We start from the raw sequence: 72,089 nt of genomic DNA, 5'->3' as shown, positions 1-72,089 counted from the left end.
AATATTATTCCAGAGATCATACCAGCCAAAAGAGCAGAGACTGGCAGTGTAGTGCTAGTTTACAGTGTTGGAAGAATCCCAGCATCTGAAAACAATATGTGATTCACCGTGTGTTAAAGGCAGAAAACAAATTTGCCAAAGCACTCCAGCATATAACAATGACACAAAATATTTGCACTATTTATGTCAACAAACAAGCAGAATATTATGCCAATAGGCAACATCTGCTTCATGACATAAAAGTCTGAGCAACTTTCCTTAGTGATTGAAGTAGAACTCAACTGCTATATCCACCTTTGGAAGCTTACCAATCCAGATTTTTACACCAGCATAAGAAAAAGACTACCTCACAACACATAATTACTCAAAGCATCCTTTGATTGACTAAAGAACCACATCTTTCCTCTCTCATATATTGCCTCTCTATTTGGTACCATATGGAGCAAGCATCAGTTCTCAAGGTAGCAATCTGTGTCTATTTTGTAGCAAATCAAATCAAGAATTATGACCCAAAAAAATTTTTTGTGTCACATTTTTCTTACCTGACATATCATTAGAGCTAAGGAAAACAGGAAAATGAGTCCAGCAAAGTCAACTAAGCATCATAACATACAATCATTTGCCAATTGCGCCATGGCCGGTAAAGTTGACTGTTTTACGCTACCATAAGAAGGGTGAAGTACAATATGTTTGCTGGCTGAAGTAATGACTTCTGTTTATACAAAAACTGGATGACAATCTATATGATGTCATTGTTTATTATGAGAAGACAGTAACCAATCTGAAATCCATTCTACCTACTTGCTTGATTTTCAAGGCACAGACTCTAGAGTATTTATGATCCCAAGTTTCACATGATGCAAAGCTCAAGGTAGCATATCACATTCATATCAAGTATCTACTCCAGCAAAGACAGCAGAGAGGATTTCCAAAACAGGGGATCCATTTCTTAAAATATGCAAGAAACGTTTTAATCTTTGATGTTAAGGGTGAATGAACTTTAAGCTGAAAATACGAATAACCTGGAACCCTAATGTCCTGTGGTTTCCATGTTCAACAGTTTTACAAATAGAAATGAGACAAAACTAAACTCCATGTCAAGATTCAATTTCTAATAATCCATCTACTTATTGAAGTAATATTTCGAAGTTACAAATTTTAATCCTTTTTCAAGTTGAATTCTTCCAGGGAAAGGGTCTATTTCCAAAGACTAACAAACAGAAGCATGAGCATATATCACCTCTTAAAAAATAAAACACATGCTTTGATGTTGTCAATGGATCCATATGCTCACATCAGTTATGGTTGTACCACTCATATAATAATTTTTAATCCAAAATGCTTACAAGCAGCAAAAAAGTTACGAAACTACTCATACTTTTGAACTCACCCTATCATATTTTTTCCCATCTAACCCTCTATGTTTCAATTATTCATCAAGGCAAAAAACCACCTGTTGAAGATAAGAGGAAACAATTCCGGCATCACCAGCAACAGACTGCAAGTTTGAAGACCCCAAAAAGACCATACTTTCAGTGATATATTCTGCAAACTCAAATTCACTCTCATCCATAGCAATACTGGAGCTAGATTTGGCCAAGAAATCTCTTGAAACATGCATCAAGACCTGGAAGATCTGACCCATAGCTGAATCAAATTCAGAAGTGCCATCAATAGGTCGTTTTCTGCCACCCAGAATTGACAATGCTAGTTGTAAGCATTTTGAATTTTTAGATTTGTGTCTTTTCAGAATATAATGTGCTTCTTTATTTAAAGCATACCTTGGGGAGACAAACTTGAAAAACTCGCATGCATGAAGACGAAAGTCAGGAGAAGAGAGTAAAAAACCACAGCTGTTTGGAAGAAGAAAAATTAAACTCTCAAAAAGATTCAAATCTTAGAAAAAGGGTGAAGAGAGATAGAGAGAGAGATAAGAGAGATCCTAAGCATGGATTATTCCATATTTCGCAAGATCAGGCAAGGGAGCCCACTCAGCATATGCATTAACAGCATTTAGAGTAGCTGTTACAGTTGCTGCATGCTGTTTCACAATGTCCGACTGCTGCCTGCTTGCTTCAGCCAGTGCAGCACCAAAATGCCTCTCCAGTAACTAATTATTAAACGAGGCATCAGATCTTTTCATTAATCGAAACATCTCAGCATCAAAACAAACCCAGCCGAAACTTACGCTGTACAATAGAGGTAATATGTCGGGCAAGGACTCGGTAAGCCCACGTAATAACAGCCTACGCCTATCACCTAAGATATCAGAACTGAACTTTAGAATTAGGAGACAAACTAACAAGGAAGCAAGAATAAATTTATTGACATTCGAAACAAGTGGCTTAGAAAAGTAACTAAGAAGGAAGCAACCACAAATTTATTGACATTCGAAACAAGTGGCTTAGAAAAGTAAGCAAAGAAGTGGTAGAAGAACTAAAATAACCCAAAATTTGGTTTCCCTATTATGTAATACTAGTGCAGACCAAAAGGAGTTTCTTCCATCAAGAAAAATGATATTCACTCTAAAATGAGCTCAAAGTAAAACAAGTATCTCATGGTGTTCTGTAACAGACCTTCCAAATCTTCATTATGAACCATTACATCTTCAGGAAGCCACCTTAGCATCATTGACACTATCTCTGCCTGCAATGAAAATAATATTCCTCTTTGTGATCCATATCATAGAGTATAGAAAAATGAAGTGCCAGAATAAACTAAAGCACTAAACAGGAAAATATGAAGTTTACTTGGGTAGGACCCTGATTGGACAGAGAAATTAAAGATGGAAGAAGCTCCTGCCAAAGACTCACTCCTTCTCTCCTGACTACCTGCAACAAGTACAGCAAGTAACTCCAACATTCGTGAAAGATTTACCATCAATTTGTAAAAATGAAACATAGAAACTAAATTAACACCTCAGCAACAAGAGCAGCTGTCTGACTCTTCAAGGCCCACTCTTCAGAAGGATTTGCCATTTCAGACATCAAATCAACCGCCATTTTAGCAAAGTTCCTTTTTTCTGTAGGATTGAGTTCATCCCAACGTAATCGCACCAAATGCTTCAAGTAGGATAACATTAACAGTCAGATGCAGATAGTCCAACTTTGCAGAGTTTAGTCAAGCCTGATACAACTGCAATGGTATTTCACAAAGAAACCTCCCAAAAGGTCATACTTTAGCGTTATCTTGGAGAAAGTTTTTGTCCCTTTTTTTGTACCGAATAATTATGAATAAGATCTTGTTAGGGATCTAGTCCTTTCCTATTGTTCTTTTATATTTTTTAGACTTCTAAAAGCTCTTGTAAATAAACAAACACTTCTGAACTGGAAGCAAAAAGAATGAACCAAAATTAAAACCATATTCCCACGGTAGTCAGTTCATACATGCCTTTAAGTTAATCAATGTATAAACTTGAAATGAAGGTTTTCTTTATACCAGAACAACTTTGCTTGACCCCTGAAATAAGAGAAGCTACAATTTGGTTTTCACATTCTAAATATGTTAGATTACCTTATTCAAACAAAGATGACAAGACTTGCTTATAAATTGCAACAACTGAGATGCTGATGAAGGCAAAAAAAATCCAGAAGACTCTGTTATTAATTAACATCTGTCAAGGACAAATGCACAGAAGGGAAATACTTTGCATGCCATAAGCCAAGTGAGCCTGATAATACAACTATGATCCACCAAAAGACAAGCACTATTTGAGGTATCTACCAGCCTCACTTGACAAAATAAATATCTCAAGTTCTTTTACAATATTATGCTGGCTCTGGTAGCCACAGAAAAACTGTTCTCTTCCCAAAGTGGGACTTCTCACCATTAACACTTCTCCTCCAAAACTAAGGCATGGCATCCTTGAAGCAGACCAGCCCAAGTATAACCACACAATGTGCCCAGAAGCAAAAATCATTTTGGTATATTCTAGTATGCCCAAAGTTGTTGACAAGCCTAGCCAACCACAGTCACAACCACAAAGTAAGCTGGGTTTTGTCTATCAACTTGGGTATTGGTAGTTGATGCAGATATTTGAATTCAGATGCATTCCATAAATCATTAAAAAGTCTTATCATCCAGATCTGGCAGATTGAGGCTCTAGCATAATTTATTCAGTCATCACCATGTCTACAAACATGGCGAAAACCTTTTAAAATACATAAATGAGAATATAGGAGCCCTATAATTTAAAATTAACTCTTCTAAAGTTTCAAAATGGGTAATAAACGTCTGATGCCCAATACGTACTATTGTTTTTGTGGAATCCATCACAGCATTATCCGTTGACAGGAAATTCGTATCTTCTTCGGCTGTAATTGTGCATGTTCTTATTCACTCTGATCCTAAGTTTTCTTTGTGTGAGTTCACTTCTAAATCATGTGAGATTGTTGGCTGACTAGCAGGAGGGCTCGTTATGCCATTACAAGTGTGTGTTCTTGTGGATTTCTTAATATTTTGTAACATTTTCACCAAACCCAGCTAGCTCTAATTTTATCAAAAGAAAGGGATATAAAACAGCAAGACCCTCCTGGTTTCTTAAAAACAAGGGCTAAAGGAACTATAAATAAAGAACTGACCGAAATTAAAATTCCAACTACTTTCCATCAGTCAAGAATACATCCTACTTTTTAGCAGGTTAAGAGGGATGAACGGTGGAGAGGATACTCACACAGCCTTTACCCAATTATAACCACATAGTTAACTGCTTTAAGATTCCAAAGTCGGTACCTCTAAAACCAAAGGTGTGAGGTATTGCTAATATCTTCTTAACCTGGAAGCAAAAATCTTCCACCAGTTTTGCTGTCTCTTGCATATTGAAATTCTAAAACACTGACTGAAATAAAATTTTCAAGTAAACAAAGTCAACTGGTTAAAAACGCAAGAGAATAAATTAGATAATCTAAATCATTAGAAGAAAAGAGCCTCAAAGAAACTTTCAGTCTCCCTCCCTCTTGATCATTCCTTAGGGTGTAAGAAGAACAGATACTTAGTATAGATTCTAAACTTTTTTTTTATTTTCAAAGAAGATGGTGCATATACAGGTATGAGAATGAGACCTAGAGCATTTAAAAAGCCTGCATTTTATTTTCAAAGAAGATGATGCATATATAAGTATGAGAATGAGACCTGGAGCATTTTAAAAGCCTGCAGCCGAATTTCAGAAGACCAGTCCTTCTTAACTAGAGTAAATGATGCATTTGCTAAATGACGTATATCGCCTGCTTTTACCTGTGAAACAAGATGGAAAGACTGTCAAGTCAAATACTTATTAATATACTAAGATGCTTTTTTGCTTGCAAAATAATCATGTGAAAATATTTTACAGCTATTTCACAACTTCACATTGATCAATTTGTTGTTATGCCCACACTCATCTTTGAAGTTTATAAAAGCTGCACATGAATAATGATAAGACCCAAAAAAAAAGAGAACAAAGAGACACATGAATATTCAAGATAATTGTGTATCACCTCGAAAATAGTACATAAAATTATAATGGATTAGAACTTAATTGGTATGAATCCATAGTGTCAGTTAGTTGACAAAGTTGCATGAGCTAAAGACAGAAATAGTTCTGAGCAATTGAGCATACGAATCCAGCAACTTTTTCCACCAAAAATATCACTAAAGAGCTTGGTCTATAGAGGAATAAAAAGCTTCTACAACAAGTACAAATCTGTATCCAATAAAAGTGAGGATGTCAAACCATACATCAAGGAAAAGTGGAAGCTGAAAGCAGAATATCTTCAGCTTTATTTATATACATTCACTCATTTTATAAGGAAAAGCTGACATTAGAGAACACACAGAGTCATATCACATGTACTTCGAGCTGTATCAAGCACACAGAACTAAAAGCAAAAGAAACAAGAACAGAAGCAATCACCAGAACAGTGCCTTAATAGCACTGAGTATTAATGCAGGGAAAAAAGGAAAGTCCTACAGTGTGCATGACACAATTCTTTCTTTCTAAGACTTCCACGAACCACCTCTAATCTTCCCCTGCCTGCACAATGATTTGCAATCTGAAGTCTCGTTTGTTCTCCGTTAGTTTTCCAAATAGTCGCTTTTAGATCAAACAAAGGGGAAAAATGTCTATAATGAAAATTCTGTTGACTGAATTCAAAATGCTAGTTACTTTCCCAATTCTTAATAAATACCTAAGTTAGTTATTGGACTACGGAAGGATCAAACAAATGCATCCAGACTAAGTACAAGCTGCAGTATAGAATATAGAAAACACAAGCAGTGCAAAGGGATCGTATGCATACTTCGAGTCTGCGATAATTGAATTAAAGAAGTATTACTCAACAAACTCTGCAGAACACAAAATAAAAAGAAAACTCCATGGTGTTATGTTCCAATTCTGAATGCTTGACAAAAATATATTGCCTGCCAGAATGATTTAAATTAAAATTTGCATCTGAGAATCATGCTGAAGAGAATTGAGATGTCAATATTTAGTATCAAGAAATTTCCCCTAATGGAAACTTAGCCAAAACAGAGAGAGGACCATTTAAGACAGCTCTTAAAAATGCAAAATAGAGTTTATATTAGGAATCTAGCTTCCAAATATACAAATTTAATTACTTCCCAAAATGAAGCAGTCCAACAGCATATATTAACTTCAACAGTAACAGGAAATCTCACATTAAAGAGCACTTATCATTTACAATGAACTGCCTCATCTGCTCACTTGACAGCATCTTAAGCTAAAATAGTCAAGGGCTTGAGTTTGGTTTAGGGCATTCAAAGTAGTAGAGGTAGCTACATCCAAATGATATTAAACTTTAAATAGAATAGCCAAGAAATATAGTGCAAAACAAAATAAAAAACCTCCATGCAGTTTTGAAACATTCGATTGTTCGGTCTCCTTAATAGGACGGCTTCACTCAATGTAATATCACATGCACATTGAGCTGTATCAAGCATACAGAGCTAAAAGCAAAAGAACAAGAACATAAGCAATCACCAACAGCATCCTTTCGTTCTAAGAATTCCATGAGCCATCTTTTGTTTAATCCAGCTAAGAACATGATTTGCACTCCTGAATATCATTTGTTCTCTTTCAGTTTTCAAAATAGTTACTTTTAGCTCATGGATTTTTGTTTCCTACCACCATCTTCCCCGTCTCCCACATCCTCTATCCATCTTGTCCGAAAGATACTAAAAGTTACTAAATCTCTCAGCAGATTTTCCTTCCCTCTCTGTCAACCAACCTTAGAAGCCACCGGTGCCAGCAAATGGAACAAATCTTAATCCCCTTGGACATTATTACAAACTTCCAGCCTCAAATAACTCAAATCTTAATATACTGTTATGTTTCAACGATGAACTCTGCAGAATACCAAGTGTGAAGAAACCTCTATGGTGTTATCTTTCAATATTGAGATCAAAACCTAATAACTGAGGACAAAGCATATATCCTTCTTCCTCAACAAATGTAAAGATAATATACTTGTCTGAAGTGATTTTGAACTGTAATGAATTTGCAACTGAGAAGTCATGCTGAAGACAGCTGACATGCCAATGATTAGGCTGCTGAAATCCAGCATTCAAGTAATTTTCCTTACTGAATCTGAACCAAAACCAGAAAAAGAATTCAAATGATGTCTTAAAATGCAAAATAGGGTGTAGAGTAATAATATGCTAGCTTACACAGATAAGAACTAAGTGCAAAAACAGAAACAGTCAACCAGCACAATGGGAACTTCAATGCTATTGTAACCAGAATTCTTACATCAAACAACACTTATCATTTGAAGTGAACTGCCTCCCATGCTTTCTTGAAGCCATTTAAGCTAAAATCAGTCAAGGCCTTGATTCCAGTTTAAGGCATTCGTAGAGGTAGCTATGGATTAATAAGATCTAGAATTCTGAAAAGATTCTAAACATGGTGGCCAAATACCCAACCATTCCCATCATTAAGGGGACATGAGAAAAGAAGGGGGGGGTTGGGGGATACCCCTCACATTTTAAATCGTTTTTTTTCAAATGCCTTATTAAGACAGATTCAGTAGGTTCAATGACGCTTAATGGAACTATGAGAACTAATTCCTTTCCCTTTTTAATTCCTTTTCAAGACAATATGCATTAACACCTAGCATACCTAACATAATAATTGAACCGACCAAACATAAAATGTGCATTTTCCACAGCTTGCCCAAAAATGCGGGGAATGGCAAAGCATTTAGAGAAAAACCTAACATTCTCGCTTCCTCCTCTTATAGGGCGCACTAACCATGTTGCAAAAACTAATAAAATAGAGAAAACGAGGATGCTTCTCTTTTGACTTTATTAATTTCCAACTTCTTAACCTCTTAACGGAACAAGAAACAATTTTACTTATCGATAAAAATATTCGTAGACCTCTCTAATGAATCAATTCCCTCAGAACCAGCATGGTAATTCAACTTAACTACCAGAAGGAAAAATAAAAGGAAAAAGCAAAAAAAAATTATCATCAGTCAAATTCTCAGTAATCTCCGCCACATGTGATACCACACTACACTTCAACTTAAAAATCACCAAAAAAAAAAAAAAAAAAAAACAGAAAAAGGAAATTATAAGAAATGCAAGAAAAGGAAAAACCCCAAAAAAAATCATAAAAATTCCAAGTTATCTTGCACCCTGGAATGACATTCTAGAGAACTCAATCTCCAACTTTCCAAAACAAAAAAAAAATCCACAATTGCAAATTACACCATTTTGCCTTTGTTTTTTACCCTCTTTTCAAAATTCCAGAAAAAAACCAATAACTAGAAGTGACTGCATATACATGATTGATTGAGAATACTGATTAATCCCTTTTGATAACTTACAGATTCTAAGTAGGAATAGGCAGCTTTCCGAGCATCCCCAGAGGACCTCCAGTCCAGGGCTGCGGCTAAAGCTGCAGCAACATTGTTTACCATTCCACTGTCCTCCATCTTTATCACTCCAAACCAACTCTACCAACTTCCAAAATCCTCACCAAGAAGACAGAGTGAGACAGAATCAAGACAATCAAATTTCCACTCAACTTATAGCTTTCTGTACCAGCTTTTTCTTGCTTTTTGATGCTATAAAATAGAACCACAAGCTGTTGAAGTTTTGTTTCTGCGTATATTGGAGAGATGAAAAAACCAATTAATCAGAGGCAGTTTGTAGGATTAATGTGTAGGAAAGTGATGCTGGTGTAAAGGGTGGTGAAATTGTGGGCTTTCTTTACTTCTTTGCGAGTGTTTTTGGTCCCTTTTATTGGACTCGTTGCGGAAAAGTGGAAGAGTGGCGGTGGTGCTGAGTGGGAGAGAAAGTGGAACAGCTCAGCAGCTATAAATGGACAAATTGGCCATCCAACACAATCGAAACTAGTTGGAATACCCTTTTGTAAAATGTAAATGAGTGGAATAGAAAAAAGGAGGATAATTTTGGAAAATGTTATTTACACTCGCTTCTTATTATTTGCACTCCTACTATCATTTTTATTATATAATTTTCATTGATTAGACTATATGATAGAACAAATAATGGAAGTGTAAATAACAAAATATGTAGTGCAAATAATAATATTTTTCTAATTTTTTTTGTCACATTTTTTAGGTTAAGAAATGTGAGTTATTAGAACTTAAGAGTTATTATGAGCTAATCACTTTATTGCAGTGGATCTAGTGTAAAATTTATTTAATGAAAGGAAAACTATGATTCAAAAGATGAGATAGAAGCCAACGGTAAGAGTTTCTTTTAATCTTTGTGTACATGATAGATTCGAGATTTGGAGGGTTACGAGTGCCTCCAGTTCTTAGCAGAAGGAACTCCTCAAAAGCTTTACATCTAGTATAGACTTTGGGTTTGGAACCTTAGAAGTGCCTCTAGGTTTCCCCCCCCCCCCCCCCCCCTACACGCCTCTAGGTAGTAGCACAAGGAATTGACATTGTGGATTGACAAAAAGAAGAATATAAGAACATGATAAAGTTAAAGGTAAGAAATGACATTTTGATGCTTGCCTTATTTGCAAGTTAGGACTTAGAAGGGAAAACAAAAGAACTAAAGAAATTCAAGTTAGAAAAGTATCTAAAAAATAAATAATTTTGACACACTACCATTAGATTTAAGCACTCTCATTTTATTTAATTAACTCAAATGACAAATACCCAAGGTTTGGACTCTTTTAACAACTTAAATGTCTAAAACACTTAGCTTTAGGGACAAAATAACTTTAACAGCTAGCATTCTCCAAAATAGAGTAAAGAAAACTTACACCAACTATTTTCTATAAATAAAAATAAGCATGAAGTTATTATTTTTGTATAAATTTGTAGTGCATTAAAGAATAGTTCACAAATAAACAATTTGTACCATCTATGTATATAGATAATATATAAAATGAGAATATCACTATGTGGTGTTAGTACACATTCGTCCTCTTTTGAACTTCTTTTTGTAGTGTCCCTACCAAAAATATTTATTTTTTGCCTCAAATATAAAACTAATTGCTTCAAGGTAGTTTTGTCCCATAATCAAAATCAAGTATCAAATAACTAAACACTATACAAAAAATTAAAATTTTTACCATATCATCAAAAACTTTAGAAAATAACTTTTAGAGTGAAAAACTATTCACCAAAAAAATTCAAATGACCATAATTTTAATTGCTTACATACATAAAATGTTCCTTAACCACTAGTCTATCCATAATAGGTATAAAGATTGAGCATGCTTATGGTGTTTACAATTTTTGTGACTTATATGTGATTCCAATTTTTACCCTTATTATATTTTAAGTTCTAAAACTTAATCTTCCACTTAATCTATGTCATTTTTTAATATTAGAATTTCAAACTTACATTTCTTCAACCATGATATTTTTAATTCAACAAGTTATTTTAATATACCAAAGAATAGATAATATTTTTAATATCAACAAAAAATGCATTTTTCAACTAAGCGCCTACAAATAAAGTATGCTCAAAACATGGTATATAAGAACTACTAACAACCACTATTAGTGTGTTTGGATTTTGAGATAATTTTATAAGAAAATACTGTAGCACTTTTTTGATGTGATGTATGTGAGATAAAAAGGTGATTGAAAAATGTGTTGATGATACATGCAAATCAGTGTGTGTAAATAAAGTATAATAATGTGCATTGCAAACACATTCTATGTTTAACAACAGAAAACACACACTCAACAAATAGATTTAAATTCTTATATGTTAACGAGGTGTTTATGCAAGTGCTTCACTATTTGTTTCTATTACTCTTGGCAGCTTTGAAATTTTTTTTTTTTTTTTTTAACTAAAGAGGATCAACAGTGGCTCCAACTTGTTACTATTACTCTTGGTAGCTTTTAAGTTTTTTTTTTTAATTAAAGAGAATCAATAGTGGTTCCAACTTTCCTCATCAATGACTTGAATTTGTGATCAATATATTACAAGCGAATCGTCTTACCACCAAATTGCAGTTTGAAGTATTTTGTGAGTTATTCTATTATATATCTATATATTTTTTTTGTCAAGTTGGGAAGTAGATTGAAAGTTCCTTGTTTTATAGTACGTAAGTATTCCTAGCAAGGGTTGCCTTTTTTTTTTTTTTGGTGAAACAATTTTACTTCGTGACATGATGTACTAAAATGCTTATAAGTATTAATAAGGAACTATCCCAAACTGTATACTTGCACCCACATGTAAAGTTCATACTTCTCGTTTTTGTCTTTTAGAAAGAATAAAACAGAAAAAAAAACTAATATTTGACTTATACAAGTTCATCTTTCTACTTATATATTTTGATGTGTATTAGCAGGCAAAAAATGACATTGTAAGAATTTTTAATAGCTCTCATTTCCTTCCATTTCTCTACATATTTAGGTTGAAAACTATTTGAGTTTTTCACCCTAAATTTCTCTGATATGTTCTCCATTTTGTGTTCAAATTTCATCCTTGCTTCTTCATTAAATATTGAAATTTGTTAGACCAAAAAGTTATAGCTTTTATATTTATTAGTGCAAGATAGCACATGTTGAATGTAGTTCAATACACAGGTTTATAATTTGGTAACGAGGGTGTCAAATTGGGCTTTGCTAACCGAGTCTTCATATTCTTGAGTTTCCGCTTTGAAAATTATGCTTTGGAAAGGATTTTTGATTAAGAAAATACTATGGGTGTGTTTGGATAGGAAATTATTTGATATAATATTGTAGTTTTTTTGTGATATGATTATGTAAGGTAAAAAGGTGATTGGAAATATTAAGAAATTGGTTGAAAATGTGTTTATGATATAAGTAAGATAATATTTGAAAAAAAATCTATATCCAAATATTTTTTATCTATGCTCGTTAAGTGTTTTATTCTACTTACATATCAGTGCAATTGATCACCAGTGTTACAAGATAGAAGTCACCTTGAAATTTGGATTGGTGCTGCAAACTAAATTGGAAAGTTCAAACATAAACAAAAAAAAAGATACTATTCATAAAATTACAATAGAAATAATATATATATATATATATATATATATATATAGACACAAATGTAGTTTCTTTTCTTTTGAAATTACTTATTCCAATTATTTCTGTCTCATGGGTGGCATGCCTAATTAAAGAGAATTGGATACTTGACTTTGGGTTTACTCATTCATTTTCATCTAATTCTCTTCCAATCAATTATGCTTATAATTTCTCTCTCTTCCAGCAGCTTTTATCTCTCTTAATAAATTTGAATTATTCTTTTTTATCCATATATGGTAACTTTACTTATTAGCAGGTGAATAATGATATATGGTAATTTGATATAATCTTTTTGTATCTCTCTTAATAAACTTGAATTATTCTTTTTTATCCATATATGGTAACTTTACTTATGAATAGGTGTATAATTGCATTTGGTAATTTGATATAATCTTTTTATCTCTTTTAATATGATTACGTGTATAATCATGTTCATGAGAAATTAAATTACTATATCGAAGAAAATATGTTTTTTTTTGTATTATACTATTTAATGGATACTATCACATTGTAACAAATTTACGTATAAAAATTTCTAAAAAATAATATAGTATTTTAATGTTTGGAGTACAATAATTTTGTTTATATAAATATGAATAATATGTAAGTTATAAATTTGTTCATGAATTATTTGTGCCTTGTGTCAATTGATAACCAATCACAATTGAAAAAAAAATTCATGCTAATGCACGACTAAATAGTTAATACTAGTATCAATTTAAAGTACTACAAGAAAAAATAGGAATTTTCAAGAAGCCAATTACAAATTACTACATAAATAGTTTACCATTGTTAGATGAGTTCAAATTCACTTCATAAGGCAAAAATACTACAGTCCCTTTTAGGTACTGTATCAATATTTTTAATTCAATTACACCTTGACACATCATCTAATAATTTAAACTTTTGAAATCATCCAAGGGTTGATAACTCTTATTCTACATCTAATGGTGAATTTAATCTCATAAATACCCAATGATTGTAGAACTTCCCATATCTATTTTGTCATAAATTACCTTTTAACATCACCCAGTTTGAGCTTTTTATGTGAAAACCCCAATTTGAACTTTTAGGAATTTATGATGTTACCGTAAATTTAAATACAACCGAATAAGATAGCATTGTCCTCAAAAAAAAAAAAAAAAAAATGGTCCTAAGACCTAAGTTCCCTAGAGACCTCAAGTCCTTCCCCTTTGAATTAACATATTCTTCTTCTAACTTCTTTTTCCCCTTCTGGTCCCTCAAGTATCATTTTGCCTCTATTTTTTTAAGAGGCTTAGAGGCATTGGTACCCAATTCTCCACCTCGCCACATCCTACAATATGCAATACCAAAACCCCAAGGGAATTTCACCATTTTGGTTCCTAAAGTTTTACTAAAATTAATTGGAAAAAATGGACTTTTCATTCCTGATGTTTTAAGTGTTGAACAATTTCATCCTTAAAGTTTCAGTCAAAACACATTTCATCCTCATAATTTTATAATTTGGATCAATTTCATTTCTATAGTTTCATGCAAACACATTTCATCCTCATAACTTCACAAATTTCATCAATTAAAAACAATTGAATGATTATTAACCAATTTGGATGGAATATCATCACATCACCAGCATGTCCCATTAATATTTGTGTTGCTAATAATTAATTTGGTCATTGATTTAATTACACAAATAATAATGAGTGTGTCTAAATGGGATATTTTTTAATGATATGATGTATGTGAGATAAAAAAAAAATTAGATGATAGAAACATGATTTGAAAAACATGTATATGATGCAAAAAAATAAAAATTTTCAAATAAATGACAATTCAAACAACTCTTTCTTTCACTTTAATTTTTTCTCTAATTGGTTGCAATGAGTTGTTTGAAAATTTTCTCCAATTAGCTATAATGGGTTGTTTCTTCTTCATGACTTCATTTCCTCTTGATCTTTTTGTTCAATTTGTGATTAAGAGAGAGTAATGGTGGCTGAAAATTTCTTAATTTTTTAAAGAAAAGGAGAAATTAAATTAAAATATGATTTTTGAGATTTTTGTTAATCCAAATTTTTTTTTACTAATAAGGATGTTGCAGTCAAGTGATGGTATTTCATCCAAATTGCTTGACGGTCCAATCAATTAGTCAAATTTATGAAAATATGAGGATGAAATATATTTGCATGAAACTTCAGGGATGAAATTGGTTGAAATTATAAAATTAAAAGGATGAAATGTATTTTGATTGAAATTTTAGGAATGAAATTGTTCCACGCCCTAAACAATAGGGATGAAAAGTGCATTTTTCCCAAAACTAATTTCGTCCTTCATGATTTTATTAACTAATTTAGTCCTCAAACTACATTTTTGGGTCTATTGTAGGACTTCTACGGCGGTACCATCACAATTTAATCTTTTTCCACAACCAACAAAAGGGTATTTTTGGATCATCAAGTTAAACTATGCAATATTTTGGTTGAGAAAGAGTATCTCCAATATAACAACCCAAATATATATATATATATAAGTAGCTATTTTAATCACAATGTTTCTCACTCCTATGTGGCATGCCTAATTGAAGAGAATTAATGGATTATGGGTCACTTGGGCTTTACCCATACGGAATCCTATTTGGATTATATAATGTGTTTAAAAATTATTTCTAACTTTAAAATAACTTTAAAAAATAACTAATCTTATCTTAACGATATATGCTTTCTATCAAATTATTACAATGATTATATTATATGTTTAAAAAATATCTTTAATTTTAAAATAACTTTAAAAAATAACTAATCTTATTTTAATGATATCTACTTTCTACCAAATTATTACATAGAAATATAGTAAAACCTATTTAAATCACAATTATTGAAATCTTACATATCCCATAAATTACTTCCTTTCATCACCATATCATTGATTAGTATTTAAATTGTTCATCATCTCTTCTTAATTTTGAATTAACTTAGTATAAAAAAGAGAATTAACTGATACACCATAGATTTATCAATATTATTGAAAATTGAATATTTATTGATGAAGAAAAATGGATTAATAGATCTTTTTCTACTTAATTAAGTATGAATATATAATTCTATGTTTATGGTCACTCTAAAATTTAAATTATCCAAAAGAAAATTTATAAAAAAGAATATCTACCAAATTTTGGATATAGGGTACATTATGTGATTTATACTAACATATTATAGTGAAAGTGTGAAAACAAATTTTTAAAAATTAGTAAATAATTGAACATTTAAAATACATTAATTTTTTAAAATTAATATGAGTGAACATGTACAACTATTGTTAATTTTTATATTTAAATTATTCATATTTGTATAAATTCACAATAAATAAATAAAAAGACCGTGCTAAGGCATGAGTAAAATTCTAGTGATCCATGATTATTACTCTCCCCTCTAACATCATCTCATCATCCGTCCTTAAACTGATTAATCAAGTTGATTGCCATTTTAATAATTTTCTTTCTATCTATTTAAATAATGGTAGGGTCTTACTTGATAGGTTTGTGACATTCTTGGTGGAGAATTTTGTGAGTGTTTGTACCAGAAGGGTAGCTACTAGTAGTAGACAATTGGAAGAAAAACAACCACATGGTGCTCTGTGCGTTATATCATATAAATTAGTTGTAGCAATATCACCTCTATTTCTCAAACTAAATCGCAGCAGAGTATTTATGTTGTGAAAGATTGCTTGCGTGTAAAAATTTGGGGGATGGTGAATAGTATCAATTTTGCAACTACTTGAGAAAGTGTGATTATTATGTTGGATAGTATATTATCTTATCTTATCTTATCTTAAACTACATAAAGTGCCGAGGCTTCATGTGAGAACCCGTATTTTTTCCCTTAATGTTTTTCCTAGGGTTTATTTCCCCTTAATTGCATGTTTTCTGCATTTTCTGGCTTAGGAATATTTTTTGGTGGATTTTATGAGTAATTATAGTTTTTCGATAATTTTTCTAATATTGGAGAGTTTTTAGAAAATTAAGAATATATATATTGGACGTGGGACCCACTAGTGCGAAAAGTTCGGAAAAATTCGGCCAATTAGGTTAAATTCCGGATACTGTGTAAAATTTATCGGGTGTTAAGAGATAAGTAGAGTGTGTGAAATGATTGATGTGAGAGAGAAAAGAAAGGATAGGAATGCATTAATGAAGTGCCAAGTGTTATGGTATCATTTGATAGGATTTAAGAGTTACTATTCCAATTTTTGACTTTTTTGACCAAAAGGTTAAATATCTTAAAAATTGCTCAAAATTCACTCATTTTTACTCCTCCATGGCCGGCTCTCTTAAGCTCAAGAAGGAAGAGGATTTCTTCAATTTTCAAGCTCCCAACTAGCACAAATCATCCAAACCACTTACCTAAATTAGTTTCTACTCCATATTATCCTTCCATTAGATGCTAGTAAGTTGATTAGTGAAGTTTTCTTGGAGAGCTAAGGTGTCCTACAACTCCCTCTCTCTTGTTTACTAGGTAAGTGAAGCTTAAACTTCCTCCTATACTTAATGATGTTTAACTTGTGCCTAATGGGAGCCAAAGTGATGGATTATGTGATTTATTTCTTGGTTTGTGATGAATTGGTGAAGTTTTTATTTTTTTGAGGAATTTTCTGGTTTAATATGAATGTGATGTTGTGGTCATCTATGATGGTTGATAATGAGGGGTAATGACTCTAGTAGGTGTGAATTAGTGATAATTGCAACCAATTTTGGGTTTGGATTGAAATGAGAAAAGTTAGGGTTTCATAACCCCCTTTTCTGTCCGGTTTTGGATCATAGGGTTAGAGGCCGAATTGGCTTTTGCTCAAAACATGAAAGTTGTAGGTATTGATGAGTTTGAAGTGCCTGTAAAATTTCAGGTCATTTGGAGTAGTGTGGAGTGAGATATGTCGATTTTACTGTTGCTGTTCTGGGTTGATCAGGATGGCAGAACTGCACTTGTATTTGGCTATTTTGACTGGAATTGCTTTGGATTTGGATGTTGGTGTCTTCTGATGAAATGTAGCTGGATGTCTTAGCTACCATATTCCTTTGGAATCAATGCATTTGGACCTGTATAGACTGAGTTGTACGAATTACAGCATAGTGTGATTTGTAAACCTGCAATTACGGTTCTGGTTTGGTATTCTGCATTTTTGACCTAGTTGTGCTAGGATTTGGACTGAGTGGCCTTCTACATTATTGTAGCCCTGTCTTTTAGCTTCGAGATGGTGGGTTTTACACCCTCATCCGATAAGCGTAGCGCATTTTGTGCCATTACCGCATTAGGAGGCTAAAACTGTTTTTGTTGTTGGGTCAAATGAGTTACATTTCCTGATTTTCTGGTTTGCTATAATGCTTGTATATGTTTGCAAAACCCTATTGGGGTTGTGATTGGCATTGCTTTATGACTCGTTATCGAGTCTCATTGTACTTGCTTACGTGTTCTAGGGCGTGACGGTGGTTCACGACATTCTCCTGACGGAAGTGCATGAAATAGCACTTAATTGATTGGTGAGTATACTACTCACTTAAATGTTACAATGTGGCTTTGGTATATGTGAATTTGATGCCTTGACGGCTAATATGGCTATTGAAAATGATTGAGGTGAGGGTGTACTTGACCGCCCTCACCCCCTTGTGATTCCATTCATGACTGTTTACCGTTTTACTGAAGTACTGCACTTGCTATATGAGATATTGAATTCCATTCATGGAAAACTGATTTGGTGTCATTGGGACGAATGTCCAACGGCCTTACTGTATTACTGAGCTCAATCCCGTAGGTAATCAATTGGATCGAGCCGGCGAGGGCTTGGTCGTGAATATTGACGTGCCACGGGGACTGTACTGGGGAATCTTGTAGTAATGAGACTCTTGGTTCCGGTATACTCGAGTATTACCAAAATGACTGAATGGAGTACGGACCCGGTTGGGGTATGTTTGGTGGAAGGAATGGAGTGAAGTGAGGTCTACGGTTGGTACTCATAAACATTGACGGAGAGTCAATGAGATTGGATCAAGAATGTAAGCGTGGAAATGGGCTCTTGAGAGCCGTCCGTATCCTTTTACCGACTTGTTTTACTTCTTAATTGTGTACTTGAAATGAAAGATTATGCTTATGTGATCTTTGTTGCTTATGTGGTAGTAACTCACTGGGCTTAAGCTCATTCCGTTCCATTTGTTTTCCTTACAGGAAAATGATCACTTTTGGAAAGGTTGTACTAGCAAGTTGAGCTCATGTAAATGTATCTTTTGAATAGCTCTTCGAATGAAACCCTAATGTGTATTGGGTTCACTTTCTTTTGATTGGCAAACCGAACATGTATATTCGTAATGAATGGTTTGATATGCCGCTTTGGCTTGAAAATGTTACATTTCAATGTATGTATGTTTGGTTGATATTTGGTTGAATTTCGGATCAACTCGTATTTCAAACGGCAAAAGAAAAATTTTGGCTACTCTCGGCCTAGTATCTGGATTTTGAAGTGGCCGGTACTGTTCATCATCGGTTTCGATTTTCTTCGTTTTTTTTATTTTTATTTTTGTGATTTTGACTTGTTTGCGCGCAATGGTATATTCCGGAACGTAATAGATCGACGTAAACTGGTCCGTTAGTCCTGGCGAGAGTTGGGCAGGCAGTCCGCTAACCCCTTTGGTTCGCCTTAGGGGAAGGTGGGGCTGTTACACTTCACCTATAGTGAATTGTCTTGTTTTCAATGTGATTTTGGGCCTAATTTTGGCCTTTCCCGTCTTTTATCATTATATGGGGCCTCTTGTGAACCGCTTTGTCGGTTGTAGCTTCCTTTCTCATTTTTTCTTTTGTCAATTATTTCAATTATGCCCTTTTGTCCTGGTTTCTTTGTAATTTTGTTGTCAATTTTGTCCTTTTATTTGTTGTACCACTGCAGCCGCCACCCTCAATTCCGCGATGCAGATGCAAATTTTTTTGGCCTCTGTTATACAAATTTATATAATTTATGTATCCTTGCACTTTCTTTGTGTGCGTTTTTATATATATTAATTTTCTACAATATATATATGTATGGACAAAAATATTGATTGTCTAGAAAATATAGGAAAATATATACATAAAAATTATATTTCCCTAAATTGTCTATCTTCACTGTAGCAAAATCAGAATTTTCTCACCAACTATTAAATTTCTCTCATTATCCAACTTTACAATATACCCAAAAAACAACCCACTTAAAAAATTAAAAAATTTAAAAATATACTACTAAAAAATAAAATAAAAAAGATAAAATTTTCTTCGAAACTATAACAAAAATAGCCAAACTACCACAAATTCACATACAAATATTTAAAACCATGGCCCTATATATATATATATATATATATATGGACAAAAATATACATGATGCAACTCAAAAAAATTCATATTCACACATGGATCACAACACAAATAAGAACACCACATATATAACAAACAAACAAAGCTAGAAAAGATATAAACACTAAAACAATATTAAACAATCATACAAGCTCAAATAAAATATTAAATATCCATATATATATATACATATGTAAATAAACAAAAAATAAAATATAACAAACAGACAAAACCACAAAAAATCTAAACACTAAAAAAAATCAAACCATTATATCACCTCAAATAAAATACTAAACATGCATACACACACACATGCATATTAAAAAATATGTTATATACCTATATCTACATATCAATACAAATTCACCACAACTTTAAGTAACATAAAATAAGTCACATAAACGTCAAACAATAAATATTTAAAAATTCTACTGCAAATTACTGTAATTAAACTCTATAATTTTCATATACAATCATTTCTCTTTCTTATAAAAAAATTTATACACATCACCTTACTTTCAATAATATCCATTTATCAATAAACTATTAATATAAAATCTCTCAGCTCTCAAAATTAATATTATCCCTAACTTATTCAAACTCTATTAATTAAAAAATATAACTTCCATCAATTTCAATCACACACATTCATAACTAAATCAATATCATCTTCACTTATAAAAAAAAAAAACCTACTTAATTAACAAACACACATGTTACCAATCTACAATATCAAGTTATTCCAAATTATTAATTTATCTCATCACACAACATCCAAATTATAACACTCTCAATGTAATTCTCCACTTAATTCTTTGTCCTATCAACTTTAAAAAAAATAATATATATTCCATTAATTTAAATAATATTTACTTACCACTAAATTAAAATAAAAAAAATTTAATTTTTTAATACCAATATTATCCATCAAATGCTTAAATCATATTAATTTTAAAAAACACAATACAGGTCACATCAATTTTACTATATCTATTTATAAAAAAATCAATCCAATGTATCCTCTATCCACAATTCCAACTCCATTATCATACACAACAATCTAACTATACGTATTAAATAAATCTTACATTACCCTAATATAATCACTAATCGATGCCCCATAGAAGCTGTGGGGCACAAAGCCTAGTATGTGGTCAATAATGGTAAGGTTTTCTCTTCTCTCTCTACTCCATCTTCTTTCTCTCCTGCACCTTGTTTTGCCTTTATCTTCTCCTTGAGGTCCTTCATCCTCTCCTGATACGCCTTCTTTATCTTTCTCTCCTTATTCCTTTGCTCATCCAACGTTGTGCTTCTCTTCCTATTCACGTTCCTTGCTGATAGCTTCTGCGTCCTCATTTGCTTCCAGTTCTTCCTGACACCTTCTAGCTACCAGTGCAGGTAGTCATACCCATTGGCTTTGTCTAAGTTGTTTGATGAGGTCACCACTTGCCTCTACCATCTTGGAGTAGGCTGACAATTTAAAGTCTAGAAATTTGTTTGAATCCATACCATTGGTGAACTCATCATCTTTTTTCTCTACAAGGTGTTAAGATTTATAACCAGAAGAAATATTATGACACAAGTTATTGATCGAAAGCATTAGCATTTTCCTATTTCATATGTTTGTTTGTTTGGTGAAGTGTAGGCTTTGAGAAATTGAAACTAGCTTATGACAATGGTTAAATTTGGTTGAAATAGAGAATTTCAGCCTTTCTCTTGCTAAAATTCATTTAAGATATTTACTTGTCCATTTAGTGTTTGTTAAGATGTTTGTACCATGCTTTCCTTTTTGGTTTGTCCTAAATGTATTATCACTTATCCAAAATGAAAATGTATTTCTCATCAAAATTCAATTTTCTCTATCTGACAAAAGTTATCTTACTAGTAAAAAAATGTGGGCCTAAGCCTTTAACTCATTAGTTAGTGAAAAATTAAGGGATAATTTCAAAAACCTCCCTTGAGGTTTCTAACAATTTCACCTAGTACCCTTGAGGTTTTCAATATTACACATACCTCTTTTGGCCCTATAAAATGACCATAATAGTCTTAATATATTAACATTTTTTCATTCAATTAAACAATTCATTACTAATCTTGTTCATATGAATGCATCACACAATTAGACATTTAATGGAAACAAAAATAAAATTCACTGTGGAATAATCGATCATGTCCAAAACAAAATAATAATATATTAAAAATTAATTTTAGCTTTACTTGGAGGATCTGAAGATAAATAGAAGAATATGTAAATTGGGTTTAAAAAGGATAGGGTTCATATTGATACTTCAATAGTTGAAGGATAGGATGTTATATTGAAGCGGTTATTAAAATTTTTTGAGTTTAACAATACAAATTTTTTAAATTTCGATTGAGGTTTTAGAATTTAGGGATTGATGGTAGTAATAGTCATAGTGATAATAGTACTAATTTGAAATGTGATAATATGAAAAGGGTTAAAATAGTAGAGATGGGGGTTGAAAATGAATTTGAAATTTTGTGCATGTTCCATAGTTTTTGTGTGAGAACCCGTAAAATTTCTTTTTTTTAGGCTTTATTTTATTTATTTGCACGCTTCTTATGCATTTTCTTTATTAGGAAAATTTTCTAGATAATTTTTATGAACAAATAGGGTTTTAAATTATTTTTCTAGTATAATTTAATTCATGAGATTTTTGGAGCGTATATCGGGCGTGGGACTCGCTAGTGCAGTAAGTTCGGTAAAATTGGGCCAATTAGGTTAAATTTTGTGTACTGGGTTTAATTTGCTAGATGTTAAGAGATAATTAGAGGTTGCTTAGATGGTTAATGATGGAGAGACAAAAGGATAAGTTTAACAAAAAGGGATGCTAGGTGTCTTCACATGGTTGGAACTTGGACTTTGACTACTAATTCCTAACTTTACTAAATACCAATTTGGACCAAAAATCATCTTCATTTTGTCTTGCTTTGGCCGAATTTCTTAGAGAGGAAAGGAAAGAGAAGGCTTCAACTACTTCATCCATTTCTTGCACAAATCTTGTGATCCAACCATCCAAACTTGAAATCACTCCATAAAACTCCCTAGCTAGGTAGGATTGTGGAAGGTGGTGGAGTGGTTTGGAAAGAGGAGGTGCTAAAGTGCTTCTTTTCTTGAGGTTTCAAGGTGAGTAGCTAAGGAATTCCCTCTTTGATCTTGTTAATGCCAAAATTAATGGTTTATGTTGGTTAAAGATGTGATTTTATGGAAGATTAGCACTTGAATGCATGAATTTCAGATTAGGGTTTCTAGTTTCTTCAATTCTGCCCGGTACTGTTACACCTAGTTAGAGGCCGAATTGGTCTTAGCACAAAACATGAAAGTTATAGAGAATGATGTTTTATAGTTGCCTGTAAATATTTAACCCAATCCGAGCTTGGTATCCTGAAATAAGACGGAAATACCCAGACTGGTTTAGGTAGGAGTTCAGCGAACAGGGTTGTCATTTCATCCAATCTGACCGTGACTTTTCACCATGATCCTTACTGAATTAGACTTTGGCCAAAACATGAAATTTGTAGCCAATAGTATAACTAGTTGCCTGAAAAATTTCAGCTTGATCCGACCACTGTATCATGTGAAATGACCGAAATACCCTTGACTGTCCATGAAACCTGTTTCGCGCCCAGAATTCTGTTTTCGTGTAGTTTTCCATTTTTGATCATGAAAATGCATGATTTGGCCTTGGAGGTCTTCATAAGAAATGTAGGGTTGTGTTTTAGCTTTGAAACACCATAAGATATACTTCAATCGAACTTCGGTAGCCTGAATTATTGCTGTTTAATAATTGTGCGGTTAGCCAACCTGTTTGTGAGATTTTGGTTTCGTATATTTCAATTTTGACCTAGATACATTGCAAACTGGACTGAGTGGTCTTCTTCAACATTGTAGCCCTTTCTCTTAGCTTCAAAATGGTGTACATTGCACCTCAATCCGACTAGTGTCACTTCAGTTGTGTTAGTTCCGCTAAACAACAGCAAATCTGCCTTTTGTTTTCTAACCTAAACGTCATTTCCGTACTTATTATTAGCTTGATTTTTGTCCTTGTATTGTCTTGAGCCTATTGAAAGGCTATTGAAATTAAATTGTTGTGTGTGTACCTTTGGGTTTGAATGACAAAAATAATGAAACCATAAATGGCCGAAAATAGGAAAATACAGAGGACGTGCTGCCCAAATTTTCGCTCGAGGTCTAAGTTCTATTTGAACTTGTATATTTTTCGTTTGGCAAATACTATGGCCGTTTTCCATCTTAAAACATGATACCTTTTCCATTTGAACCTTTAAATGTTTATTTACTACTTCATACCAAAATATAGAGGTATGACCTAAAGTTTTCTCAGTCAAGACATGTAGGCCATAATACCTACTTGAATGTATATTGATTTTGAACCACATAAACGATTCCGAAAAAAATAATATTTCTGAGCCTATCTAGTTGGATTCCGACTTGACTTTGATTCAAGTGTTTTCCATTGGAACTGTTATAACCCTTTGAGTTTGGTTTATGACACCCTAGTTGTTTCCGTCCACAGATCCAAATGGCTTTATTTTCACTTTAAAGTCACCTTTATCCGTTTTACTCGTAATTAGTCGAGTTCCTTGATTCCACTTGCTTGTTTTGCTAGATGAATTGTAATATTCTTTCTCGTCGAATCATAGGTTTTCTCGGTGACCGAGGGTAAGATCCGATAGGACATTTTGGACGTTATTTTGCATAATTCGGTGAGTGTTCCTTGTTTGTTATATTTTCTTGACTTCATGACTTGTATTATTGTTTGATAACGTGTTAAGTGCTTTCAATGATTTTCAAAACGAGTTTTTTAGGCAGGTGTGTACTTTATCGCACCCGACCTAAATAAATGTGAAATTTTTAAAAATTGAATGATTGAAACGTTACTTGTGCATGAATGTAAGCCTTTTAGCTGAACTGGGCCCTACCCCTTGTTACCGATCGACTCGAGCCAGAAGCGGACTCTGTCGGGCGATTTGGTGACTTGGGTGAACGTTTGGTATACTCGAGTATTACCTTGTAGGTTGGTGGAGGTTGGTGGAGCCTGGCCAATGTCCAGGAAGGATTGAATGAAATGAACGAACGAACGAACGAGGGTTTTATTGATAAATGAAAAATGCATTTTCAAACGAATGAAGGAATAAGGGAATGACAGGAGAACGAACGAATGAATGAACGTATCCTTTTCATGTGTGACTTATTGTAAATGTTGTAAATGTTTCTTGACTTATTGTTTGATTTATGGCTTGATTCTATGTTCGGAACCTCACTGAACTTTTAGCTCATCCCTTCAGTTTTGTTTTCCTTAACAGGGGAAGGCGAGCAGGGGCGAGAGCTCTGTATCGACTGGCTGGGTCTAGTTTTGGTTTTGTTTTGGTTCTCGTCCTAGTGTTTGGCACGGGTTGGTTGTATGGTGATTCGAGAACTTTTGTATTCTCGACGGTTGTACTTCTTTCTGAGATAGCAATGTATATAAGTTTTGTTTTAAGTTTTGGATCCTCGTTTTGCTCTTTCTTGTGGTTCTATTTCCGATTTGTGTGAGTGAACGACTGAGTCCCGGCGAGAGCTGGGCAGGCGGTCCGCTGAACCTCCTGGTTCGCCTAAGGGGAAAGTGGGGATGTCACAGTTGGTATCAGAGCCTGCTTCGCTTGGTCTCTGCGCGGAGTGAGCCTGGATTGAGTGGTGAATAGATATGAAGGAATAAGTGCTCGTTTGAGCCTAAGCTCTGAATTGTGAATGTTATAGGTCTTAAATCTCTCTCATAGTATCTGAGGACCATAGATAGGTATGTCGGGTAGGAATTTCGATTGTAAATGGTTTACTCTTGGGACTGGCCAGCTCGAGATGTGAATTGTTTTATTTCGGATTCTTGTGCCTGAGTACTCTAGCGTTGAGGCGATGCTCAGTATTTGAGATTCGCATTTTGGGAAATGAACAAGTTTTGTCTGGCTAGAATGATTTCAAGAGGCCAATGGACATCTAGTTGGATAGAAAGTGACGTGAGAAATCGGATGACGTTAACAGGGTGTGGGACAACGTATCCCTTTTCTTTTGATGCACCCATATATGGCTACTACATGACGTTAGCCTGTGAATTCGTGTATATGATTATCTGTCAAACTTGATATGTATTTGTGTATTTGATTATCTGCCTCCTTTATATGGTGTGTTATGTGCATATATGTTTACTTGTGTATTTGGTATGCTGGAATTAGTGCTTAGTCAATTTACTGTGATTATTCACTAAAATTACCTTTTGGGCAAAATTATCTTTTGGGGAAAAAGAAAAGAAAAGAGAGAGGGAAAAACATATCTATGGACGGGAGACGTAGTCGTGAACGTGGTCGAGGCCGGGGAGCTAAGCGGACCCCGGAATCAAGAGGAGAAAGGGAAATGTCAGCCGAGCAAGAGCAGGGATCAAGAGCTGCGACTGGAGACCAAATGGCAACGGCAATGCAACAAATGACGGATATCTTGGCAAGACTGGTGGATCAACAAGGCCAAATACTCGTAAACCAAAATCGAAACCCTGAGATGGGCGAGGATAAGGCTCTTGAAAGGTTCCAGAAGTTTGCTCCGCCAAAATTCCTTGGAGGGCCCGATCCGAACGTGGCTGAACAATGGATAGAAACCATGGTTAATATTTTCACAGCCCTAAACTACACTGAGCAAAGGCAAGTGAACTTTGCAGTATTTCAATTTGAGGGACCGGTCCGATCATGGTGGAACGTAATTAGAGCAAAGTGGGAAAGAGAACAGACTATCTGGATATGGGCAAACTTCATAAGAGAATTTAACGAGAAGTACCTCCCACCTTTAGTCCAAGAAAGGAGAGAAAAGGAGTTTATTGGGTTACGCCAGGGAACGTTAAGTGTGGCCGAATATGAAATAAAATTTACAAGATTATTCAAGTTTGCTTCTGAACTGGTAGCCACTGAACGGCGAAGAATAAGACAGTTTATACAGGGACTGAATTTGGACATCCAAGAGGCGTTAGCCGCGGCGCAAGTGAATACTTTTACGGAGGCCCTTGAGAAGACTCAACGAATCGAGAATTCAAAGGCACAAGTAAAAGCCTCCCAAACTCGAAAAAGAGGTACAGTTGGTAGTGTGATTGAAGAACTTCCTAGTGAATCAATAGCACCTTCTAAAATGCAGAAAGTGAACTTTTTGTCATACTCGCCATGGACAGTAGGGGCGGGAAATGAAAGGTCTACCAAAGGAAGCCAAACCGGATATGGGGAGACTTCTTCAGAAAGCCAAAAGATGGCTTCCTACTTGACTTGTGGCTATTGCAGAAAGGCCAATCATACCGAGAACGATTATTGGCGGAAAGGGCGGAAGTGCTTGATTTGTCGGAGTGGTGAGCACCAAGTTAGCAACTGTCCGAAGAAACAGTCACGCGGAGGTAACATTCCGCAACTGGAGGGAGCTAAAACAAAACAAGCAAATGAAAGAGGGAACCGAACTAGTGGGCCAGCAAAAGCTTATGCATTAAGCACCCAAACAATTTCGGATTCGTCTGAGGCAAATGAAGGTAAAAATTTCGAGGGCGAAATTTCTTAAGGGGGAGAGAGTGTGAGAACCCGTAAAATTTCTTTTTTTTAGGCTTTATTTTATTTATTTGCACGCTTCTTATGCATTTTTTTATTAGAAAAATTTTCTAGATAATTTTTATGAACAAATAGGGTTTTAAATTATTTTTTTAGTATAATTTAGTTCATAAGATTTTTGGAGCGTATACCGGGCGTGGGACTCGCTAGTGCAGTAAGTTCGGTAAAATTGGGTCAATTAGGTTAAATTTTGTGTACTGGGTTTAATTTGCTAGATGTTAAGAGATAATTAGAGGTTGCTTAGATGGTTAATGATGGAGGGACAAAAGGATAAGTTTAACAAAAAGGGATGCTAGGTGTCTTCACATGGTTGGAACTTGGACTTTGACTACTAATTCCTAACTTTACTAAATACCAATTTGAACCAAAAATCATCTTCATTTTGTCTTGCTTTGGCCGAATTTCTTAGAAAGGAAAGGAAAGAGAAGGCTTCAACTACTTCATCCATTTCTTGCACAAATCTTGTGATCCAACCATCCAAACTTGAAATCACTCCATAAAACTCCCTAGCTAGGTAGGATTGTGGAAAGTGGTGGAGTGGTTTGGAAAGAGGAGGTACTAAAGTGCTTCTTTTCTTGAGGTTTCAAGGTGAGTAGCTAAGGAATTTCCTCTTTGATCTTGTTAATGTCAAATTAATGGTTTATGTTGGTTAAAGATGTGATTTTATGGAAGATTAGCACTTGAATGCATGAATTTCAGATTAGGGTTTCTAGTTTCTTCAATTCTGCTCGGTACTGTTACACCTAGTTAGAGGCCGAATTGGCCTTAGCACAAAACATGAAAGTTATAGAGAATGGTGTTTTATAGTTGCCTGTAAATATTTAGCCCAATCCGAGCTTGGTATCCTGAGATAAGATGGAAATACCCATACTGGTTTAGGTAGGAGTTCAGCGAACAGGGTTGTCATTTCACCCAATCTGACCGTGACTTTTCACCATGATCCTTACCGAATTAGACTTTAGCCAAAACATGAAAGTTGTAGCCAATAGTATAACTAGTTGCCTAAAAAATTTCAGCTTGATCCGACCACTGTATCACGTGAAATGACCGAAATACCCTTGACTGTCCATGAAACCTGTTTCGTGCCCAGAATTCTGTTTTTGTGTAGTTTTCCATTTTTGATCATGAAAATGCATGATTTGACCTTGGAGGTCTTCATAAGAAATGTAAGGTTGTGTTTTAGCTTTGAAACACCATAAGATACACTTCAATCGAACTTCGGTAGCCTGAGTTATTGCTGTTTAACAATTGTGCGGTTAGCCAACCTATTTGTGAGATTCTGGTTTCGTATATTTCAATTTTGACCTAGATACATTACAAACTGGATTGAGTGGCCTTCTTCAACATTGTAGCCCTTTCTCTTAGCTTCAAAACGGTGTACATTGCACCTCAATCCGACTAGTGTCACTTCAGTTGTGTTAGTTCCGCTAAACAATAGCAAATCTGCCTTTTGTTTTCTAACCTAAACGTCATTTCCGTACTTATTATTAGCTTGATTTTTGTCCTTGTATTGTCTTGAACCTATTGAATGGCTATTAAAATTAAATTTTTATGTGTGTACCTTTGGGTTTGAATGACAAAAATAATGAAGATATAAATGGTTGGAAATAGGAAAATACAGAGGGCGTGCTGCCCAAATTTTCGCTCGAGGGCTAAGTTCTATTTGAACTTGTATATTTTTCGTTTAACAAATACTATGACCATTTTCCATCTTAAAACATGATACCTTTTCCATTTGAACCTTTAAATGTTTCTTTACTATTTCATATCAAAATATAGAGGTATGACCTAAGGTTTTCTCAGTCAAGACAGGTAGGCCATAATACCTACTTGAATGTATATTGATTTTGAACTGCATAAACGATTTCGAAAAAAATAATATTTCTGAGCCTATCTAGTTGGATTCCGACTTGACTTTGATTCAAGTGTTTTCCATTGGAACTGTTATAACCCTTTGAGTTTGGTTTATGACACCCTAGTTGTTTCCGTCCACAGATCCAAATGGCTTTATTTTCACTTTAAAGTCACATTTATCCGTTTTACTCGTAACTAGTCAAGTTCCTTGATTCCACTTACTTGTTTTGCTAAATGAATTGTAATATTCTTTCTCGTCGAATCATAGGTTTTCTCGGTGACCGAGGGTAAGATCCGATAGGACATTTTGGACGTTATTTTGCATAATTCGGTGAGTGTTCCTTGTTTGTTATATTTTCTTGACTTCATGACTTGTATTATTGTTTGATAACGTGTTAAGTGCTTTCAATGATTTCCAAAACGAGTTTTCTAGGCGGGTGTGTACTTTATCGCACCCGACCTAAATAAATGTGAAATTTTCAAAAATTGAATGATTGGAAAGTTACTTGTGTATGAATGTATGCCTTTTGACTAAACTGGGCCCTACCTCTTGTTACCAATCGACTCGAGCCAGAAGCGGACTTGATCGGGCGATTTGGTGACTTGGGTGAACGTTTGGTATACTCGAGTATTACCTTGTAGGTTGATGGAGGTTGGTGGAGTCTGACCAATGTCCCGGAAGGGTTGAATGAAATGAATGAACGAGCGAACGAGGGTTTTATTGATAAATGAAAAATGCATTTTCAAACGAATGAAGGAATAAGGGAATGACAGGAGAACGAACGAATGAACGAACGTATCCTTTTCATGTGTGACTTATTGTAAATGTTGTAAATGTTTCTTGACTTATTGTTTGATTTATGGCTTGATTCTATGTTCGGAACCTCACTGAGCTTTTAGCTCATCCCTTTAGTTTTGTTTTCCTTAACAGGGGAAGGCGAGCAGGGGCGAGAGCTCTGTATCGACTGGCTGGATCTAGTTTTGGTTTTGTTTTGGTTCTCACCCTAGTGCTTGGCACGGGCTGGTTGTATGGTGACTCGAGAACTTTTGTATTCTCGACGGTTGTACTTCTTTCTGAAATAGCAATGTATATAAGTTTTGTTTTAAATTTTGGATTCTCGTTTTGCTCTTTCTTGTGGTTCTATTTCCGATTTGTGTGAGTGAACGACTGAGTCCCGGCGAGAGCTGGGCAGGTGGTCTGCTGAACCCTCTGGTTCGCCTAAGGGGAAAGTGAGGATGTCACATTTTGAATAATTTTATAAGAAGGTAAAATGAATTTCACAATTTCATGAGGGCATTTTGGGTTATTCATTCAAAATTTTGACCATTAAATGGTTTTTGTTGCGGAAACAATAAACTCGGGAGAGGTACATGTAATTTTTCAAAGTTCAAGAGAACTAGATGAAATTGTTAAAAACCTCAAGGGAGGTTATTGAAATTATCCCAAAAATTAACTCAACAGTTAGTGTATGAGATACACTATCCAATCTTGAGGATATGTTATCCACATGCATGATCGACTGACTTGAGTTACATGTGCATTCTTGAGACGAACCAAACAAACGGATCCCTAATGCAAGAGGGACGACTGACCAAGACACTTCGAGTGTAATCCAAGTGGAGCTAGGTGGTCCAATGACTAGAGCACGTGCCAAGAAGTTTAAGGAATCAATGCAAACCCTAGTTCGTACCATACATGATGGATTTTACCATGCAAATGTTATTCACGAGCTTGAGAAGGAAGAAACAATTCGTTACACCCTAATTCAAGTCTTTGAGCCGAGTGAAGTCTAGTTGGGAGTTTTCAAAGTTTGGAGCATTCAATTTCTGTTTTAGTTCATTTAAGTCATTTGTTTGGTGTCTAAGCAAAGGTTTTAATGTTAACTTACCTTGCTTAATTTAGTGTTAGTTGATCTAATAAATTCGGCCAAGATTAGGAGTCTAATGGGCCGACTTTTTGTCATTTAACTTTAGGTAATAAGTGGTTTCAAATCACATTAGGTCTTGAGTTTATGTAAACCTATAAATAGCCAAATACTCCCAACATTTCTCTAGTTTTGGAATATATCAGATTTTGTGTGTTAAACATCTTTTCTCTTGTCCAAGAGAGTATCTTTTGAATACTTGAGAATTACTCGAGAGTATTCCTCGAACTTATCAATTAAGTACACATTTTGGTTATAGTGTTCTCCTACTCTTAACATTGGTTCACGTACTCGATTGATTGTGAGTTGAGATTCAATTCAAGGTTCGCAATCTAGGGTTAGAAGGGTCAAGTGTTATTTCACAACTCAACTTGATTTTCTTCATCTAGATCCGAGACTATGTGGGATACGAGTTCATACCTTCCGGCAGATTCGTATTAGCTGGTAATCAGAGCTAGTTGACGTTATCAAGTATATCTTGTCAAGTCTTGTAAGTTTTCCTTGTGTTTTCCAAATCTGGTCGTTTGCCTTTGTTAGTTGTTCCACTAGATTGTCGTCGTCGTTTATGCTTGTTTAATCCGCATCGTATTTGTTGTCGTTTGTTTTGTGGCTATCCGAAATAGGGCTATTCACAAATCGAGCTGCTCACAAGCCAATAGAATACGAGTTTGATCAATATCGAGTTCGAGCTCAAAAACATTAAGTTCATTGGTTTGCGAGCTCAATTATATATATTTTTTATTTTTATTTTTATTTTAATAGTAAAATTACATATATATCTCTAATATTTTATTATTTATTAAAAATTACTATTTTATTCATTTTTAAAAACAAAATAATTATTTTTTTAAAATAAAATAATAATAATAATTTTTTATTTTTTAACCTCGAGCTCAAACTTGAAATTTTGAGCTCATCGAGGTCGAAATTGAGTTTGAGCTTCATAAAATTAACTGGAGGCTCAATTCGATTAGGTCAAAACTCGACTCGACTCGCTTCGTTTGCACCCCTAGTATGAAGTCTTCCTTGTTGCATTGTGTTTTTGTTTTGATCTTGTTGGACCTCCTTGTCGTTCATGTTTCTAGGTCTTGAAGCCATCTAAGAGTAAAAAAAAAAAAAATCTGGTCGTATTTGTCTTGAAGATCTACGGTTAAACTAGGATCTTTCTTGACAAAGGGGTTAGTGTTTGTGTCTTGCACTAAAACCGAGGCTATTTACCTTGTTTCTTGGAAATTCTTGATATATCTTGGAGTGTTGGGATTGTTATCTAAGGTTTTTTGAATTCTTGAAACAAGGTTGACCAATTCTTGAACATTACCCAAGTTCTTGTTTCTTGAACCAAAATAGCAGCTGCTTTTGTGCATAACCCAACCCGTTCTTGATCTTTGAGCTTGATCTGAATTGAAAGGAAAAAAAAAGAGACAAATCTATTTTGAGTTTATAAAAAAAAAGGAAGGCGAAAAAAAGAGGAAAATGCAAGAAAAATGAAGAAAATAGAATCGGATAAAGGAAGGTAACTTGATTTGGGGATCCAAGTTGACTTGGATTTGTAAAACAAATCCTAGTCACCATCAAATACTACCAAATCTGAACCTTTCTAAAACTAATTGCACCGTGAAAAACTTCCCAAACCAGCCCAAGTGCAAGTCGGGTAGAGTAATGTCTAGGTTTCCAAATTTCTGTCGCTTCTTTGTCAAATTGGTGTAATTTGTCCAGCCATGAATTAGAGGTTGTAGGGCGTCTTTCCAAACTGTTAACAACGTCTAAAGGTCCACAAAAGAGGTCTAAATCAGTCTTGGTCATTCATCTAATTTCCTAGTTTCCTAATTTGGGTCATTAGTTTCCTAAATTGAGTCACGTGACATGGTCCAAAAGTTTCTAAATTTCGAGTCTACTTGCTCGGCCAAGTCTAGTCATTTCCTAGCCTGTTTTTAAGTCCTTTTGAGTCAATCAAAATCAACTACTGCCCTAAAAAAAAATTCCAGCCAACAATCGCTGCACCCTTGGTGTAACTTGGGGAGAAGTTTGATTGATACTCATTGAGGAATTCTACTTCTTCAAGAGGGACAATTCAGTGACTTGAGAGGTGTTGGTGAGATCATTAGAGTGACTTATATACTTAAGTGATACACGAGTGTGAGTGAAACACGTAAGGGAGTGAGTGAGGCATTTTTTTATTAACGTTTGTTAAGTTTTGCAGGATTATAAACATGGCTCACGAAAACGAACTTACCATTGCACAATTAGCATTTAAAATAGATGCTATGTGGACTGAAATACAAAGGAGATTCGATCACAAGTTCGAGTCCATCCAGGAGCAAATCGAACAAATAGATTCATCAAAGAACTCCTCCGAGAAAACTAGAGGAAAATTTCTTGTGCATGAACTCAGTGACTCCAATTCGGAGAGGGAGTTCGAGGAAGAAGAGCAAAGGCCAAGAGAGGATAAACATCGAGCTAAACATGGAGATGATCAACTAAAGGGGATAAAATCGAAAATCCCCACATTCCAGGGCAAATCGGACCCCGAAACATACTTGGATTGGGAAAGAAAGATTGAATTGATTTTTGATTCTAACCACTACATGGAGCCTCAAAAGGTGAAGTTGGCAGCCATAGAATTCACGAACTATACAACTATTTGGTGGGATCAACTTCGCATCAAACAAAGGAGGAATCAGGAGCCAACCATCCGAACTTGGGAAGAGTTAAAAAGGGTCATGAAAAAGTGCTTCATACCTCATTACTACTATAGGGATTTGCACCATCAATTGCAAACTCTCACTCAAGGTAGTATGATGGTTGAAGATTACTTCAAAGAGATGAAAATGGCAATGATGAAGGCTGATGTTCATGAAGATTTGAAGGCAACCATGGCTCGATTCTTGAGGGGATTAAGGGCCGAAATTGTAAATGTTGTAGAGTTTCAACACTACTTTGACATGGGGGAACTATTGGACAAAGCTATCGAGGTGGAAAGGAGGCTCAAGAGGAGGGGTGGGTACAACTCGCCAAAACTCCAACTTCCAATCTGAAAATTGGAGAAATTTAACCATAAAGGGCGAGATCAGCCCCTCGGTTACACAAAATTCGGCCAAACCAAGTGGAGTTTCGAGTGGAGCTTTGAGGCCGTATACTTCATCTTCCAAGACAATCCAAAGGGGAGGATTTAAGGCCAATCAAGAAACACCTAAATCGAGACACTAAATGTTTTAAGTGTCGAGAGTTTAGACACATTGTTTCCCAATGTCCAAATCAACTGGCCATACTCATGTTGCCCAAAGGAGAAGTACTAACCGATGACGAGGACAAGTACGAGGAGATGCCGCCTTTGGTTAATGATGGAGGAAAGGAGAATGAGGAGGAGCAGCCTACACTAGATCGAGTTGGTTTAGTAGCTCGACGTGCATTAGCTACCCAAGTTAGTGTGGATGATCTACAACGTGAAAATATATTCTACACACGTTGTCATGTCAAGGACAAAGTTTGTAACTTGGTGGTCGACCCCAGAAGCTGTACTAATGTAGCAAGTGCACACATGCTAGAGAAATTGAGCCTAGCTACTACTAACCACCCCAATCCCTACAAGCTGCAATGGTTCAACAATAGTGGAGAGGTACGTGTACTTAAACAAGTCCTAGTTTCTTTTCGCATTAGTAGATATGTTGATGAAGTTTTATGTGATGTTGTGCCTATGCAAACTACTCATATTATCTTAGGCCGACCTTGGAAATTTGATAAGAAAATTAATTGGGATGGCTATACTAATAAATATTCGTTCTCCCATTGTAATAAATGGATTGTACTTGTGCCTCTTATACCTTAACAAGTGCATGAGAATCAAGCTACGTTCAACGGGAATTCAAATTAGAACTTGAGAAAAAGAAAAGACAAGAAAGAGAGGATAAAGTTCGAGAGAATAGGGAAAAATGTGAGTTAAGCCGAGGCAAAATTGAAGGGAAAAATAGAGAAAGAAGCTCGGCTAGAGAGGTAAAAAAAGAGAGAAAACAAATTTTAATGGCAAAAGTCAAAGATGTGCGAAAGGCCTTGTTTTCTGATCATATCCTATTACTTCTCGTATGCAAAGAAGTACATGCGACTGACACACTCGATGTTTCCTTGCCTAGTTCTATTGCTAATATTTTATAGAAATATCAAAATATCTTCCCTGAGGATGTACCTAGTGATTTACCTCCATTAAGGGGAATTGAGCATCAAATTAATCTCATCCCTGGGGCAACCTTACCTAATAGATCACCTTATAAGAGCAATCTTGAGGAGACTAAGAAGATGGAGTGCCAAGTAAGTGAATTTTTGGATAAAGAATGGGTACATGAAAGCTTGAGTCCATGTGCCGTTCCAATTCTACTTGTACCCAAGAAAGATGAAGCTTGGAGGATGTGCACCGATTGTCGTACCATAAATGTTATAACGGTAAAGTATCGCCATTCTATTTCTAAATTAGATGACATGCTAGATGAGCTACATGGAGATATAATTTTTACTAAAATTGATCTAAAAATGGCTATCTATCAGATAAGAATGAAAGAAGGGGATGAATAGAAGATTGCCTTCAAAACGGATGAATGGAAGATTGCTTTCAAAACTAAGTATGATATATATGAATGGTTGGTTATGCTATTTGGATTGACTAATGCACCTAGCACTTTTATGAGAATAATGAATCATGTCTTAGGTGCATTCTTAGGCAAGTTTGTAGTTGTTTACTTTGATGATATTCTTATTTATAGTAAGAATTCAGATGAGCATGTCATGCATGTCAAGGCTATTTTGGACGGGGGTGGAGCCAAAAAAAAAATTTAGTAGGGGCAAAAATAACACTAAAATTTTTTAACTACTCTTTTTCTAATTTTTTAAGCAAAAAAAAAAAGTCTCATGCATAAAATCACCATTTCACAAGTTAAAATATTTACCAAATAACCCATTTATTAGTTATTACATTAACTAATCAATTTTTAAATTTCTTTAAAACAGTAATAGTCTCATGCTCTAGAAATATATTTGCAAACAAATTTAAAATAATAATAATAAGAAATAATTGTTTAGAAGCTGATTTTGATGGTCTCCTAAAGTTGGTGAAAAGAGCTGCAAAATGTGATGGACCCAAGTCCTAGATGATCAATTAATTTTGGTGCAATCTCTAAATCGAATGAAGTGATCAACAAAAAGAGTAACAAGCTTTGGTTGTGGAAGAAAAAGTGGCTCTCGTATGTATGTTGGGGAGTGGGACACCGAGAGCCAGAGGAGGAAAGGGAAATTGGGGAGTGGGGACAAAGGAAGTAAATGATAATTGGATGAAGTGATAAAAAGAAAGAGTAGTTGGCTTGAGTGTGGAAGAAGAGGAGCCGGTTGTGAAGGGAAATGGAGGACCACAGGAGTAAAGGGAACTTGGGGAGTGAGGACTGTGAGGAACCGAAATTTTTTATTTTATTTTATCGAATATTAGTAGTTTGTTTAAATATTTATTTACTCATTTTTCTCCAAATTATTTATTTCGATCATTTAAAATCCATTTATATGGAACGACGTCTCTTTTATATTTTTAAAAGCGTTTTGTTGGAAAAATTCACTCTTCGAAAACTCGTTTAGTTCGGAACAACGAGTGCACGTTTTTCGAGACTATATTTGAATCGAGAGTGTATTAATATTGGAGAATTAAGAACGATCAATAATAGATTAAGAAAGGATAATTGAGAAATTAATACTCAATTCACGTGAGAACTCGTAAAATTATTATTTTTAAACCCCTAATTTTGGCTCAATTAATTATCTATTTGGATTTTTGCCCGAATATTATTTTCTATCCTTATTAGACCTAAATATATGATTTTATAGCTTCGTTATATTTTTAAAGTGTCTCGTTTCAAAAAATTATTTTCTTAGAAACTTGTTTAGTGGAAAAGTGAAAACGTGTCTGAAAACTTTAGCCAATTAGGAGTACAATAAGCTCAAAAATTTAAGACATATACAATGGTCCTAAAATAGGCAATTTTAGGTTTAAATATTGAAGTGATAGGTAGTGGTACGATCGTTATAAGAATTTCTCAAAGGTTTCAATTTTATTGCGCCTAAATTAGAAATACGTGTTTTCACGTGCGCGCTTAATTGAGGGACTTTGGACCATTATTTTGAAATAATTAAGAATGAATAATATTTATATGAATGTAAGTGCCCTAGAGGTTTAGTGCACTAGTGCAACAAACGTGAGAGAAATCGAACACAAAACGCGCGCGTAAGGCACTAGTTGCAATTAAAATTTTACGTACTTAAAATATTAGACGTCAAGCGTCTTTTGTACGCAAAGGCATCCGAATCACATTTCATTTCTGCTACTGCAATGGACGGATAGCACAGCCGCAGCTCTTCACCATTTCCTTCTACAAATCTCACAAAAAATCACAACCAAACCTCCATAGATTCAACCAAAACTTCACATACACTTAGCTCTACACTTGGACAACACATTAAGCTGAAAAGGGGAGGAGCTTTCACGGTTTCTTCAGGCTTCAAAAGGACCGAATCTCTGTCTTAAACATCAACTAAGAGTAAGTCTTAATCTAGCCTTCTAACTTTGATTTTTGGAAGTCTAGTATATCTTTTAGCTCTTGATCTCTTATGGATTGTTGTGGATGTTGGAAAATTGTTAAATGTGGGCTCTATGAACTCCCACTTTGGGTTGATGGCTGTGATGATGTTTGATGATGGTTTTATTGCTGAATTAGAGCTTAAGAAAGTAGATTAAAGGTGCATTGTTGCCAGAAACGTTATTGAACTCTTGAAGCAAAAAGTTCCCATTTTACCCCTGCTCTGTTCGGTCACTTTAATGCAGAAATTTGAGGATTTAATGGCTTGATTGTGTTGTTTATATGTTGTAGTAGTTGTGTAAAAATTTTCATTGAAAAATACTGAGTTTTGGTGGGTCAAACGAATTTATTTCAAAAACTAGTAATCTGGAAAACGGTTTCGTCGTAACCCAGACCAGTGTTTGTATTTCGTCCATAACTCCGTACTCCGATGTCGAAATCAAGTGCCGTTAGCGGCATTTGAAACTAGACGTTCCCATGTTTCCAACGGTGTATAATGTACATTCTGGTTTCATATGTGTGAGCCACACCATTCATCTGAAGTCGGCTGTCCTGTTTCTCCGTTCTGCCGAAATGATTTGATGATGCTGCAACCTTAGGCTTAATTTCGAGCTAGTTGCATGCTGAAACTTGAAACTATTTCTTCTGTGAAATTTTAGCCCTGTGAATGTATTTTCTAACACTATCAACCATTCCCAATTCTGAATTAAATTGAGGGAGTTATGATCAAAATACGGCGACTGTCTCGTTTTTGAAACCTTAGATTTGGACAGATTGCCTTAAGGATTTTTCCAAACTTTGGTTGATTGGTTAACCACCTTTCCGAAGGTATTTTTCCATGAAATTTGATAGAGAGATACCCTTCATATAGGAGTATTATACTGCAAAATTTGGTATCAATCCAAGTCCGTTTCGACACTTAACTAAAGGTCCAAAGTCGGAACCAAATCTGAAAATTTGTTAACAGTCTTGAAATTTACCCAACTTTGAGCTACCATATCTTGGTGCTCGAAACTCCGATTCTCGATCCGCTTGTTCTGTCCTAAACCTTACTTGCACCTCTAATTGAGCTACAAATTTCAAGGGCTGATTTGCAACGAGTGAATTCTGCTGAATTTTCAAAGTTAGCGAAAAACCAACCCCGGCTCAATCCTGGGTGATTTGGAACAGCAACTTTAAGCTCATTTTTGAACACCTTCCACTTAGATTCATGGAAAAGTGTCTTCTAAGAACTTTTAGTACTTTGGAAGAGGGTTCCAACGGTACCAAGTTTTCCAATTTTCGACATGTGGAATCTGAGATACGATTTTTTCAAAATATCGTATCAAAACTGAAATTTTCTGAATTTCAAGGAAATGGAGTTTTTCAAGTATTCCTTATTCCTTCGATAATACTTGAACGTTTATGCTTGATTTCCAAGATAACAAAACTCGATTGCTCTTGTACATTAAGAAACTCCACTTGAACCTCGATTTACTAGTAATTGAGGTTCATTTTCATGAAATTTCCCCAGATTGTACTAGTGCACAATCTTCCTTGATAATTGGGATGTGTGAATGATAATTCACTATTAAATGCTCAGGCGCTCAAGAGGACCTTCCAGAGGATCTCACGGGAAACGCCTAAACCATCATTTGAACTCGCTACTTGAATTACTGTGAGTGTCAAGTGCATGAACTTGTTGTTAAGTGGTTATCTGTTTCTTATCCGTTATGTAAATTTGAAATTTTGAGACGAGGGTGTACTTTATCGCACTCGTTCTCTTTCAAATGAAATTATATTCGAATTTTGCTATGTGAATTCGTATCCGACTTGTACATGGTAATGTGGATGTGATTTGTATTTGTGATTCGTATATGTGATCCGTATTTGTGATTCCTATTTGGAATCGTCGATTTGAGCGTTGCTCATCGACTTATATTCGTATTCGTATTCATATTCGGGGGACGCCCAAAACTCGTTGGCTAACTTTGCGAATCGAGCCAGCATGGGCTTGGTCGATAAGTTTAGCAAACCATGAGATATTCGTAGAGCATGATCTATTGGAGAGATCTTGCTCGGCATTACTCGTGCAGTATTGCCATGATATACTCGAGTATTATCAAAAACTTTGATGAGCGGGCCCGGTAAGGGGGTGTAACGGTGACGGGATTCGAAGAAAAGTGGTGATCTACGGATTTGATACTTATGTGGTTGACGGAGTGTCAACGTGAGATGTGATCAAGACTTCGACTCAACTACGTGGAATTTAGCTCCTGAGAGCTACAGTATCCTTGAATTGTTTCTGTTTATTTTTCCTATTCGAAATGTGAATTATTCGAATTTGATAGCCTTACCTACAATGTAATTGTTGTCGCTACTTGGATTATGTGTTTGCATGTGTGTTTTCTTGGCCTCACTGAATATTAGCTCATCCTATTAGTTTGCTTTCCTTAACAGGTTGGATTGGAAGATTTTGGTAAAGCCGACTAGATTATACTTTTGATTGGAATCGGGGCTGTAAATGTGTAGTCGACTTTTAATGGTTGCATTTTGAAACTTGATGATCTTTTGTGAACATGATGTAAGATTTAAATATTTAGTTAAGGAAGCGACTTTTCTTTATTTTGACTCGTAGTATTTGGTATGTATCGTTAAGTTCGATTTGATTTGTCTTGAGTCCTAGCGAGAGCTGGACAGGCGTCCCGCGGATACCCTTGGGTTCGCCCTTGGGAGAAGTGGGGGGCGTCACAGTTGGTATCAGAGCTTAGACTTCAGATCTTTGTAGTGTATTCTAAATTTGAAGTTTAGGATGCCGGATTGTGGGACTGGTTTGAAAGTTAAGTGACCAATTGTAGAAAAAAAAAAAATCAGAGCCGCTTCGCGTGGTATTTGCGCGGGGTGAGATTGGGCCAAATGGTATTATGGTCCTTATCATATGAATGAGTAAAGGCTTAAGTACTCTTTTAGATTGTAAGTTGTGAATCATGAATGTGATAGGTATAAATATTTTATCGTAATACTTGGAGAAAGACTAGATATGTATGTTGGGTAGAAATCTTAAATATGGTGATTTACTCTTGGGACTGGCCAGCTCGAGATGTGAATTATCTTATTTCGAATTCTTGTACCCGAGTAATTAAGAGTTGAGGGCAATGCTAAAAACTTAAGATCTCCATTTGCGAAGAACAAGAACGGACTAATGTTTTGTGAGAACAAGTGCAGGAGGTCAACGGATGTTCAGTTCATATAGTAAGAGAAATGAGACATCTGGAGCAGAATATTTTAACTGAGTGTGGGACAATATTCACTAGAGAGAAGTAGAATATAGTTGAGCCTAAGAGAGAGAGAGATAGAGAAAGATTGATGGATGTTCCTATGTAACTCAATAGGATCCAATTGTTTGATATGAGTTGGAAATGATCGAGAAAAAAAAAATCTAGCCTCTTTTGACTGATGTAGTTAGATTTAGCTGGGGTGATGCTAGTGTTGAGGCCATTGCATTTTTTTTTTGTATGACTGTGTGGCCTACTTTTGAGGCACTTGACTTTACTTTAGTCGTATGTGATTAAAAGTACTCTTGTGGCATCTGTGTGCTATATTTTTGTGACTACCCCATGACTTGCTAATTGTATGAACTTGATATGCTAATTAATATAAATTATTGTTAATTCCAATGTTTTCTTGAGTGGTTCCTGCTTTTGTTATGCATCGCATAATTTATTATTTCTTGCACTAGGCACGCCTAGGTCATGGAAGGACTAAGAGGTGGTCGAGACCGTGGTCGAGGTCGTGGACGAGAGACTAGACAGGCCCAACCTCAAAGGGGTGACCAGGGATCGGCAACTGCACCGATCCAAGGTCAGGAAAATATCGAGGGTAATCAAGTGGCTACTGCCATTAATAGGATGACTGATATTCTAGAGTGTTTGGCTGATAGACAGGATCTAGGACCGTTTAACCAGTCTGGGGGTCAGGAAAGAGGTGAGGATAGAGCCTTAGAGAGGTTCTTAAAATTTAACCCGCCTAAGTTTCTTGGCGAACCTGATCCTGAGGTAGCGGAGAATTGGTTAGAAAGGATGACCAACATATTCGCTGCTTTAGACTACACTGAAGATAGGCGAGTGAATTTCGCTGCTTTCCAATTTGAGGGAGTAGCCCGTGCTTGGTGGGATCTGATAAGAGGAAAATGGGAGAGAACTCAAACCCCTTGGACTTGGGAGAATTTCACAAGGGAATTTAATGAGAAATTTCTTCCACCCTTAATCCAAGAGAAAAGGGAGGATGAATTCATCAAATTAAAACAAGGAACCCTTAATGTAGCGGAGTACGAGGGAAAGTTCACTAAGCTTTCTAAGTACGCTCCTGAATTGGTGATTAATGAACGGAGGAGGATTAGACGGTTCGTGCAGGGACTTAATGTAAAAATCCAGGAGGGTTTGGCTGCAGCCCAAATCTCTACGTTCACTGAAGTTTTAGAAAAAGCACAGAGAGTCGAGAGTGCAAGGCTGCAAGTTAGAGACTTTCATGCTAAGAAGAGGAGCACTTCTAGTAACCCTTCGGGACAGGCAGATAAGAGTGCCCCACCTTTTAAAAAGGGAAAAGGAACGGGTGGAGTGGAGATATCTAACATGCCAAAAGGGACTCAATCAAGAGGAGATCGCAATGGACGAGGTCAATCGAGAGGGACACCTCCAAGTGGTCAATCTGTGGCTCCCCAAGTCGTTTGTGGTTATTGTGGCAAGCTCAACCATACGGAGAATGATTGTTTTAGGAAATAAGGGAAGTGCTTGTATTGTGGTAGTACCGAGCACCAGATATCGAAATGTCCGACCGTACCAAAAGAAGGCGGTAGTACCCAAAGGCCTGAAAAGTCAGCCGCTAAGCAGCCTAGTGTTGGAGGAAGTCAATCTAATGCACCAGCTAGGGTTTATGCATTAAGCTATCAACATGTTTCCGATTCTACTAAAGTCATTGGAGGTATGATTCTTTCTTTTATTTGTCTATCTAAGGTTCTCAGTGACCTAGTACCGTACACACTTTTTGCAAAACCCTAGATTCATAAGATAGAATCAAAGTTTGACTACTAATTGGGTAAGTAGAAATTGTGATATATGGATCGGAGGGTGTAAGTTAGTGATTAATTTGAAAGGCATGACTCTTAAGGGGTATGACTATTATCCAAAGTGTGAATTTCGAGGACGAAATTCTTTTAAGGAGGGGAGGATGTGAGGACCCGAAATTTTTTATTTTATTTTATCGAATATTAGTAGTTTGTTTAAATATTTATTTACTCATTTTTCTCCAAATTATTTATTTCGATCATTTAAAATTCATTTATATGGAACGACGCCTCTTTTATATTTTTAAAAGCGTTTTGTTGGAAAAATTCACTTTTCGAAAACTCGTTTAGTTCGGAACAACGAGTGCACGTTTTTCGAGACTATATTTGAATCGAGAGTGTATTAATATTGGAGAATTAAGAACGATCAATAATAGATTAAGAAAGGATAATTGAGAAATTAATACTCAATTCACGTGAGGACTCGTAAAATTATTATTTTTAAACCCCTAATTTTGGCTCAATTAATTATCTATTTGGATTTTTGCCCGAATATTATTTTCTTTCCTTATTATACCTAAATATATGGTTTTATAGTTTCGTTATATTTTTAAAGTGTCTCGTTTCAAAAAATTATTTTCTTAGAAACTTGTTTAGTGGAAAAGTGAAAACGTGTATGAAAACTTTAGCCAATTAGGAGTACAATAAGCTCAAAAATTTAAGACATATACAATGGTCTTAAAATAGGCAATTTTAGGTTTAAATATTGAAGTGATAGTTAGTGGTACGATCGTTATAAGAATTTCTCAAAGGTTTCAATTTTATTGCGCCTAAATTAGAAATACGTGTTTTCACGTGCGCGCTTAATTGAGGGACTTTGGATCATTATTTTGAGATAATTAAGAATGAATAATATTTATATGAATGTAAGTGCCCTAGAGGTTTAGTGCACTAGTGCAACAAATGTGAGAGAAATCGAACACAAAACGCGCGCGTAGGGCACTAGTTGCAATTAAAATTTTACGTACTTAAAATATTAGACGTCAAGCGTCTTTTGTACGCAAAGGCATCCGAATCACATTTCATTTCTGCTACTGCAATGGACGGATAGCACAGCCGCAGCTCTTCACCATTTCCTTCTACAAATCTCACAAAAAATCACAACCAAACCTCCATAGATTCAACCAAAACTTCACATACACTTAGCTCTACACTTGGACAACACATTAAGCTGAAAAGGGGAGGAGCTTTCACGGTTTCTTCAGGCTTCAAAAGGACCGAATCTCTGTCTTAAACATCAACTAAGAGTAAGTCTTAATCTAGCCTTCTAACTTTGATTTTTGGAAGTCTAGTATATCTTTTAGCTCTTGATCTCTTATGGATTGTTGTGGATGTTGGAAAATTGTTAAATGTGGGCTCTATGAACTCCCACTTTGGGTTGATGGCTGTGATGATGTTTGATGATGGTTTTATTGCTGAATTAGAGCTTAAGGAAGTAGATTAAAGGTGCATTGTTGCCAGAAACGTTATTGAACTCTTGAAGCAAAAAGTTCCCATTTTACCCCTGCTCTGTTCGGTCACTTTAATGCAGAAATTTGAGGATTTAATGGCTTGATTGTGTTGTTTATATGTTGTAGTAGTTGTGTAAAAATTTTCATTGAAAAATACTGAGTTTTGGTGGGTCAAACGAATTTATTTCAAAAACTAGTAATCTGGAAAACGGTTTCGTCGTAACCCAGACCAGTGTTTGTATTTCATCCATAACTCCGTACTCCGATGTCGAAATCAAGTGCCGTTAGCGGCATTTGAAACTAGACGTTCCCATGTTTCCAACGGTGTATAATGTACATTCTGGTTTCATATGTGTGAGCCACACCATTCATCTGAAGTCGGCTGTCCTGTTTCTCCGTTCTGCCGAAATGATTTGATGATGCTGCAACCTTAGGCTTAATTTCGAGCTAGTTGCATGCTGAAACTTGAAACTATTTCTTCTGTGAAATTTTAGCCCTGTGAATGTATTTTCTAACACTATCAACCATTCCCAATTCTGAATTAAATTGAGGGAGTTATGATCAAAATACGGCGACTGTCTCGTTTTTGAAACCTTAGATTTGGACAGATTGCCTTAAGGATTTTTCCAAACTTTGGTTGATTGGTTAACCACCTTTCCGAAGGTATTTTTCCATGAAATTTGATAGAGAGATACCCTTCATATAGGAGTATTATACTGCAAAATTTGGTATCAATCCAAGTCCGTTTCGACACTTAACTAAAGGTCCAAAGTCGGAACCAAATCTGAAAATTTGTTAACAGTCTTGAAATTTACCCAACTTTGAGCTACCATATCTTGGTGCTCGAAACTCCGATTCTCGATCCGCTTGTTCTGTCCTAAACCTTACTTGCACCTCTAATTGAGCTACAAATTTCAAGGGCTGATTTGCAACGAGTGAATTCTGCTGAATTTTCAAAGTTAGCGAAAAACCAACCCCGGCTCAATCCTGGGTGATTTGGAACAGCAACTTTAAGCTCATTTTTGAACACCTTCCACTTAGATTCATGGAAAAGTGTCTTCTAAGAACTTTTAGTACTTTGGAAGAGGGTTCCAACGGTACCAAGTTTTCCAATTTTCGACATGTGGAATCTGAGATACGATTTTTTCAAAATATCGTATCAAAACTGAAATTTTCTGAATTTCAAGGAAATGGAGTTTTTCAAGTATTCCTTATTCCTTCGATAATACTTGAACGTTTATGCTTGATTTCCAAGATAACAAAACTCGATTGCTCTTGTACATTAAGAAACTCCACTTGAACCTCGATTTACTAGTAATTGAGGTTCATTTTCATGAAATTTCCCCAGATTGTACTAGTGCACAATCTTCCTTGATAATTGGGATGTGTGAATGATAATTCACTATTAAATGCTCAGGCGCTCAAGAGGACCTTCCAGAGGATCTCACGGGAAACGCCTAAACCATCATTTGAACTCGCTACTTGAATCACTGTGAGTGTCAAGTGCATGAACTTGTTGTTAAGTGGTTATCTGTTTCTTATCCGTTATGTAAATTTGAAATTTTGAGACGAGGGTGTACTTTATCGCACTCGTTCTCTTTCAAATGAAATTATATTCGAATTTTGCTATGTGAATTCGTATCCGACTTGTACATGGTAATGTGGATGTGATTTGTATTTGTGATTCGTATATGTGATCCATATTTGTGATTCCTATTTGGAATCGTCGATTTGAGCGTTGCTCATCGACTTATATTCGTATTCGTATTCATATTCGGGGGACGCCCAAAACTCGTTGGCTAACTTTGCGAATCGAGCCAGCATGGGTTTGGTCGATAAGCTTAGCAAACCATGAGATATTCGTAGAGCATGATCTATTGGAGAGATCTTGCTCGGCATTACTCGTGCAGTATTGCCATGATATACTCGAGTATTATCAAAAACTTTGATGAGCGGGCCCGGTAAGGGGGTGTAACGGTGACGGGATTCGAAGAAAAGTGGTGTATCTACGGATTTGATACTTATGTGGTTGACGGAGTGTCAACGTGAGATGTGATCAAGACTTCGACTCAACTACGTGGAATTTAGCTCCTGAGAGCTACAGTATCCTTGAATTGTTTCTGTTTATTTTTCCTATTCGAAATGTGAATTATTCGAATTTGATAGCCTTACCTACAATGTAATTGTTGTCGCTACTTGGATTATGTGTTTGCATGTGTGTTTTCTTGGCCTCACTGAGTATTGGCTCATCCTATTAGTTTGTTTTCCTTAACAGGTTGGATTGGAAGATTTTGGTAAAGCCGACTAGATTATACTTTTGATTGGAATCGAGGCTATAAATGTGTAGTCGACTTTTAATGGTTGCATTTTGGAACTTGATGTATCTTTTGTGAACATGATGTAAGATTTAAATATTTAGTTAAGGAAGCGACTTTTCTTTATTTTGACTCGTAGTATTTGGTATGTATCGTTAAGTTCGATTTGATTTGTCTTGAGTCCTGGCGAGAGCTGGACAGGCGTCCCGCGGATACCCTTGGGTTCGCCCTTGGGAGAAGTGGGGGGCGTCACAAGGACCAAAAGGAATGACTGATATAATTGGTACTTGACCCTGTTGGGGGGAAAATGGGGACTGGAGGAGGAAAGTGAATTATATAAATTTTGTGACCCATTCTTTCACATTTTTTCTAAAAAAAATTCTGGGGGCACCTTTAAAATTATGTCAAAATTATAGATGTATTATAAGAATTTAAGAGCCCCCAGTGCCCTCCCTTTAAATCCGCCCCTGGTTTTGGAGGTTCTTTGAAAGAAATAATTGTATGCCAATCTTAAAAAATATACTTTTTGCATTGATCAAATTGTGTTCCTAGGGTATGTTGCGAGTGCACAGGACATACATGTTGATCAAGATAAGGTGAAAGCAATAGTGGAGTGACCGACCCCTACGTCTCTTGGTGAAGTAAGAAGTTTCCACGGGTTGGCTACCTTTTATCGTCATTTTGTCAAAGACTTTAGCATCATTGCAGTCCCACTTACTTTCATCATCAAGAAGAACCAAGCATTTCAATGGGGAGATGAACAAGTTAAGTCCTTCCAATTACTCAAACACAAACTCACACATGCACCTATACTTAGATTGCCTAATTTTAATCAAACATTTGAAATTAAGTGTGATGTATCTGGTATAGGTGTCGGGGCTGTGTTACTACAAGAAAGAAAACCAATTGCATACTTTAGTGAAAAACTAAATGGCGCATCGTTGAACTATTCCATATATGACAAAGAGCTATACGCTTTAGTTAGGGCCTTACAGACATGGCAGCACTATTTAAGGCCTAAAGAATTTGTTCTACATACAGATCACGAGTCGTTTAAGCACCTCAAGTCTCAAAATAAATTGATCAAGCGACACACACGATGGGTAGCCTTCATTGATAGTTTCCCATTCATGATCAAGTATAAGGCTGAAAAAAGTAATGTGGTAGCGGATGCACTGTCTAGAAGGTACACTCTTATTACCATTCTTGATGCCAAATTACTTGGGTTTAAGTTGATTAAGGATGCTTACACTAACGACCTCGATTTTGGAGCTATCTTTGCCGATCTTCTATGACTTGGCCGTGAGAATTACTATATTTCCCAAGATTATTTGTTTTCAAGGACAAGTTGTGCATACCATCTTGTTCTATGCGAGAACTACTTACTTGTTAGGGAGGCGCATGGTGGGGGTCTTATGGGGTATTTTGGAGTCGCTAAGACATTGTCTATCCTTCAAGAGCACTTTTATTGTAAAAAATGAGGTGTGATGTGGAACGCATTGCTCACCGATGTGTAACTTGCCATCATGCCAAATCTAAGGTAAACCCCTATGGATTTTACACTCTATTACGTATTCCTACTATTCCACGGGTTGATGTTTCTATGAATTTTGTACTTGGATTATCTAAAACTAGGCATGGACATAATTTTGTTTATGTGATTGTTGATCGTTTTTCTAAGATGACACATTTCATTCCCTGTCCTAAAACTGACGATGCTAAGCATGTAATTGATTTGTTCTTTAGGAAAATAGTTAAATTGCATGGAATGCCACGCACTATTGTTAGTGATAGAGATGTCAAGTTCCTTAGTTATTTTTGAAAATCTTTATGGAGTAAACTAGGAACTAACTCTTGTTCTCTACTTTCAATTACCATCAAACTAATGGTCAAACTGAAGTAGTTAATATGACACTCTCTACCTTATTGCGTGCTATCATAAAAAAGAATTTTAAATCATGGAAAGATTGTTTGCCACATGTTGAATTTGCTTATAACCACACAGTTCATAGCACCACACAAATCTCACCATTTGAAGTTGTTTATGGTTTTAACCCTCTCACACCTTTAGACTTATCTCCTTTACCTATGTTTGAGAGAGTTAATATGGGTGGATTGAAACAAGCGGAACAAGTGCGTGCCTTGCATCAAAAGGTAAGAGATAACATTGAGAAAAGAACGTTTCAATTTATTCGCCATGCTAACAAAGGTTGTCGCAAGATGATTTTTGAGTCAGGTGATTGGGTGTGGATTCACATGCACAAAGAAAGGTTCCCGGTGCAACGATGCAACAAACTCTTGCCTAGAAGTGATGGACCTTTCCAAGTGGTGGAGCACATTAATGATAATGCTGACAAGTTGGATCTACCAAGTGAGTATGGTGTCCACGCAACTTTCAATATGACTGACTTGAGTCCTTATCTAGCAGACGATGAATTTGATTTGAGGACAAATCGCGTTCAAGAGGAGGGGAATGATGCAAGAAGGACGGTTGACCAAGACACTTCAAGTGTAGTCCAAGTGGAGTTAGGTGGTCCAATGCCTAGAGCAAGTGCCAAGAAGCTTAAGGAATCAATGCAAGCCTTAGTTCGTACCATACATGATGGAGTTCACCATGCAAATGTTATTCACGAGCTTGAGAAGGAAGAAACAATTCGTTACACCCTAATTCAAGTCTTTGAGCCGAGTGAAGTCTAGTTGGGAGTTTTCGAAGTTTGGAGCATTCAATTTCTGTTTTAGTTCATTTAAGTCGTTTGTTTCTTGTTTAAGCAAAGGTTTTAATGTTAACTTACATTGCTTAATTTAGTGTTAGTTGATCTAATAAATTTGGCCAAGATTAGGAGTCCAATGGGCTGACTTTTTGTTATTTAACTTTAGGTAATAAGTGGTTTCAAATCACATTAGGTCTTGAGTATGTGTAAGACTATAAATAGCCAAATACTCCCAACGTTTCTTTAGTTTTGGAATATATCAGATTTTGTGTGTTAAACACTTTTTCTCTTGTCCAAGAGAGTTTCTTTTGAATACTTGAGAATTACTCGAGAGTATTTCTCAAACTTATCAATCAAGTACACACTTTGGTTGTAGCGTTCTCCTACTCTTAACATTGGTTCACTTACTCGATTGATTATGGGTTGAGATTCATTTCAAGGTTCGCAATCTAGGGTTAGAAGGATCAAGTGTTATTCCGCAACTCAATTTGATTTTTTTCGTCTAGATCCGGGACTACGTGGAATACGAGTTCATACCTTCGGGTGGGTTCGTATCAATCCCACACATATTTACATGCATGATCGAGTGACTTTTAGATATTTCTTTGCTAGCGAGTATGTTCTGTAAGGGCATAATAGGAAAAAAATACAAAATGGATCAAATTGTCTTCATTGTTGATAAAAAGCACTCCTCTTGAAAAGCGATAATCTCTTTGGGAATGGGGGAAGCAAATCTAATTTGATGTTCCAAAAATACCCCTAACTGGTCGTGGAAAATAGATAAAAATGTGGCTGTGCCACCATAGAAGTCCTGTCTTAAAATAAAAAAATATAATTTAAGAACTAAATTGGTAAAAAAAACCTCGAGGACAGAAAAGATCTTAGAGTAAAAGTTCAAGCACCAAATTGGCAAATTTCCCAAATCCGAACTACTCCATAAAAACCATTTTTGTTTTAAGGATAATTTTAGAAACCTTCCTTAAAGTTTTCGACAATTTCACTTGGTTCTTTTGCAGTTTCAAAAATTAAACATACCTCTTTTAAATGTACTGTATTGGCAACAAAAACTATTCAATTGCCAAAATTTTGCCTGAATAACCCAAAATGCTCTCATGAAATTGTGAATTTTATTTTATCTTCTTATAAAATTCTTAAAAATATATGTATAGAACATAAAATCTCAATCCCACTTTTAACCCTTATCTCTACTATTTTAAAATTTTCATATCCCCATATTTCAAAATAGTACCATTATTATCATGACCATTACAACCATAAGTTTCTAAATTCTAAAATCTCAATCTAAGTTAATAAAGAAAAAAAAAACAAATTAGCATTGTTAAACTCAAAAAATTTCACCAACTGTAGTAACATAACATTCCATCCCTCAAATGTTAGAGTATCAACACTAACCCCATCCTTTTTAAACCTTCAACTTCATTTTTTTCTATTCATTTCTAGATTACCCAAACAAAGCTAAAATTAATTTGCAATGTGTTAAAATTGTGTTTAGAACATAATTAGTTATTCCACAAGTGAATTTTATTTTTGTTTTTATTAAATGTCTAATTGTGTGATGCATTCATATGCACAAGATTAGAAGCAAATTATTTAATTGCATGAAGAAATATTAATAAGTTAAGGTTATTATAGTCATTTCATAAGGTCAAACGAAGTATGTGTAATATTGAAAAGGGGATAATTTTAGAAACCTCCCTTGAAGTTTTTAACAATTTCATTTAGCCCCCTCTGGGTTTTAAAAATTACACATACCTCTCTTGTTATTTAAAATGACAATACTACCCTTAAAAATTCTTTTTTCTTCTTATTCCTTTTTTTTTAAATTTTTGGCAATAAAACTGTAAAACTACCACTATTGCCTTTAGTTTCTATTATAACCAAATGCCAAACTAATAAATTTTTTTGATGAGTTAACTTATATGTAATCCAATGTTTTTGCTGATCTTTGTTTTCTATTTTTTGGTATTAAAATTAACAATAAATAAAAAATAAATGGTCTAAAACCACTACTAAATTATGGCTCCGCTTGGATTAGCTGTTTTTGGAGGTGTTTTTTAAAAACTTTACTGTAACTTTGTATATGAAAAACTTTTACTGTAGATGTTTTTTGGATTATTTTTAGAGGTATTTTTAAAATATATTTTTGAATATTTTTATAATTTAGAATTTTGTTGAGATTCCTTTTAAATATATACCGGCTCTATTTCTATATATTAATGTTTATTTATTTATATATATAATATTTTTATTTCAATTTTGTTTTTTAATATGTATATTATTATATATTTAATATACATATACAAATACATATATTAATATACATATTATAAAACAAAATTTATATGTAAATATTTATATAAATATATAAATATATTTTAAATAAATATTAATATTTATATATAAATGCATATATTTATTTCAATTGATATAATATATATAATATACATATTAATATGCATAATTTAAATTACATATTAATATTAATATAATTTATATATATATAATAAAATATACATAATTGAAATATACAAATTGAAATATACATATTAATATATATTAGTATACATATTATAAAACAAAGTTGAAATAAATATATTTACATACTTATATAAATATATAAATAAATATATTTATATATTTATATAAATATATAAATAAATATATTTATATATTTATATAAATATATATAGATATACATATATATTTATATTTAAATAAATAAATAAATATAAATATATTTTAAACAAAATATTTATATTTATATATAAAAATATAATATTTATTTCAATTGATATAATATATATATTATACATATTAATATACATAATTGAAATATATTAATATTACTATAATTTATATATAACTTATATTAATAATTGAAATATAAATATCAAAATATACCTATTAATATCTATATATATATTAATTTACATATTATAAAAAATTTGAAATAAATATATTTATAAATTTATATAAATATATATAATTAAATATATTTATATATTTACATAAATAAATATAAATATATTTATAAATATATGTAAATATATTTAATTATATATATTTATAGTTTGTATTAATATATATATAAATATATTTATTAAACAAAATATATTTTTTGTATATAATATTTATATATATAAATATTTTTTGTATATTAATTTTTGTATTAATATTTAATATATTTTTTGTATATAATATTTATATATAAATATATTTTTTGTATATTTGGAGTTATTTTTAAAATATTTGTTTGGATATGGTATTTTTGAAATTGTTTTTGTAAAATTTTTACTGTAGTATTGTAGATGAAAAACTTTCAAATCCAAACGGAGCCTATGGTAATCTCACTACTCGAAAAATTCATAACTTCTAAATGAATTATTTCAACATTTTCTTTTCTATCTTATAAATCTAAATTCATAATAATATATTATCAAAAGTATCCTATCATAATGATAAAATTATAGTATAGTTGTTTATCAAATAATAGGTATGGACATGAAACATTTGACACCTTTTATATTAGATAATCTTATAATTATATAGAGAAATAAATTAGAATTCATTATACAAGGGTATTTTAGATATTTATTTAAAAATTTGGGGCTTGTTTGGAAGTGAAGTTTTTGGTCTAGTTTTTTAGTTACTAGTTGTTTAACAACTTTTGCTACAGGAACCCCAAAAAACTTTTCAAAATTTTTTACCTACACACTTCAAAATAATACACAAAAAATTTTCCCTTCAACTTTTCTTCTTCTTTTTCCTCCCCTGCCCAACCGGCCACCACCGCTTCCGGAGCCGGTAATTATTCCGGCCAACTTTTGCCGGCCTTCCTCTTTTTTTTTTTTCCTCTCCTTCCCCTCCCCTTTTGACCGATATGTTGGTTTCCAAAATCTCTTTTTTCTTTTTTTTTTCTTTCTCCCTCCCCCTCCCCTCTTTCCCTCTGTCTTTTCCCGCCACCTTCCCCCTTTGTCCCCCTCATCACCAGCGCACGCCGCCACCTCGCCGCACGTCTCTCTCCTCTCACACGTTTCTCAGTCTCTGCGGCCGGACACCGCTGCCCACGGCCGCGCGACTCCAGTGACACCACAACCCTTCTCTCTCCCTCGCAACGTCGACGAAGCCACCACCACCTCGCGCGACTCCAGCCCAACCACCGCCTGTTGCTCGCGCCACGCCCCCTGGCTCCACTGTGCGCCGCCGTTCCTCCTTGGCTATGACCCAAAGCCCTCGCGCGTTCTCTCTCCTCTTCGCAACTCCTACCTCGCCGTCGTTCCTCTTAGCTCCCTCCACCACAGCGCAGGGGTGGGGGAGAGGGGTTGCCGGCAAAGGGGTGGCGGGGCAGAGAGGAAAGGCAGGGCAGAGGGGGAAGGAAGGAGGGGGTGGCGGGGCTGAGGGAGAAGGCGGGGGGAGGGGGGTGGCGGGGGAGAGGAGGACAAGGGGAAAGGGAGGAGAGGGGTGGCGGAGGTAACGGGGAAGCAGAAGAAGAAGAAAGAAAAGAAAAAGGAAAGAAAGAAAAAGAAAAAGAAAAAGAACGAGAAAGAGAAAAGGAAAGAAAAAAAGAAATGGAAAAAAAAATTCACATTACAAAAACTTCTACAAAACTTTTTCAAACACTTCTACAGTGCACTACAGTAAAGTTTTAGACAAACTCCCAAAAAACTCAGATTTCAAACAGGCTCTTGATCAAATCAATATTATTTTAAAATTTTGTTACTAAAACTAACAAATTAAGGGAGATAGGTGTAATTTTTCAAACATCAGGAGAGCTCAGTAAAATTGTCAGAAACCTCAGGAGTGATTTTTGAAAGTATCCCATTAAAAACCACAAGAGTGCGAGGTGTAATCGTTGGAAACCTTGAAGGAGGTTTCTGAAACTATCCCTTCTTTCTTGTAACAGCAAATGAAATCGCTGATTTGCAGAGCGGGGATGTATCAGTATTCACTGCGTCTCGGAGAAAGATGGAGAGACACTACTTTTGTGCCTTTCTGATGGCTGCTAGAGCGAGAAGAGCACCAGTCATCTCTTCTTTCGATCGCAATGTCGCAGCAGGTATTTCTGTTGAGCATATGTCCCCAAGCCCACGTCGTTTTTGGTTACCCTTTAGTTATATGAGTAGAAATTTTAGTGCTTTTCCTGCCCCTCTTCAGTCTCAAAGGAGTATTGAGTCTAGCAATCGGAGGTTGTTTAAATCTGGGTTACTTGATAATATTGACAGGCTTGATGATGCTTTGGATTTATACAAGCATATGGTCGGAATGAGGCCTCTGCCATCTGTTATTCAATTCACCCAATTGCTTGGTAGAGTAGTTAAGATGAAGCAATACTCTGCTGCAATTTCCCTTTACAAGGATATGTGTTTCTTGGGCTTTCCTATTGATGGTTATCCCTTGAATATAGTGATTAACTGTTACTGTCTGATGGGTTGGGTGGATTGTGCTTTTTATGCTTTGGGATCCTTATTCAAGCGCGGTTATGCACCCAATGTGACCACCTTCACCACTTTACTTAAAGGGCTCTTTGCGCAACAAAGGGTTGCCGAGGCACAAGAATTATTCAAGAAGATAATATATGAAAGACTATGCCAACCCAATGAGGTTATGTTTGGGACTGTAATAGATGGGCTGTGCAAGGTTGGGAACATTCACGTTGCCCTTGAATTTCTTAGGATAATGGAAAGAGGAAAGTGTAAGCCCAATACTATCGTGTATAGCACTATCATTGACAGCTTGTGCAAGGATAAGATGGTTGATGATGCTCTTGCCCTTTTTGCTGAGATGATTGATAAGGGCATTTCCCCAAATGTCATCACTTATACTTGTTTGATTCAAGGCCTATGTAACAATGGCAGATGGAAGGAGGCTAAAAAGCTTTGGGATGGAATGGCTGATTTTGATATTTCTCCAAATATTTGTATGTACAACATGTTGGTTGATATGCTTAGTAAGGAGGGACAGATTAAACGTGCGGAGGGCATTATTAGTGTCATGATTAAGCGTGGTGAAAATCCTACTACCATCACCTTCACAACACTGCTAGATGGATATTGTTTACAGGGCCAAATGGGTGAGGCAAGAAAAGTTTTTGATCAAATGAATGCCGGAGGACCGGGTATTGATATTCACAGCTATAGTATTTTAATCTATGGATATTTCAAGAAAAAGAAAGTGGACAAAGCTATGCAGCTCTTCAGAGAAATTCCATCTAAAGGTTTGAAAGCTGATATTGCTACTTATAACATAGTGCTGCAAGGTCTATATGGGGCAAGAAGGTGTGCCACTGCAAAACTTGTTTTCGATGATATGCAAGCTGCTGCACTAAAACCTGGTTTTCACACTTATTGTGTCATGTTAGAAGGTTTGTGCAAAAATGGCCATATTGATGAAGCGTTTCTGTTATTACAAAAGATGGAAAGTGATGGTGTAGAACTTCATATTGCTATGTTCACCATCATCATTAATGGATATTGCAAAAGTGGGAAACTAGACATTGCACTAAGTGTTTTCTGCAGTCTTCATAGTAAAAAATTGCATCCTAGTGTTGTGACTTACACAACACTGATTAAAGGACTTTGTGAAGCAGGAAAGCTAAAGGAAGCTGAAGGGTTTCTTGTGAAAATGAAAGCTGATGGTTACTTGCTAGATAGCCGTGCATACAATACTATTGTTCATGGATTTCTTAAAGGTGGTGGATATGCTGAGGCAAAAATGCATCTTGAGGAAATGTTTGGGAAAGGTTTTTCTCCAGATGCCTCCACTGTTTCAGTGTTACTGGATTTAGTTTCCACTGAAGGAATTAATCAACTTGATACAGTTCTAAAGTTTCCTCCCAATCCCCATGGGGAAGTACATTGTAAGTCTTCGGAATGAAGAATTGCATCCTGATGTTGTAGCTGCAGTATGATGATGATACATCGCCTTTATGAAATGGAACTGATCAAGGAAGCTAAAAAGTATCTTAAGCAAAAGGAAGCATCCAAAGTCTCTGCATAGGGCTTACTGCTCGTAGGTATCTCAGAGAGGATAGATATGCTGATGCAAGAATGCATATTCATGAAATGCTTTCAGAAGGTCTCCTACTGCAGTCATCCACTCTCTCTATTTTACTTGATGTGGCTTTCACTGAAGGAAACATTTCTAAGCTATTTGATATGGTTTTACAGTTGCTTTCAAGTCCCTTCAGTAAGTATTGAGAGCTGTAAATGGATCATTGCAGGTGGATTATATTGTCTGAGAGTCCCTGAAGAGCTCATTTGTGTGGAAATGGCATGAATGGACAAATTGGAAAATAAGGTATGGCACAGAATATTTCTCTTTTCCATCTTTGCTGGATTAACTTTACCGCTGAATCTATGTTTATCATTTGAGTCTGTAGTAGTCACCAGATAGTCAGTCCAGTTTTACGTTTTAAGTAGTGTAATGGCTAACATCTTGTACCATCTGACGTCTTATCCAAACTAGTTTGAAAACTTTGTTTACCAAACTTGCTTAAGTTTTATTTATATGAGTGGATTGATGTAAGATTTTGCATTTTTTGTGATAGCAATTTTAAGTTTTTGCTACACACAGGTAATTCCTGTTTTGTAGGGTCATCTGTAGTTTTTTGATTCCTCATGTTTGATTTTCTAGTCATGGTTTTGGAAATCCCCGTAAAGATTATTACCTGGATCAAATTGATTCTGTTTTAAATTTCAATTCCACATTGATAAAACACTGCTTGAGAGATAAGTTTTAGTAATATGAATTGTTTGGAGCTTGAGTTGTTTTTTGTATTATATACACGTGGACTTGTTGGACCACTCCAATGTGTCTATGTAAGTTATTTCAAAGATTTTACTCGTCTTTGAATATACTTTACCCATTTTTTTTAAACCAGAGCACCTTTTCATGAGTGTTTCGGCTCTTGAACTTTTGTAATGATTTTTATGAGTGTTTTGTTGAGATTTTCCTACTAAGGTGTTACAAACCTTTTGTGCAGAACAGTTTGTTATGGCTATTTCAGAATAGTATTCAATAAATAGTTTATTAGAATGTTTTTGCTAAATACATCTTTTCTAATCTCACCAGATTTTGTTGTGGATACCTGAAGAATCTTATTTCTCTCCATAAGGTTTAGATGTTTGTTCCTAAGCCATGATTAAGAAATAGAAGCTTATGAAAATCAAATTGATGATAAGAGGTCACCTGAGACATTATCTACTGTTGAGTGTTCGAGGTTTACTGAACAGTGTTTTAGTTGCTCCAGATTTATTATTTTCTGGAGCTTGAGTTCCTTTAGGTGTTCTCCAATACTGGATTTATGTCTTTGAAAAACTCTGGAAATTTTTTTTGAATTTCTTTCATGACTTTTTTGTTGAGTGTTTTATTTCCTTTGACTGTGTTATTAGTTGCCTTTTGGACAGTTGAAGTTATACTTTCGCTATATCATGTACAGATTATTTGCATTACTTACTAGCAGTTATCCCTCAAGGCATATGTTTGGATACCTGCTTTCCTAGGTGGTCTTATCTGTTAAGAGAATATAAGTATCCTTGTAGATAATAGATTAGGAAGGGTATTCTTGTAAATAGTTTGTTATGTTTGTACTGCTATAAATACTAATTGGTCACTCATTATATGGTGACTATATGTTTTCCTCCCAAAATACCTATTGTCATGGTATCAGAGCAAAAGTCCTAGGGTTAGGGTTAAACATCTAGCAAAAGTCATGTTCACGCGATATTGGTCATCGCGTACTATTCACGTGATACTGTTCATCGTGTACTATTCACGCGTTGCTGTTCAAAGGTATTCTTCATCGTGAATTTTGATTGTTTTTTTGTTTGAAGTGCTATTCGCTATGGTTGAAAGTTTATCAAAAGGTATCATGACGTCCGCTAATATTAGACAATTACTATAGGTCCCCAAGTGGCAAGAAAGATTGAACACGAGTAGGGTTCGGAAATTTTTGAAAATTTCGTGTAAGCTTGTCTTTGAAGTTGGATCCTCAAAAGGTGCAGGACTCGAGTAAAATTGGATTATTACTTTCGAAATCATTGGTGGAAATGAGTACAAGCGAATAAATCTCGAAACGAATGACCGAAATTGAAAGTGGACTGGCCACGTCACAATCCGGCCGAATATCCGGTCGGATTCTTGGCCGGATTGGAGGCAGTAGCCATCCTCATTTTTTTCAAATCCCAACTACAATCTGGCCAGAAATTGGCCGGATTTAAGGCCGGATTCTAGAAAAATGCTTCCCGCGCGGATTTCTTTTGAATTTCCAGAATTCTCGATTTTTTTTGGTCAAAATTTTGAAAAATCACAACTTCTTTTCTACTAGTCAAAAATTGATAAAATTGGTACCGTTGAAATCGTCTTTGAAAGTACTAAAAGTTCTTAGAAGACACCGTTCCATGAATCTAAATGGAAGGTATTCAAAAATGAGCTTAAAGTTACTGTTCCAGATCACCCAGGATTGAGCCGGGGTTGGTTTTTCGCTTGGAAATTCGGCAGAATTCACTTGTTACAAACCAACTCTTGAAATTTATAGATAAATTAGAGATGCAAGTAAGGTTTAGTACAGAACAAGCGGATCGAGAATCGGAGTTTCGAGCACCAAAATATGGTAGCTCAAAGTTGGAAAAAATTCAAGACTGTTGAAAATTTCCAGATTTGGTCCTTTAGTTAAGTGTCGAAACGGATTTGGATTGGTACCAAATTTTGTAGTATGGTACTCCTATATGAAGGGTATATCTCTATCAAATTTCGTGAAAAAATACCTTCGGAAAGGTGGTTAATCAATCAACCAAAGTTTTGAAATTAGTAAGGCAAAACTGCCTTTAGTTCCCTTTCTCTCCGTTTCCAAGCATTCGGCTAAGGAAAAACCTCCAAACATGGTTCATTTGTGCAAGAAAGGTCTAAGGAACATACATGGTACTTTTAGTAGGTGTTTAGCACCAAGAAATTTATTTAGTAAGACCACAACAAGTCTCACATCTAATCTGTCCAAATCTAAGAGTTTTCAAAAACGAGGCAGTCGTCGTATTTTGATCATAACTCACTCAATTTAGCTCAGAATTGGGAATGGTTGATAGTGTTGGAAAATACATTCATAGGGCTATAATTTCACAGAAGAAATCATTTTGAATTTCGGTACACAACTAGCTCGAAATCGAGTTTCAAGTCACAGCTCCTATATTCCATTCCAGCAGAACAGAGAAACAGAACAGTTGAGTTCAGAAGAGTGGTGCGGTTCACACACATGGAACCAGAATGTACATTTTATACCGTTGGAAAGAGGGGGATGTCTAGTTTCAAATGCCACCAACGGCACTCGATTTCGACATCGGAGGACAAAGTTACGGCCGAAATACGAACACTGGTCTGGTTATTACGAAAACAGTTTCCAGATTACTAAGCTTTGGGAATAAATTCATTTGACCAACCAAAACTCAATATTTTTCAATGAAAATTTTTACACGACTACTACAACATGTAAACAACACAATCAAGCCATTAAATCTCCTAATTTCTGCATTAAAGTGGCCGAACAAAGCAGGGGCAAAATGGTCAGATTTGGTCTTTGCACCCCAACGTGAGTTTCCATCAATTTTCCATCAACAAACCACTAATTTAAACACTAATCCAACATTATAAACATTATCTAGCACAAAATCAGCAACAACCCAAGAGTGGGAGTTCATAGAGCCTCCTTTTCCAATTTTTCAATATCAACAACAACCCATAAGAAATTAAGAGCTAAAAGATATACTAGAACTTCCAAAAATTGAAGTTAGAAGGCTAAATTAAAACTTACTCTAGTTGATGTCTCAGTCAGAGATTCGATCCCTCCTTGCTTCTAAGTGAGCCGTGAAAATCCTTCCCTTTTTAGTTAGATGTGAACTCCAAAATTTAGGCTAAGTAGTGCTAAATTTTGAGAAGATTTGGTGGTGATTTGAGTGAGTTTTTGTAGAGGAAATGTTGGAAGTTTTCGGTTGCTCCCTTGCTGACTGCTAGCCGTCCATGGAGCTTGAAGAAATGATATGTTTTGCTGATTCAATTGCGTACAAGGAACGCTGACCGTCTAATATTTTAAGTGCGTAAAAATCAATTGCAACTAGTGCGCCTACGCCGCGTTTTGTGCTCGATTTCTCTTAAGTTTGTTGCACTAGTGCACTAAACCTCTAGGGCACTTACATTCATATAAATATTATTCATTCTTAATTGTCCCAAAATAATGGTCCAAGGTCCCTCAATTAAGCGCGCACGTAAAAACACGTATTTCCAATTTAGGCGCGATAAAATGAAACTTTCGAGAAATTCTTATAACAATCATACTACCAACTATCACTTGAGTTTTTAAACCTAAAATTGCCTATTTTAGGACCATTGTATATGTCTCAAATTTTTGAGCTTATTGTACTCCCAATTGGCTAAAGTGTTTAGACACGTTTTCACTTTTCACTAAACAAACTTATAAGAAAATAATTTTTGAAACGAGACACTTCAAAAATATAACGAAACTATAAAACCCTGTACTTAGGTCTAATAAGGCTAGAAAATATTATTCGTGACAAAAATCCAAATAAATAATTAATTTAGCCAAAATTAGGGATTTTAAAAATAATAGATTTTCGAGTCCTCACATCCTCTCCCCCTTAAGAAATTTCGTCCTCGAAATTTACCTTGATTGACGAATAGGTCTGGATACTTTTCTCGAATTGCTTTTTCGACCTCCCAAGTTGTTTCCTCCAACCCATGGTTCTTGCAGAGGACCTTTACTAATGGTATTTGTTTATTTCTCAATTCCTTTACCTTCCTATCCAGAAGCTTAACCAGTTTCTCCTCATAAGTCAAAGTCTCATCAATCTCAATATTCTCTGGTTGTAAGACATGTGATGGGTCCGGATGATACTTCTTAAGCATAGATACATGAAACACATTATGGATTCGAGATAAACTCGGCGGTAATTCCAACTTATAGGCTACACTCCCCACACGTTGGATAATCTTGTAAGGTCCTACAAATTTTGGCTGTAACTTCTTTCTTTTTTCAGACATCAACCTTATTTTCAAAGGCGTGATTCTGAGAAATACCAAATCTCCAACAGTAAACTCCAAATCTTTTCTCCGATTATCGGCATAACTCTTTTGGCGGCTCTGAGCGGCCTGAATTCTTTGTCGTACCAACTTTACCTTCTCATTAGCTTCCTTAATCCAAAACACTATGGTCGGATCTAAGATTTTCCGTTCACCTATTTCGTCCCAACAAATTGGACACCTACATTTCCGACCATAAATTGTCTCATACGGGGCCATCTGAATAGAAGAGTGGAAACTATTGTTGTAGGCAAATTCCACTAAAGTCAAAAACTTATTCCAATTTTCTCCAAAATTCAGAACACATGTCCTCAAGTGTTTGAATTGTCCTTTCTGATTGTCCGTCAGTGTGGGGATGATAAGTGGTACTAAAGTTCAAATTAGTCCCCAATACCTCTTGCATCTTTTGCCAGAACCTTGAAACAAATCTCGGATTCCTATCGGACACGATACTCACAGGTATTCCATGCAACCTAATGATCTCATTCAAATATAACCTGGCCAACTTCTCCAACGGGTACTTCATGTTAATCGGCAGAAAATGGGCTGACTTGGTCAATCTATCCACTATTACCCAAATCGCATCATGGCCTCTCTGTGTTCTTGGTAATCCTGATACAAAATCCATAGTGATATTCTCCCATTTCCACTTAGGTATTTCTAGAGGTTGCAAAAGTCCTGATGGTTTCTGATGTTCGGTTTTAACTTGTTGACAAATTAAACATGTTTGGACAAATTGGGCAATTTCTTTCTTCATGTTCTCCCACCAATACAGACTCTTTAAATTTTGGTACATTTTATTCCCTCATGGATGTACCGTAAACTTTGATCGGTGTGCCTCTTCTAAGATTTTCTTTCTAAACCCTTCATCCTTTGGTACAACTACCCGATTCCGAAACCTCAATATTCCATCTGACCTCAAATTAAAATCTGTCTTGTCTTCCATTTTACCCTTTTCCGCCCATTTTTGCACTTCCGTGTCCTTTTCTTGAAATTCCTTAATGTGTTCCAATAAAGTGGAAGTTACTATAATATTCCTCAAAATTACCTTCCTTGGTTCCAATCGAGAATTCCAGTAACTCATTTCTTCCAATAATTTAAACTCCTTAATCATCAATCCAACCATTTGTACTTGACGACTCAATGCATCGGCCACTACATTAGCTTTCCCTGAATGGTACTTGATAGTGCAATCATAGTCTTTCAAAAATTTCATCCATCTACGTTGTCTCAAATTCAGCTCCTTTTGAGAAAACAAGTACTTAAGACTTTTGTGATCTGTAAAAACCTCAAATGTTACTCCATACAAATAATGTCTCCATTTCTTCAAATCAAAGACCACAACCGCTAACTTCAAATCATGAGTCGGGTAATTCCCTTCATGCGGTTTCAATTTCTTAGAGGCATATGCTATCACTTTATCATTTTGCATCAGAACACATCCCAAACCTTCCTTAGAGGCATCCGTGTAAACCACAAAACTATCCTTTCCGTTTGGCAAAGCTAACACAGGTGCCCTTGTTAACCTTCTTTTCAATTCCTGAAAACTTTCCTCACACTTAGGACTCCATGTAAACTTCCTATTTTTTCTTGGTTAATTCAGTCATGGGTCCAGCAATTTTCGAAAAATCCTGAATGAATCTCCGGTAATACCCTGCTAATCCAATAAAACTCCGAAACTCGGTAGGGTTTTCCGGTCGTTTTCATTTCGAAACAGCTTCAATTTTAACTGGATCCACTTTAATCCCATCCTTAGAAATTATGTGTCCCAAAAAAGTCATTTCTTTTAACCAAAATTCACACTTGCTAAACTTAACATACAATTGGTGTTCCCTTAAGGTCTGCAAAACAACCCTCAAGTGTTTCTCATGGTCTTTCACATTCTTAGAATACACCAATATGTCATCAATAAAGATCACCACAAATTGGTCTAGATAAGGTTTAAAGATCCTATGCATTAAATCCATAAAAATAGCAGGAGCATTCGTTAACCCAAATGGCATCACGGCAAATTCAAAATGCCCATATCTCGAGTTAAAAGCAGTCTTGGGTATGTCCTTCTCCAAAATCCTCAACTGATAATAACCCTGTCTCAAATCCAACTTAGAGAATACTACAGCCCCTTGTAATTGGTCAAACAACTCATCAATGTGGGGCAGTGGGTATTTATTCTTAGTTGTAACATTATTCAAACCTCTATAGTCTATACATAGCCTCAAACTCCCGTCCTTTTTCTTAACAAACAAAACTGGGGCTCCCCATGGAGAATCACTCTCTTTTATAAAATCCCTTTCTAGCAAATCTTGCAGTTGCAATTTCAACTCCTTTAATTTCGCTGGAGCCATTCGATATGGCGTCCTAGAAATAGGGGCTACTCCCGGAATTACATCGATCTTAAAGGCTATTTTCCGTTCCGGGGGTAGGGACTCCAATTCTTCAGGAAAAACAGCAGGAAAGTCTTTCACTACAGGCATGTCCTCCAAATTCACCTTATCATTAGGGGTGTTAATAAGAAAAACCAAATATTCTTGAGCTCATTTACTTAACAACTTTCTAACCCGAATTCCTGAAATAAGTGCAGACGCAGCTAATTTACCCCTTACATCCAATTTCAGGGTTGCTTCTCCTGGAATACACAACTCCACAACCTTCGTCCTACAGTTTAGTTGAGCATTATAACGGGCTAACTAATCCATCCCTAAGATTACATCGTATCCCTTAATCATCAATCCCATCAAATCAGCCGATAATTTTCGTTTCCCAATCCAGACTTCACAATTTTGGTACACCAAATTAGCAATTAAACTTTGATCCCCAGTAGGCGTTTTAACCTCTAGGTCATATGGTAAATTAATTGGCTTCAAGTCTATCCCACTCATGAATTAGGGTTTACAAAAGAATGTATAGCACCTGGATCAATTAAAACCTTAGCTAAACGGTGAAAGATTGGAATCGTACCTTCTACCACCTCAGTTGCCTCAGGAACTTGTTGATAATCCAGTGCATAAACCCTGGCCGGTACTTTCGGTCGACTCCCTCCGGCACTAGTTTGCTTAGAGGCTGACTTTTTTGATCTTTGGGTATCACCTCTCGTCTTCATTTTGTTTGGACAGTTCGTGAGCTGATGCTCGGTACTACCGCAAGTCAGGCACTTTCCAGACTTCCTCCAACAGTCATTTTCAGAATGGTTTGATTTTCCGCAGTAACCACAAGAAACTTGAGGGGTCACCGCTGAACCACTAGAAGGCGCCCTTCTTGCCTGTGTCAGTCCACTACGACCTCCTCTAGATAAAGCTCCTCTCGAAGGTCCAGCAGTCCTTGGTCCTCCCACTCCTTTTCCCATTTTGGAAGGCTGCACACTTTTACTAGCTTGTCCAGAAGCATGGCTAGAAAAGTTTCTCTTTCTACTGTGGAAGTCTCTCACTTGAAATCTTGCACTCTCAACCCTTTGTGCCTTCTCTAAAGCCTCAGTAAATGTAGAGATTTGAGCTGCGGCCAGGCCCTCTTGTATCTCCACATTAAGTCCCTGAACAAACCGTCTAATTCTTTTTCGCTCATTGGTCACCAGTTCGGGAGCGTACTTTGAAAGCTTAGTAAATTTTCCTTCATACTCCGCTACACTAAGAGTTCCCTGTTTCAGCTTAATAAATTCATCCTCCCTCTTCTCTTGAATTAAGGGCGGAAGAAACTTTTCATTAAATTTCTTTGTGAAATTTTTTCAAGTCCAAGGGATTTGAGTTCTCTCCCATTTTCCTTTTATTAGATTCCACCAAGCACATGCTACTCTCTCAAATTGGAAAGCAGCGAAATTCACTCGCCTATCTTCAGTGTAGTCCAAAGCAGTGAATATGTTGGTCATTCTTTCCAACCAATTCTCTGCCATCTCAGGATCAGGTTCGCCAAGAAACTTAGGCGGGTTAAATTTCAAGAACCTCTCTAAGGCTCTATCCTCTCCTCTTTCCTGACCCCCAGGTTGGTTAAACGGTCCAGGGTCTTGTCTATTAGCCAAACGCTCTAGAATATCAGTCATCCTATTAATGGCAGTAGCCACTTGATTACCCTCAATATTTTCCTGACCTTGGATCGGTGCAGTTGCCGATCCCTGGTCACCCCTTTGAGATTGGATCTGTCTAGTCCCTCGACCACGGCCTCGACCACGGTCTCGACCACCTCTTAGTCTTTCCATAAGATAGACGTGCCTAGTGCAAGAAATAAATAAATTATGCAATGCATAACAAAAAGCAGGAACCAATCAAGAAAACATTGGAATTAACAATAATTTACATTCATTAACATATCAAGTTCATACAATTAGCAAGTCATGGGGTAGTCACAAAAATATAGCACACAGGTGCCACAAGAGTACTTTTAGTCACAGAAGACTAAAGTAAGAGCAAGTGCTTCCAAAATAAGCCACACAGTCATGCAAAATACAATGGTCTCAGCACTTAGCATCACCCCTGCTAATTCTAGCTATACTAGTCAAAAGAGTGGTCAAACTGCCTAGACCTAGTCCACAGTAGGACTATCAGGAGGAACCTCCTCCTCAGGACTAGGAGCTACCTCCATCGCATATTCCACTAGCCTAGTGGCATCAGTTACGATATCGAAAGTCCGACTACGGACATCCTCTCTCAACCTAGTAAGCTGAGCCTTAGTGCTCCGAAACTCCTCATTAACCACAGCAGACGTAGTTACCTCGCCCTCAAGTACCTCCTCGATCTCGGCGATCCTCTCGCCCTGGGCGCTAACCATCTGTCGAAATTCGTCCACCTCAGCCTGAAGATCTCTATTAAGATCCACTAGCTGACGACGCTCGTCGTCCAGAACAAGTACAAGGTGGTTCGGGTAAGCAAATGTAACCCTACAAGCACATTGGGGGTATCGAGTAGCAGGCGAGTAGCGTACACGAGCTCCCCCACCTAAAGCTCGGTAGTAGATAGGCCTAGGAGGCACTACATAACCATTCGCATGGCCATTCCCGTTAGCTGCCGGAACTCTATTTCCGTTTTCCATCTCTGCAAAATAATAACACCTTTCGGGTTAGAAATTTAAATCACTATTTAGTTCGGACATCCTGTAATGCATGCTTACCTAATCACTAATTCGTCTCCAAATATCATTCAAGGTAAAACTAACTTAGTTGCTAGTTCACACCGAGTATTATTTTAGGTATGACTAAGTCATCCCATATCGAGTTTTAAGGATAGAGTATCTAATATGTCCCCCATATAGATCTCTAACCTAGCGCTCTGATACCAACTGTGACGCCCTCACTTCTCCCTAAGGGCAACCAAAGGGTATCCGCAGGACGCCTGCCTAACTCTCGCCAGGACTCAAGCAATTCCATTCAGACTTATTATCGGACCACACAATACGATCAATAACTTAGATACAATAAATGCGGAAGTGTTCAAATTTAATAAAAGTCATCCATTATCCAACCCGCACATCGGGTGTTCAACAACCATCATAAATCCCAAATATACATCATACTCCAAAAGTTATATTTGGATTTCAAAAATACAACCCAAAAGCCAAAACATAGCCAAAAGTAATAGAAACCCTAAACAAAAGCGTATCAGGAAGGTTTCTTCGATACCTTGCCAAGTTCAATCTTGTTAAGGAAAACAAATCTACAGAATGAGCAAAAACGCTCGTGAGGCCAAGAACACACATGCAGACACATAGTTCAGGTAACAAGACCAAATAACAATTCAAGTAATAGCTTGCAAGTAATTAATAATGCCAACAAAAATGTAACCAGAAATAATTCAAGGATATGGAAGCTCTCAGGAGCTAAATTCCACATTTTGCCGATGTCATTCGTATATCTCCCCGAGATGACTCTCCGTCAACCGGATTGATATTTTCATATCCGTAGTTCACCACTTACTTCTCATCCGTCCACCCTGATGTGAGGACTTGAAAATCTATTATTTTTAAAATCCTTAATTTTGGCTAAATTAATTATTTATTTGAATTTTTGCCACGAATAATATTTTCTAGCCTTATTAGACCTAAGTATAGGGTTTTATAGTTTCGTTATATTTTTGAAGTGTCTCGTTTCAAAAATTATTTTCTTATAAGTTTGTTTAGTGAAAAGTGAAAACGTGTCTAAACACTTTAGCCAATTGGGAGTACAATAAGCTCAAAAATTTGAGACATATACAATGGTCCTAAAATAGGCAATTTTAGGTTTAAAAACTCAAGTGATAGTTGGTAGTATGATTGTTATAAGAATTTCTCGAAAGTTTCATTTTATCGTGCCTAAATTGGAAATACGTGTTTTCACGTGCGCGCTTAATTGAGGGACCTTGGACCATTATTTTGGGACAATTAAGAATGAATAATATTTATATGAATGTAAGTGCCCTAGAGGTTTAGTGCACTAGTGCAACAAACTTAAGAGAAATCGAGCACAAAACGCGGCGTAGGCGCACTAGTTGCAATTGATTTTTATGCACTTAAAATATTAGACGGTCAGCGTTCCTTGTACGCAATAGAATCAGCAAAACATATCATTTCTTCAAGCTCCATGGACGGCTAGCAGTCAGCAAGGGAGCAACCGAAAACTTCCAACATTTCCTCTACAAAAACTCACTCAAATCACCACCAAATCTTCTCAAAATTTAGCACTACTTAGCCTAAGCCTTGGAGTTCACATCTAGCTAAAAAGGGAAAGATTTTCACGGCTCACTTAGGAGCAAGGAGGGATCGAATCTCTGACTGAGACATCAACTAGAGTAAGTTTTAATTTAGCCTTCTAACTTCAATTTTTGGAAGTTCTAGTATATCTTTTAGCTCTTAATTTCTTATGGGTTATTGTTGATGTTGAAAAATTGAAAAAGTGGGCTCTATGAACTCCCACTCTTGGGTTGTTGCTGATTTTGTGCTTGATGATGTTTATAATGTTGGATTAGTGTTTAAATTAGTGATTTGTTGATGGAAAATTGATGGAAACTCACATTGGGGTGCAAAGGCCAAATCTAACCGTTTTGCCCCTGCTTTGTTCGGCCACTTTAATGCAGAAATTAGGAGATTTAATAGCTTGATTGTGTTGTTTACATGTTGTAGTAGTTTTGTAAAAATTTTCATTGAAAAATATTGAGTTTTGGTTGGTCAAATGAATTTATTCCCAAAGCTTAGTAATCTGGAAACTGTTATCGTAATGACCAGACCAGTGTTCGTATTTCGGCCGTAACTTTGTCCTCCGATGTCAAAATTGAGTGCCGTTGGTGGCATTTGAAACTAGACATCCCCCTCTTTCCAACGGTATAAAATGCACGTTCTGGTTCCATGTGTGTGAACCGCACCACGCTTCTGAACTCAGCTGCTCTGTTTCTCTGTTCTGCTGGAATGGAATACAGGAGCTGTGACTTGAAGCTCGATTTCGAGCTAGTTGTGTACCGAAATTCAAAATGATTTTTTCTGTGAAATTATAGCCCTATGAATGTATTTTCCAACACTATCAACCATTCCCAATTCTGAGCTAAATTGAGTGAGTTATGATCAAAATACGACGACTGCCTCATTTTTGAAAACTCTTAGATTTGGACAGATTAGATGTGAGACTTGTTGTGGTCTTACTAAATGAATTTCTTGGTGCTAAACACCTACTAAAAGTACCATGTATGTTCCTTAGACCTTTCTTGCACAAATGAACCATGTTTGGAGGTTTTTTCTTAGCCGAATGCTTGGAAACGGAGAGAAAGGGAGCTAAAGGCAGTTTTGCCTTACTAATTTCAAAACTTTGGTTGATTGATTAACCACCTTTCCGATGGTATTTTTCCACGAAATTTGATAGAGATATACCCTTCATATAGGAGTACCATACTGCAAAATTTGGTACCAATCCAAGTCCGTTTCGATACTTAACTAAAGGACCAAAGTCAGAAACCAAATCTAGAAATTTTCAACAGTCTTGAATTTTCCCAACTTTGAGCTACCATATTTTGGTGCTCGATACTCCGATTCTCGATCCGCTTGTTCTGTCCTAAATCTTACTTGCATCTCTAATTGATCTATAAATTTCAAGAGTTGGTTTGCAACGAGTGAATTCTGCCGAATTTCCAAAGTTAGCGAAAAACCAACCCCGACTCAATCCTGGGTGATCTGGAACAGCAACTTTAAGCTCATTTTTGAATACCTTCCATTTAGATTCATGGAACGGTGTCTTCTAAGAACTTTTAGTACTTTCAAAGATGATTTCAATGGTACCAAGTTTATCAATTTTTGATTAGTAGAAAAGAAGTTATGATTTTTCAAAAATTTGACAAAAAAAATCGAGAATTCTAGAAATTCAAAAGAAATCCGCTCGGGAAGCATTTTTCTAGAATCCGGCCAGTTTCTAGCCGGATAGGCGGTCGGATTGTAGTTGGGATTTGAAAAAAATGAGGATGGCTACTGCTTCCAATCCGGCCGGATTGTGACGTGGCCAGTCCACTTTCAATTTCGGTCACTCGTTTCGAGATTTATTCGCTTGTACTCGTTTTCAACCAATGATTTCGAGAGTAATAATCCAATTTTACTCGAGTCCTGCACCTTTTGAGGATCCAACTTCAAAGTCAAGCTTAAACGAAATTTTCAAAAATTTCTGAACCCTACTCGTGTTCAATCTTTCTTGCCACTTGGGGACCTATAGTAATTGTCTACTATTCGATGTTCAGGCACGCACGAGGACCTCCAAGAGGACCCTACCGTGGAAGTTTGAACTCTCAATCCAACCTACTTGCTTGCATATCTTGGTGAGTGTCAAGTGTATGACTACTTGAACTCTATAGACTTGATTCATACTTGACTTACCTGATTATATGCTTAACCTATTTGGTTTTAAAAAAATGGAGTCGAGTGTGTACTTAATCACACTCGTTCTCATTTGAAACAAATGACTCATGCCTAACATGCTTTACCTGGTTTATATGACCCGAAATACATGTTTAAACCTGTCAAATGCTTGAATACATGACATAGTATGCTATGACTGCATACGTCGTTAGAGTGAATCTGCCCGACACTTACATGATACATGGGAGACGCCCAAACTCATAGGCCGACCTTGGAACTCGAGCCGGCATGGGCTTGGTCGGGAATCTTGGTGAACCATGAGATGCACATGATAAGCTTGATCTATTGAGAGATCTTGCTTGGCATACTCGTGAAGTATCGCCTTATAAATGTCGTGCGGGCCCGAAGCGGTGTATGGTGGACGGATGAGAAGTAAGTGGTGAACTACGGATATGAAAATATCAATCCGGTTGACAGAGAGTCATTTCGGGGAGATATACGAATGACATCGGCAAAATGTGGAACTTAGCTCCTGAGAGTTTCCATATCCTTGAATTGTTTCTGGTTACATTTTTGTTGGCATTATTAATTACTTGCAAGCTATTACTTGAATTGTTATTTGGTCTTGTTACCTGAACTATGTGTCTGCATGTGTGTTTTTGGCCTCACGAGCGTTTTTGCTCACCCTGTAGATTTGTTTTCCTTAACAGGATTGAACTTGGCAAGGTATCGAAGAAACCTTCCTGATACGCTTTTGTTTAGGGTTTCTATTACTTTTGGCTATGTCTTGGCTTTTGGGTTGTATATTTGAAATCCGAATGTAACTTTTGGAGCATGATGTATATTTGGGATTTATGATAGTTGTTGAACACCCGATGTGCGAGTTGGATAATGGATGACTTTTATTAAACTTGAATGATTCCGCATTTATTGTATCTAAGTTATTGATCGTATTGTGTGGTCTGATAATAAGTCTGAATGGAATTGCTTGAGTCCTGACGAGAGTTAGGCAGGCGTCCCGCGGATACCCTTTGGTTCGCCTTAGGGAGAAGTGGGGGCGTCACAAAGTTTATATGGAGCAACCACTTAGATTTGTTGTTCAGGGGGAATCTGGTAAGGTTTGTAAACTCCGAAAGTCATTATATGGTTTAAAACAGAGTCCTCGTGCTTGGTTTGGGAGATTCAGTGAGGTGGTTCAAGAGTTTGGCATGAAGAAGTGTAATTCTGATCATTCTGTATTTTATCAATAATCTGAAGTTGGGATTATCCTATTAATAGTTTATGTTAATGATATTGTTATTATTGGTAGTAACAATATAGGTATTGCAGCTCTTAAAAATTTTCTTTAATCCCGCTTCTAGACAAAGGATTTGAGTCTGTTGAAATATTTTTTAAGCATTGAGGTTACAAGGTGTAAATAAGGTATCATAAATGATATGATTATTGAGGTGTGATGGTGAATTGGTATGGAGATTCAAAATTCATGCAATAAGAATATGACTACAGGCGGATGTCTGCTTCCCAAATATGAAATAATTATGTGAGTACTTGGTACTTAAGAGAGGTTAGAGAGATTATACCTTCCTTGCTTTTGAGTTGTTATAATCTGAGTGGGGTCTGTTCTTTCAGCAGGGTTTGCCTCACCAGATCTTCTCCTAAATGCCTTCAACATCTTCTTGGCAACACGGCTATGATGGGTACTACACCGTCTTTCGGACTTTTAGAAATTTGCTTACTAAAAATTTATTTAAATT

The 72,089-nt window shown here is 35.7% G+C and overlaps 2 protein-coding genes and 2 long non-coding RNA genes across 8 annotated transcripts in view; 3 read left to right on the top strand and 1 right to left on the bottom strand.

The window, feature by feature from the left end:
* LOC113727507 (protein HASTY 1) overlaps nucleotides 1-9,331 on the bottom strand; it is a 15,899-nt gene extending 6,568 nt beyond the window's left edge. The window contains exons 1-12 of one of the 5 annotated variants that reach the window (XM_027251720.2): nucleotides 8,826-9,330; nucleotides 7,463-7,582; nucleotides 5,131-5,232; nucleotides 4,732-4,837; nucleotides 2,919-3,062; nucleotides 2,751-2,831; nucleotides 2,577-2,646; nucleotides 2,189-2,259; nucleotides 1,992-2,110; nucleotides 1,782-1,853; nucleotides 1,454-1,685; nucleotides 23-85 (exon numbers count right to left, since the gene is read on the bottom strand). In XM_027251720.2, the coding sequence (XP_027107521.1) occupies nucleotides 23-85; nucleotides 1,454-1,685; nucleotides 1,782-1,853; nucleotides 1,992-2,110; nucleotides 2,189-2,259; nucleotides 2,577-2,646; nucleotides 2,751-2,831; nucleotides 2,919-3,002 (792 nt within the window). In that variant the 5' untranslated portion in view covers nucleotides 3,003-3,062; nucleotides 4,732-4,837; nucleotides 5,131-5,232; nucleotides 7,463-7,582; nucleotides 8,826-9,330. Of the gene's footprint in view, nucleotides 1-22; nucleotides 86-1,453; nucleotides 1,686-1,781; nucleotides 1,855-1,947; nucleotides 2,111-2,188; nucleotides 2,260-2,576; nucleotides 2,647-2,750; nucleotides 2,832-2,918; nucleotides 3,063-4,731; nucleotides 4,838-5,130; nucleotides 5,233-6,976; nucleotides 7,399-7,462; nucleotides 7,583-8,825 lie in introns of those variants that run through there. The other 4 variants (XM_027251719.2, XM_072076190.1, XM_027251715.2 and 1 more) reach the window with 4 other exon arrangements.
* A 28,202-nt stretch (nucleotides 9,332-37,533) lies between these two features.
* On the top strand, nucleotides 37,534-40,510 carry LOC140036022 (uncharacterized). Its single transcript, XR_011839921.1, has 2 exons — nucleotides 37,534-37,826; nucleotides 40,305-40,510. It is a non-coding gene; the product is annotated as an uncharacterized lncRNA (long non-coding RNA).
* Nucleotides 40,511-43,917: 3,407 nt separating this feature from the next.
* LOC140036021 (uncharacterized) lies at nucleotides 43,918-46,899 on the top strand. The gene is made up of 2 exons (XR_011839920.1): nucleotides 43,918-44,213; nucleotides 46,693-46,899. It is a non-coding gene; the product is annotated as an uncharacterized lncRNA (long non-coding RNA).
* Nucleotides 46,900-54,429: 7,530 nt separating this feature from the next.
* Nucleotides 54,430-56,337, top strand: LOC113724541 (uncharacterized). Its single transcript, XM_072077120.1, has one exon. The coding sequence runs from the start codon at nucleotides 54,430-54,432 to the stop codon at nucleotides 56,335-56,337; it is 1,908 nt and encodes a 635-aa protein (XP_071933221.1).
* The last annotated feature ends 15,752 nt before the right edge of the window (nucleotides 56,338-72,089 follow it).

The sequence above is a fragment of the Coffea arabica genome, chromosome 2c (genome assembly GCF_036785885.1).
Source record: "Coffea arabica cultivar ET-39 chromosome 2c, Coffea Arabica ET-39 HiFi, whole genome shotgun sequence".
Classification (NCBI taxonomy): Eukaryota; Viridiplantae; Streptophyta; class Magnoliopsida; order Gentianales; family Rubiaceae; genus Coffea; species Coffea arabica.
Note: the sequence above shows the minus strand (reverse complement) of the source record. Positions and strands in the feature narration are given on the sequence as shown.

Coding starts and splice junctions, on each gene's coding strand:
- LOC113724541 (XM_072077120.1), top strand. CDS start 54,430: ATGGAGAGACACTACTTTTGTGCCTTTCTGATGGCTGCTAGAGCGAGA.